Source organism: Schistocerca piceifrons, chromosome 5, assembly GCF_021461385.2.
Source record: "Schistocerca piceifrons isolate TAMUIC-IGC-003096 chromosome 5, iqSchPice1.1, whole genome shotgun sequence".
In the NCBI taxonomy this organism is placed as follows: Eukaryota; Metazoa; Arthropoda; class Insecta; order Orthoptera; family Acrididae; genus Schistocerca; species Schistocerca piceifrons.
Window position 1 is genome coordinate 363,555,531 of NC_060142.1, and position 72,089 is coordinate 363,627,619.

The following is a 72,089-nucleotide window of genomic DNA, read 5'->3' on the forward strand; positions in this document are numbered from 1 at the left end:
CGTGGCGTTACCAACATAAAACCCTAAACAGCCTACTTACCGTTTGTGAACTTCTAGTTCTCGGCGGCGCCGTTGTTTCAGTGCTGCTACACCTCAGACATTACGGGCGTATTTCAAACACCCTTGGAATACTGCTACGAAACAGGATTCCATGAGAACTGTAATCGACCTGCTTTAATCAAATGCGCACACTGCGAGAAATGTCTAAGCACTGACCATGCTATTATTGCCGGCTTGATAATTTTTGACTCTGACCATTTAGTCAAGTACGTAAACTCTTTTTAGGCTATCTCGTGTCTTATAATCGACTTTTTATCTCAAATAATTCATTTGTCTAGCACATTATTCATACTTGCATTATTTCCTTCGTAATTTTGATGATTGGTATCTCCTGTTCGATTAGTCCGTAGTAGCTACAGTTCTTATTGTGTACACGTACTTTATTGCTCTATTAACGGAACTATATATGAATATAATTTGCACACCAACATATTGTGCGTGACCTTGCCTTCTTAGAAACTCATCTCTGCTGCGTGAATGCATCTTTCTTGATGTTTACTTAAAAACCACGATTCAGTTCCGAAAATAAGTACTGGTACTGACATTTTCCTACAAAAGTTCCTTCTTGTTTCTCTCCTCGATTTATTTTTCAGACATCCCTTTGTTTCGCATACATACCCAAACTTTGCTCATTTCTTCTCAATGTCTTCAATATACGTGAGGTCACAACCTAAATTGGAAATTTGTGGTAAGGTCTTACGGGACCAAACTGATGAGGACATCGGTCCCTAACCCTACACACTACTTAGTGTAACTTAAACTAACTTACCCTATAGACAACACACACGCCCATGCCCGAGGGAGGACTCGAACCTCCGACGTGAGGAGCCACAAGTAACAACCTAAGTAATCTGTTGTCCATACACGAAATTTTCATCTTAGAGCCATTGATTTTGTCTTCTGTAATCGTCAAATGGCACTCTTCACAAACGTTACCTAAAATATGTTTTCCCCTTCGTATGTCATCTTCGTTATCCGCCAGTCGTGTGGCGTCGTCTGCATATCAAAAATTATTCAAGCGGAAATTACTGTTAGTCTTACTTCCACCGTTAAAAGTTTCCCTCCGATTACGAATTTCGTCAACTAAATAAATGTTGAAAAGTGTGGGTGAAGTCTTCATCCTGGTCTTACATCTTTATGTGTGACTATAGGCTGAGCTAGAGTCATTTATAAATAAAATTACAGTCTGTGTTTGTGCAGACATTTAAAACTCAACATTTTCTTTCTATCGGAATCATCGAATGCTTTAACAAAACCAATGAATGTTGAGTGAATTTCCGTTTTATACTCGCTCCGTTTTTCGATTATTTGTTCTACTTTAAATACAGCATCTACTGTCAATCTGCCCCTCTGAAACCCCATTTGTTCTTCTCCTAACACACTCTCAGCTATAGCGTTTAACTTCTTGGTCACTATTCTTGCATAAACGTCGCATGCGTTGTCAAGCAAGCTGATTCCTCGATTGATCTGCTTGCTCCTTTTTTAAATAAGGATAAAACTTTTGCTTGTGATTATGCATCTGGCATGGATCCCTTTCTCGGTTGACGTATTAACTAAATATAGTAATGTCTTATGTAGTAGAGTGCCTCATATTTTGGCAGTTCAGCGATTAAACCATCAGTACCATTAGCTTTCTGCTTTTTGTGAATTTGAGAGCTTCTCTTAATTCATCCATACATAAATCATCTATGCATCTTATTTCAATTCCGTCCACTGTAGCCTCTGTGGAACACATTTCTTCATCTCACAAATTCATGTAATGTTCCATCCATTTTGCTTGTTGGATGTTATTTATTTGAGGTACTTCTTTTTCAATTTGGTTTAGTGTTTTCGCTGTTATTATTTCACTCTCATTATTTGCTTTCCTAAATATCGTATTCTGTTATTCATTCAGTATCTCACTAGGAACAAAAGGTTTCATGGCGTCACATTTTTAAATTTCACTGTACGTTCTCAGCCAGGGTTAACGTGCAGCACTGTTATGCTCTCTGTGACGAGTTTCACTTTATCCATAATTTTCCATTCCTCCTGCGTAATTTTCCAATATTTCATTGCCACCAAATTCCGCATTTTCATCATCTATGTCAGAACTGTTGTCATTTTCAGATACTCATTTCCTCTACATCTGAATGTTCACTCGGTACATTGTTCTACATCATTCGCGACCAAAGATATCCATAACACTATCATCTAATACCTCTCGTAATTTTTTTATTGATTTCGTACTTTCTTCACAGGAAGCCACTTTCGCTAAGTATATGCCTATAATTGTTAGTGTGATGCTTGTGAACAATCAAATGTAAAGTTTATTTTTCAATGATAAGGTTTTCCTACAGTGTAATCAGAACAAGCAGAAATTAAAATAAAGAGCAGCTACAAGAAATACTATGTAGTTACAAATTGGTCCACTGTTATTTTCATCAAAACATATAAAGGTGAATATAAATTTGATAATACGTCTGCAGCATTACCTTAAATCATGAATTCTCAAACTGCTTAAAGGTTTCTTCCAGATAATTGAGTAGTAATTAAGAAAATACAAGAGCTGGATACAATGTGCCCCCGCTCAATAAATCAAAGTTTACTGACATATGTATTAGTTCCGGAAATTTGAAGTGTTTCACAGACACTGGTGTAGCTCATTATTACGTTCAAAAAGTCTTACTGATAGGAACTCATTCGACCACTTTGCTTCTGTGGTTAAATAACCAATGAAGATTGTGATACAGCATCCATGTTTTAGCTTTTTATAAGTCATTCGGGATGAGAGTAGCTACTTTGCTAGGAGTATACATCAAGTAACAGTAGCTATAAACCTACCTCCAAGTTGTGAATTACCAACAAATTTTATGAACCATCAATCAACGCAGTCTGAGCTTCTAACCCATGTACAATCTCAGAAGTTTACAACCGCGCACCCGGAGATGCGCCATCAACATCCAAGTTATTCCAGGCGGATTTCGTGAGGGAGCTGTCGTGTGGAGATTGCCCCGCCAGCTGCGATAATAGTGTCAATATATTTAAAAAGGCAGTAAACAAAATGGAAATTACCATCCCCCACGATCATTCAACGGACAGTAGAGTTAATTGTGAATGTTTCAAAAGTCGTTCATTTCATATCTCGTATAATATGATAGTATCATTAAGGGATGCCTATGGTTTTCTCCTAGTAGCTTTTCTTTTTTATACATCATGTATTAAGGGGCTGCATGAGGGTATTTTGTCTTCAATAATCACGAAGTTTCCTTTCCATTAATTCGAAGTATCACATGAAATGTTTCTTCAACTGTTCCCAAGTCGCGATCACCTACTTGTTGCAAACATTCGTCTTTACCAATTACGTCATCCGAATACATTTCTAGATCGGGTTTATCTTTGAATATCACTTATATCTTACAGTCAACTTTAACGAACAAAAGATCAGAGCTTCACCACCTTGTTTGGATATGAATACTTGAGGACTAGATAAGATGGTGTATTATATCAATGAACGGAATTGATACGATTTCATGTAATGTAACGAATACGTCAAAGTAAATGACAATTTTTGCACGGCCATTATCTGAAACAGGAGCTACTACTTAAAATGAGCTGCATATAGTTATGCTTTGTGTGTAAATGTTTTAAGAGCGTGCTGAATGAAGAATTTTGTATTGTTCTTCAATGAGAAACGAACACTATTATATTAAATCAGCGATCCGCTAGGAAATATATCTTATTTGACAGATGTAACTAGTGAAACGGGTACCTTTTATGACAAGCATCCATCATTAGAGAACCGTATTTTGTTTTTAATCATTGGAGAATGAGACTACTCAAAATTACGGATCTTCAGTTAGAAGGGTACATACAAGTTTCGCAAAGCACTCGCTCTGTAATGTGTATCCAGTTTCCAGGATATGGAATTTTTGAAAAGGAGCGGAGAAAGCGTGAGAACCGCCTTCAGTTCACCGTGAGAGTGTCCACAATGGAAGGCCTGCCTTTCCTTTATAAATATAGTGTTTGTGGTTGCTAATAGAATCCAATATTCATATCAAGACCCATTTGTGCTTTTGTTTCCGCTAAATAAGAAATCACTGAGCCCTTTCCATTTAAACTGTACCTTTAGCAACATTTCATTCTCCTGGGTACAATTTGTAGGAGTTATTAATTAATTAATACTCCATCTTTGAGAGCGATCTCACTTTGAAGTTATAATCTATAACAAAATAAGTTATGAAGAAATTTTGAAATGTTACACTTTTTAATAATCTCAGTTGTATTCATTCTACTTCTCTAGACGCCATTATTTCATCAAATATTTTGTTTTAAATGACTGTGCAGTACACGATTGTTCCTCCGGGTTGTTTAGCATTTATATGGCATAAAATACTTGACTAAATCAACGTGTTGTAATATTTGTGGCTAATTGGCCCTATGCTGAGACTTTTATACATCTGAAACATAGTGCTGATTTATTGGGAGACAGTCATTCCAGCCAAATAATGTGGTATATGGTAACCGTATTATTGTGCAATAAGGGATAAACATAACTAGGCGAAAACAATCGTGTTGTAATCACGCACCGGGCACATAGTCGAGCACAGGAAACGATCGAAAAGTAACTTTATCGCGCCTCATTGGCTACCCAGAGCATGCCCTTATAACGTAGCGACGCCATATTTTTTTATTTATCTGATATCTTTGTCGTTGTACTTAGTATTGATTATTTCTCGTATACATTCCCTGCGAAGCCATTGGTTAACTGTAGATACTTCCTTAAAATGTACATAATAAATGTTTTATCGCACGAACGTTGCAAGGCAAACTGTTCGCTTCATTAATGCTTGCAGATATGTCTGTATGTTCACTTCCATAGCGGATGATACAGCAAATGTGCTACATCTCTTAGTTTGGAGCTTTCCGTAGATTTGGCGTGCAATGGAAAAACAGGCCGTCAGTCAGTCGTAGTCAGTTACTTTTATTTTTTTAATCAACAGTAGGGCATTCCAGTCGCCGAACATTGTGCAAACGAGCAGTTGTCTTAGCGTAGTAAATGATATTGTAAAACGATGGTTGGAGACGTCAATTTGGCATATTCGTATTTGCAATAATAACTCGTCTCAGCTGTCTGGAACATTTTGTTCGATGCTGAATTAATACTGCAGTGGCTCCCACCACAAATACTGCAAGGATTACGGCATCGTCAAATTTTTGACATGAGACGTAAAGATGCAGCAATGTGTTTAATGAACCTTCCTAGCAGATTAAAACTGTTTGACCGACCGAGACTCGAAATCTGAACCATTGCCTTTTGCTAGCAAGTGCTCTACCATTTTTTTAAAAATCTCCTTTTGATCGTTCTCGTTCGCTGGATTTGTGCGTTTCGGACGTCCCATGACACCCAGTCAAGTTCATAGTCGATCCCTACACTCAGTTGTTTTTTTGTTACAGAGGGCAGCTAACCCTCTGACCAAACACACTGAGTTACTAGGCCGGCAGCGAACTGCAAGCACGAGTTAAGATCCGTCCTCACAGCTTTACTTCCACCATTTCCTCGTCTCCTACCTTCCAAACTTCACAGAAGCTCTCCTGCGAACTATGCAGATCTAGCGCTCCTGGAAGAAAGGATATTGTGGAGAAAGGGCTTTGCCACAGCCTGGAGGCCTCCTAGGAAGTTTCATATCAGCGCATACTCCGCTGCAGAGTGAAAATTTCTTTCTAATGACTTAAATGTTCACTTCTTTCACATGTGGGCTTCAGTTTAAAGGCAGGATCGTATTTTACTCCATCAGAACTGTAACATGACGATCAGTTTTGTTAGTTAAAGTTGTTTGTTGCCCTCTGATTATGAAAAATACGTTGGCTTACTAACTAATATTATGTTGTTCCTGTTACTTCGAAAACTGATCATTTCGTTTCTGCTGTACAATTTTCTAAAGTTATTTTGTTTATTGGAGAGTTTTCTGTACATTTTAGATGTTTTTGGTGTAACGTTTGTTATGTTACGGAAGTGTTAATGTAATGCCTTCAACGTATAGTAAAAGTTGTTAGTAATTTCATATTGAATGTTTCTGCTAGTTTGATACTGAACAGTAACAGAAAAAGTCACAATTTAAAGATAAGTAAAAATTCCGCGTATTTACTTGAATGGTCAGTGTACTACGTTTCGTGGTTAATTGACTATTAATATTTTGCTAGATTAACGTGTTTATGTATCTCATTAAATTTTTTGCAGTAGTGATGAAAATTGTTATTGCCCCTGATTCGTTTATTTTTGGTTAAGTCAAGTAGCAAAATTTCATGATAGATTTTGCTAAAGGAATTCAGTAAGGACGCAGAAAGAATACTCAGTTTTGTCCCTTCAGGACTGGCGACATGATTCTGTGGCAAATTGAATGTTTTCAGATGGGAAGACACCAGATAAGTTTTTAGTGACTCTCGTCCTGGTATGAAAGACACTCCTGGAAATGGAAAAACGAACACATTGACTCCGGTGTGTCAGACCCACCATACTTGCTCCGGACACTGCGAGAGGGCTGTACAAGCAATGATCACACGCACGGCACAGCGGACACACCAGGAACCGCGGTGTTGGCCGTCGAATGGCGCTAGCTGCGCAGCATTTGTGCACCGCCGCCGTCAGTGTCAGCCAGTTTGCCGTGGCATACGGAGCTCCATCGCAGTCTTTAACATTGGTAGCATGCCGCGACAGCGTGGACGTGAACCGTATGTGCAGTTGACGGACTTTGAGCGAGGGCGTATAGTGGGCATGCGGGAGGCCGGGTGGACGTACCGCCGAATTGCTCAACACGTGGGGCGTGAGGTGTCCACAGTACATCGATGTTGTCGCCAGTGGTCGGCGGAAGGTGCACGTGCCCGTCGACCTGGGACCGGACCGCAGTGACGCACGGATGCACGCCAAGACCGTAGGATCCTACGCAGTGCCGTAGGGGACCGCACCGCCACTTCCCAGCAAATTAGGGACACTGTTGCTCCTGGGGTATCGGCGAGGACCATTCGCAACCGTCTCCATGAAGCTGGGCTACGGTCCCGCACACCGTTAGGCCGTCTTCCGCTCACGCCCCAACATCGTGCAGCCCGCCTCCAGTGGTGTCGCGACAGGCGTGAATGGAGGGACGAATGGAGACGTGTCGTCTTCAGTGATGAGAGTCGCTTCTGCCTTGGTGCCAATGATGGTCGTATGCGTGTTTGGCGCCGTGCAGGTGAGCGCCACAATCAGGACTGCATACGACCGAGGCACACAGGGCCAACACCCGGCATCATGGTGTGGGGAGTGATCTTCTACACTGGCCGTACACCACTGGTGATCGTCGAGGGGACACTGAATAGTGCACGGTACATCCAAACCGTCATCGAACCCATCGTTCTACCATTCCTAGACCGGCAAGGGAACTTGCTGTTCCAACAGGACAATGCACGTCCGCATGTATCCCGTGCCACCCAACGTGCTCTAGAAGGTGTAAGTCAACTACCCTGGCCAGCAAGATCTCCGGATCTGTCCCCCATTGAGCATGTTTGGGACTGGATGAAGCGTCGTCTCACGCGGTCTGCACGTCCAGCACGAACGCTGGTCCAACTGAGGCGCCAGGTGGAAATGGCATGGCAAGCCGTTTTACAGGACCACATCCAGCATCTCTACGATCGTCTCTATGGGAGAATAGCAGCCTGCATTGCTGCGAAAGGTGGATATACACTGCACTAGTGCCGACATTGTGCATGCTCTGTTGCCTGTGTCTATGTGCCTGTGGTTCTGTCAGTGTGATCATGTGATGTATCTGACCCCAGGAATGTGTCAATAAAGTTTCCCCTTCCTGGGACAATGAATTCACGGTGTTCTTATTTCAATTTCCAGGAGTGTAGGATCATTGTGGGTTAGTGGATGTGTCGAAGTCATTTGAATAATGACTAAGTATGGACAGCATTGTATGTGTGAAGTGTCTCAAAGAACGATCCAGTATAGCATCTACTAAACGCTTTCGAACAGTGTGATTTCCTTTAAATTAATTCAGTTAAGCTTAGACCACTGTTAACTATTTTCTGAATATAAAAGCATTGAAAGTTTCCTTAAAAACAGTTCACTGTGGTGCTAACGCAAATGAAGCATTATGTTAGTTCAGTTAGATGACACGAGTACACAGACGCGGCATGGCAGTAGTCAATTACTGTTTCGCTCAAAAATCAGTGAAATTGACGAACTTCGAACTAGAGCTAAATGAAAATAAAGTAAAAATAAAATGGGTCGCGTCACACCATAATTAGGAGACGCTGGCCTCTCTTCGGCTAGCGTTCGACAGCAATAACTCCACGACGGCCTGACGCTGGTGGTTGCAGGGCCACTGTGATACTCAAAGTTAAGTGCTGTCAGCCAACCTATGACAATGCAATGTCTACTTCATAAGCTATAGAATGCAGTGTCTACTTCTTAAGAATGCATGTCTACTTCTTAAGTTATAGAAGACAAACTTGGAGAGAAAAGAGCATTCGATACAAGCGCGTCAATTGTACATGACCACCTCCATACGTGCGACAGCGGCAATTCCTATTGACGTAACTACCTAAAACTAGGTAATACGAACAAGACGTCACAGAGCATGACACGGACGTTGCAGATGGACTTTAACACGTCATACACACCACGTGAAGTACCTGTATTCGTCTGTAGAAACAAGTGCCGTGGGTCTTAACCTTCCGCAAAGTTTGATATTTTTTTGACTTTGTTCCTCTCTGGTGTAAAATCTCTTTGCCAGGGAGGCTTGTGGTGCGAATGTGGTTCGCGAGGCGGCGTGTGATGTGCAGCGACAGGAGTCTGGAGGTAGCAGCGGCATGAGGGAGGTGGCGAGCTGCAGCAGCCCGTGTATGTGCTGGGAAACGCCCCCACCAGGGGTGATAGCGCGGCATAGTTGTGGTTGAGAGCCGTTGTTTGGAAAGCTGAAGTTTAGATAGGAACTCCCCTTTTGCATGCAAGAGCGCTCCGGTTGCACAATACTGGTGTTGCCCGAAGGATATCGGCGGTTAAAGCAACGATTGGAGGTCTGTACAGCTGTCACCGTGCGGCGGAGCGGGTTATACACTACTGACCATTAAAGTTGCTATATCAAGAAGAAATGCAGATGATAAACGGGTATTCATTGGACTAATATATTATACTAGAACTAACATGTGATTACATTCTCACGCTATTTGGGTGCATAGATCCTGAGTAATCAGTATCCAGAACAACTACCTCTGGCCGCAATAACGGCCTTGATGCACCTGGGCATTGAGTGAAACAGAGCTTGGATGGCGTGTAAAGGTACAGCTGCCCATGCAGCTTCAACACGACACCATAGGTCATCAAGAGTAGTGACTGGCATATTGTGACGAGCCAGTTGCTCGGCCACCATTGACCAGACGTTTTCAGTTGGTGACAGATCTGGAGAATGTGCTGGCCAGGGCAGCAATAGAACATTTTCTGAATGCAGTAAGGCCCGTACAGGACCTGCAACATACGGTCGTGCATTATACTGCTGAAATGTAGGGTTTCGGAGGTATCGAATGAAGGGTGGAGCCACGGGTTGTATCATATCTGAGATGTAACGTCCACTGTTCAAAGTGCCTTAAATGTGAACAAGAGGTGACAGAGACGTGTAACCAACGGCACCTCATACCATCACTCCGGGTGATACGCCAGTATGGCGATGACGAATACACGCTTCCAATGTGCATTCAATGCGATGTCGCCAAACGCGCATGCGACCATCATGATGCTGTAAACAGAACCTGGATTCATCCGTAAAAATGACGTTTTGCCCTTCGTGCACCCAGGTACGTCTTTAAGTACACCATCGCACGCGCTCCTGTCTGTGATGCAGCGTCAAGGGTAACCGCAGCCATGGTCTCCGAGCTGATAGTCCATGCTACACCAAACGTCGTCGAACCGTGCAGATGGTTGTTGTCTTGCAAACGTCCCCATCTGTTGATTCCGGGATCGAGACGTGGCTGCACGATCCGTTAGAACCATGCGGATAAGATGCATGTCGTCTCGATTGCTAGTGATACGAGGCCGTTGGGATCCATTACGGCGTTTCGTATTACCCTCCTAGACCCACCTATTCCATATTCTGCTAACAGTCACTGTATCTCGACCAAAGCGAGCTGCAATGTCGCGATACGATAAACTGCAATCGCAATAGGTTACAATCCGACATTTATCAAACTCTGAAACGTGGTGGTAAGCATTTCTCCTCCTTACACGAGGCATCACAACAACGTTTCACCAGGCATCGCCGGTCAACTGCTGTTTGTTTATGAGAAATCGGTTGGAAACTTTCCTCATGTCAGCACGTTGTAGGTGTCGCAACCGGCGCCAATCTTGTGTGAATGCTCTGAAAAGCTAATCATTTGCATATCACAGAATCTTCTTCCTGTCGGTTAACTTTCACTTCTTTAGCACGTCATCTTCGTGGTGTAGCAATTTTAATGGCCAGTAGTGTAATAAAGGTTTTTCTCGTTCGTTGTACTGTTCACTGCAAATAGTTCCACCTACCTCAGTACGGCGGCAGATCGCCACCCCATTTGTCTGCTAACGTATGTACTGCGCTGACGAAGTAAAAGCAGCGTTGAAGAAAATGCGGTCAATACCAACGTTGCAAGGTCCATGTAATCTCTGGTAGCAAGCTATCCTGTAAATTCTTATTATAGTTTTCAGGCGGAAAGTGGTTGCTTAGTTCTCTCAGTATAATGTCAAAATTCTGAAACGAGAATGTATGCTTTCCCGGCGTATACAGCTGGCGAAGAGTTCTCGGGCTTCCAGCTACCGCCACCCGGCTGGAAGCCCGAGAATTCTTCGCCATTCTGAAACGAGTCTTTTATTCCATTTCAGTTAAAAAAAAATAACTGCCATCACCCCACATGTAACTAGCGAACATCACTGTCCTCAGTTCACAGTTCATGCAACCCAGTACACACACAAGGCAGCCAGAAATTTACTGAAGTCCAACCCGAAGAATTACGCGATTTCACATTCAATACTCAGCTACTATATGTGAGTTTCACATTCAGTCCTCTTCAGTCTATTTCTGTTAAGGAAATTGCTCCCTAAATATTCCATATACGGATACGAAATATGCAACATGGAATTTTACAAAGGCCGAAAGTTCACACGCATTTATCTTTCCAACAAAACAATTCTAGAGCCTTCAAACTTCACAAAACTGTCCGAAAATGCAACTACTTCTACGGCAACACAATCTGGACGAGAAATTCCAATAACTTCTTCATTTTACACATTCTGTAGACGGACACGTTCAATATGACCTGCACGTTCAATAACTACCCAGCGACTCCTCCATGCTGCTCCTTCCACAGGCTGTAACTACCTGGCAGTGCGCGGGAACTGCTAAACTCTGATTGGTTGATCAAAATGACAAGCCAATCAGACCAGTCTTTCCAGATCATTCTCGCGCCAAAACTGTCCTTCGCCAGTCATTATTCACAGATGCATTTACGTCACTGCAACATGCAAATACTAATACAAGATTTAATAAACCCAACGAAAAGAAAATTAATCTTGAAATAAATTTATAAATCGATTTTAATTTATACTGATATTATGGCAGCCTCCTTACAAAAGCAAGTACTCTTACACATACGTCATCAGGAATGAGGGGAAAACACAACTTTCCCACTACACAGTTACGAGTATATAATGTGGTACAACAATATTGAATTTCTACCTAAGTCCCACTTACACACTCTCACTCATTCTCATTCATGCTACAACAACAAAACAGGTAGATATTAATTATGTAATAATTTATTCCGGATTTTGTATTACGAAAATGAAAAGTAGTTTACGTTTTTAATATGAAAACTCAAATAAATTGACGTTACATTTTGTGAACTCCAGTAATGAGTTGAAATGATACTTAAAGACAAACTGTTATTATTTCTAACTGAGTTTTTTTATAGTCTAAGTGTCGGTTTGAGGTATTTTAGGTAATTTCCTATAACTCCTAAACTATTACTTTTATACCATATCCTCCTGAATAACAAAAGGCAGTGTATCGACTTTAAACCATATTAAATAATATTTAATATAGTTTATTTAGATTATTAAGGGTTTGAATATTCAGTCGCTCGAAGTGACACAGATACCGCTTCCTACGGCTAGCATAGCGACAAGTGCGAATGAGTCATTCCTAAGACACAACTGGCTGTCTCCTTCACGCCAATGGCTCCAATGTTACGGGCTGCTCTGCAAAGTAGCTTACTGCAATAAAGTAGTCACGTATTGACTCGCGATGTTATAACTGTACTATGGCTGCACCCTGATTGCATTTACACACGGGTGTTGGATAACGCCACATGAAGCTGAGTAACTTTATTACTGAATACTTGCCCATCTCTATGTTTTAGTTGTTCGTCTTGCAAAATTTTAATTGTGTGTGTCCTTCTGAAGCGCCATTAATTCCACTCTTTCGTGACTGGCCATTTGTTTCTTTTAACTTTTCATGTTAAAAGGCTGCCACTGAGTTTTATGTGGTGGGCCAATTACTTTGTACGCTCGTGTGAGACTAGTGTTAATTGACTTGTGCTCAGTTCCTATCGTGCCATTTTAATGTTCTGTGTAATGTATCGCCAGGAAGTTTGCGCAAGACTGACGTGTGAAACAAAATAGTACTGTTAGATTACAACTGCGTATACCCATTAACGAAGCGGCTGATGGCTCCAGATTTGTTCTTGAGTTAAGTGATTACATTTTGTAGTAGAACAGTTCATGTCCCTTAATTTGGCATCCATCTGAAGGAGTTTTGCACCTAAACTTGTTTTGATATTGATCTGTACTCTTGCACAGCTGACGAGCAAATCTGAAATTGTCACGTGAAAAACTGGTGTGTACGTATAAAACTTGTGAGGGTGGGTACCACTGTAATTTGTTGTGTGTTTCAAGTGCTTTTGTTAAACTGGATTTATCTGAATATTGTCATATTGTTATTATAATTTTGTTTAAGGGTTACTACATTCATTTTTGAGATGCCATTGTGGATTTTAAATTTTTTGTCACAAGTAGTTATCGAGCCGAAGTTGAAATCTTTAATTTGGGTTATAATTTCTTTGGGATCAAATTGAACACTACTGTATCAGTGTAAAAATCACTTAGGGGTAAGAATGGTCTGTTAATAAATTTACTTTAAGGGATGTCTGAATTCATCTTAGCTCGGCACCTTACCACTCCTACCACCCACCATCTGTAAAAAACACGCAATGTTCTTCTTGTCTGAACTATTTGTCCGTCACGAGTCATATCCGTAAGGTAAGTAAATGTGAGAAATAAAGAAACCTTGAGGAAAGCTTCACAAATTATATATATATGGCTTTCGGTAATGCGTATCTTGCTACTGCCAGTTTGTATTTTTGTTTTTTATACCCATCCTACTTTGGCCACTATCAGCTATTTTGCTGCCCAAATAGACAAATTAATCCGTCAGAGACGTCTGATTTAATTCGATTCGACTACATTACTTTATTTGTGCTTTTGTTGGTTTCCATCTTATAACCACTTTTCTCGGGTTTATCTACTGCTTTGCGTTGATTTTTCAAGCGCTTTACTTCCTCTGAAGAGTTACAACCTCATCGGCAAAACTCATTCCTAACTACTGATTCCCATTCATGTTCTTCGATTCTTAGAACTACAGTCTGCTTTCGGTACAAACTATAGATAACTTCTTGCTTTCTGTGTTTTATTTGTGCCTACATTTCTTCAGAATCGATACTGATTTTCGCCGAGGTCAGTTTCCAGCAACTTTCCGTTATTCTGTGGAAAAAACAGCCAGTATTTTGCAACCATGATTTATTAAGCTGATAGCTCGGCAATACTCACACTTGTCTGCACCTACCTTCTTTGGAACAGGAATTATTACAATTTATAGAGCGTGAAAGTTTCATGTTTCTTACGTAGAGATAGAATAATTTTGTCTTGGCTTGGTCCCAGAAGAATCTCAATAATTATGAGGAATGTTGACGATCCCAGAGTCCTTGTTTCGACTTGCGTCACTGAGTCGCAGTACCATTTCTCCCGATTCAAACTGATCTACTTACTTTCCCTTTCAATAACATGACTGTACAGGCACTAGAAAAAAAAGTCTCAGTAATCTGAAGTCCACAAATGAACCGTTTGCTTGACGAATGTGCCTTTGTGGTTACCAGCCACTATTGACAAAATTCAGTATGCATGCCGGGTCATTCTGCCGTCTTTGTTTACATTTTTGGGACGTAATGCTGCATACAGATTGTATACAACAGTACAGCACAAAGTCAGTGCCACTAATGTGACCAGTTTTCGGAACATTAGTCGTGTTCTATGAGTATTGTAGGTTAAAACAGAAAGGAAGAGTAAGCGGACATGCATTTCATGTACGGCAGGGCTACCGGTAGCCCACGAAAGGCTGCACGCTTGTACCAAGGAGCACACTCTCTCTGAAGGCACCTTACAGTTGAACATGTACAAGGGTGCGTCAACGTGTCCCAGAAACTTGGAACTTTGAACACGGTGCTGGAACAGGTGGGCCTGCACGAATTACACTTCATCTTGAAGATGTGCTGGAAACAGTCGAACATTTTCCATTAAGTTCGCGGAAACTTCTCACACAAATTACTGGAATGAGCCACAGCAGTATTTGGAGACTCGGGCATCACAAGGTAATGGATGTGTATCACCCACAGCAAGTGCAGTGTCTTATTGAAGTGGACCTCGGTCAGTCTTAGACAAGTCTTCTCTCAGTGGACGCAACAAGAAGCTGTAGGCAACACTACGTTTGACAATATCGTATTATTTACAGAGGGAGCAGGGTTCACTCGTGGTAGTGTATTTAGTTATCACAATTCTCACGTTTAAGTCGTCCACTCTCCTACCCACAAGCTGAACGTGGGTTTTCCTTATGAATGTGTAGTTAAGGGTAGCAGGTGATTGGGCCGTACATGTTAGCAAGTAAGCACAATTGACGGAATTACTTTCGGTTCCTGCTGCACCATCTCGCAAGATTGCTTGAGAAAGTTATCTTAGAGCAGCACCAGAGGATACGGTACATGCCTGATGGAGTTTAGTACAATTTGCTGCTACGGCGAGACGACATCTAAAGCGCCGACTTGGCCACAAGTGGATTGGGCGAGAAGAACCGGTACAATGGCCTCCAAGATCACCTAAGCCAAACCCTTTGAATAGCTGTGTTTCGGGAAACCTTAGAGTTGTAGTGTACGCCTTCCCTGTTAACACGGTTGAAAAATTGGAGCAGAGACTTGGAAATGCTTGTCCAGAATTTCTAAATGATCCAAGGGTGTTTGAAAGGATTCGAAATTCATTCTAGCGGTAACAGTGTACAAGGATGTCACTTTGGAAACATCTTTTAACTGAGAGTACAATCACCCATCTCTTGTGAGTAACTATTCACATATGCTGTATGTATAGGCGACATATTTACATTTACAAGATAAATTAAAGAGTATATTTTATAGTGCATTAAAAGAACCTGGAAAAGTTTATTCAAGTGCTTTGAGATAGACAATATTTTTAATCTATTCGCCCTCTACAAAAATATTTGTCTTTTCCACTAGTGAATACGCAAAATAAAATAGACTACGTGAAAATCATACACTTCCCAAATTTAATCCAACACTTGAAACGACTGATCCGGCGCCTTTTTGATATCATTGAGAGTGAAAGGCGAACGGGAAGCTGGAATTTCGATGGGTATGATGAGAGTACGTGGAATTACCATGTCTTCTCCTTTTGACATCTCATTCGGCAATCACTTTTCGACGACGTTAGGTCCCGTTTTTCTCAAGAGTGAGCCCTTTTCATGCATAAGGAGATGGAATAATGTTGTGCAAAGTAATTATTGGCGTGCCTATTTTGTAAGACAATCTGTGTTGTGGTGCACCAAAAAGATCTAACGAATTTAAAAACTCACTTGGATAATTCAAAACCTCGTCCGTATTCGTGACGCTGTCAGTCGATTTGTAGGTGAGAGACTCGTCCTCAATTCTTCAATAAAATTCTTCAGGGTATCAGACCGCATCGTCATAATTTAAAATGCGCCAACGTTTCGGCCAGCGTTGCAGCTAGCCTTCATCAGGGCCTTACGTTAACTGCTAAATGAACACACTTGGTTCCTTAAATAGCTGCACGAGAAAACCGTGTCGTTACTTGATTGGCTGTAAAAGGAGGAGGAGGAGGAGGGGTGAAAGGTATGCTTTATTGGTGTTTCCTTTATTATCTGTCATTGGCTGAAATAGCTGTTTTCTGTTGGTCTTTATATTAATCCACCCCATTGGAGGAGACGGACGAATAGCGAACAGGTGATGGCTGTGACGTCACACTGTTTCCATGCTGTCCAGAAGCCGGCTGCGGCGTGCCATTGCTTTGTTTGCTCGCGACCACTACTGCGGCTCTCCGCGCGTCTGCATAGGCCGCCACGGCTCTGCCGCCGCTCCGTAGCCCTGCTAATGCAGGCAGCCAAGACCTCGGAAGCTTGTACCTGTCCTCTCTATTCATGTTGGCGGGTCTTTTGGCTATTTCTATCGCCTCTCTGATACCCTGAAGAATTTTATTGAAGAAGACAACGGTCGCGGAAGCCTACGCTTACATTCGCCCTCAATTAATTGGTCGATAGCGTTGTTGATTGCACTGAGATTGGTGTTCCTTGTTGCCAAAATAGCATGTTCGCAAGCCCATTAGAAACTATTGTAATTGGTAGCAATTAGTGGGAAACTTTCTGAATATTGTCCTATCAATGGGATAATGACACAAATTTTCAACGGTAGCGAAATGTTGATTTTGGCATTACTGACAGTCCGTCAAAAATCACTTGCTAATAAAATGAGGGTTTCATCTAATGGGTTTGTATGGGGCTGTACATCTTGAAGAGTTCAATGAAACTCTGCCAGCAATTTCTTATGTACCGTGCTACATTCATTTCAGATAATATGTTTGCAAGATTGTAGCAATGCCGCCATGCCAAAACATTTGGTTATATTACGTGCTTGAGCTTAGTTCATGACAGTTTGAACACCGAATGCGCTATTCGTCCATCATCGAATAACATAGCCGCGGTACCTCATGATGCAAGAGCCAAACCAATTATTACATTTTGAGAGTGAATTTGGGCCCGTAGCAAAATGGCGAAAATCGTTTTTCTGTTGGCGCTGGGCTCATCAAGGAAAGACAGACCGCCTCTACCATTACTATTGTAGGTTAATTTTCGATCTACAACTAAAGTTGTCCATCTGCTTCGATGAACGCACACAGGTTATCAGCATGGAATTTTTATTCTGTCGGTAAACCTCGTTCATAAGTGTCATACGAAGAATGTTGTGGCGCACTCAGGCCAGGTTGAATGGGTGTTTTGTTGTTGACGGTTCAACACGTCTCTTCGATTTCTAACAGATCTCCATAGAAAGTAACAGGGAATGGAATGGTGTTATCGTTGCTAATGGCACTAATACGGTGCTAAATGTCTTGGCTCAGATCTCCTCTGAATTTTTCCTATAGACCGTTAAGGTTGGATGGCGAACGTCCTAATAACAGTAGTTGTAAACGAAGTCACGACAATAAGGGTATTGTGCAAGTGCTGATACGATATTAGTTTGTTGCCACAGTAGCCTGTCCGGAATGTTGTGTACAATGTTTGGACAAATTTGGTCCATGAGCTCATTTTCAGTACTGAATCTGTTCCAGAAATCACTGTTGAGTTTAATGAGGCTAGTCGTCTCTTCGATAGGATATGTGCCTTCGCCTATTTATAAAAGTTGTTGTTCAAAATGTGCTCCTGCTTCATCTTTCGATAGTTCAACTCATATATTTTTTGTTTGTCACAGTATTTGTATGTGTGGCTATAGATGTGATTTTTTAAGCGTGCATTGATCTCTTCTGCTGGTGTTGACTTGGAGATAATGGGAGTGTTTGCCGAAAATCTGAGAGTATGAGTGGATCTCCTGCAGTAACTGGACAGTTTCCTCGTAACTCGTTTGATGTTTTGTCCGTGACCGAGTGATTTTTTATGTGCCACAGAGAGTTTGTCCCAGAAGATAATTTTAGCTTGCTTTCGAAGTTCACCCCATCTACAAGCTTCTGAGATTTTACATACTAGGCATTGTCCTTCGGCTATATTCAACGGTAGTTATAGCGCGGAATAGGCAATTCGTCGTCCTCCCGTAAGTGTGATTTAACGCCAGATGATGCCAGTGAAGGTGTGATGCGTTTTTTAGCACATATTTCCGCAAAAGCGTTATTAGAGACTTTTCACGGTGCACCTGGTTCATCCAAGTAAATAACTTCCTCAATGTTGTTCTCGATGTGGCCCATGATAACGTAGTAAATTTCCATTTCATTGTGATTGAGGAGTTGTTTGTTGCGAGCGATGTACTGAAGTAGTTCGTTTGTCATGTAGCATTTTTCCTTTGTCATTTCGAAGTTTAGCGCACTAATAGCAGTTTTTCGTGGAGCTTTCACTCCAGATTTTTAAGCTCTGATTATTTATTGCTAACCATTTATCTTCTAGGCGAAAGAATGTTTCATTGAAGATGTCTTCGTTGAATTCGATGTTCCGTTCAGGATGACCTTGTCGGATTTGGCGCAGTATATCATCACTCATAACCCCTTTGAAGGAGTCCCATAGCTGTTTTGGATTTCATGGTTTACATGTTGTTAGAAATATGGTTAATCAGTTTCTCATTTGTTTAGCTGTGGCTGTGAGTGAGGCTTCTTGTAGTGTTATTTCCCAGAGGTTGTCGTTTTCCAGTAGTCCTAAGCGTTGGAATATTTTTCTGTTCGTCTTTCACTGGTAACCGGAAACAGTCTTGAGATCTGTGAAACTCTTTTTTCCCTGTATTTCGTGTATATAGAGTCCGGATGTAGGAAGATTCGGTGTTGTGTGGATGCACAGCGTATACTCGGCATAGCGCAGCAGTTTCCGTGATCCCTGGATGATTCTCTACTGGAATTCCTTCCTATTGCCGTTCAAGGAATTTTCTTGTTGTGTTCCATGTGTAATAGACATGGCATCGACAAATAGCAAATTTTTCGCGAATTGATCCGTTTGGAACATTTGATAAAAAGCTCCTAATGTTTGTCCTGAGATGGTTCAGTTGCAATTTTTCTGGGAGCTTCTTTGGTAAAGTACTGCTACATGTTTCACACCTGGTTCGCTTTCGTGTATGGGAAAACCGAAAATTCCCCACGCTGCTTAGTTACTAATGATGCATCTCCCCATTTGATATGTAAGGATCTCGACTTTTCTGTTTTGTTGTTCACTGTCGTAGGTTATTTGAAATACTGCCGTGCGACTGCCTTTGTTCACATATTTACAGACACATTTGATGGATTCCACTGAATTGCCGTATTCTTCGTTTGTGTGGTTGGAACATTCTGGAAAGTAATGTGTTACATAGTACCACACCTTGACTATCTATTTCTAGTTCGTCGCTGCCTCGTATTTGTATTTTTGCTGTGAAGCCACCGTTTTCGGCTGATTGTCTTCTGTATTTGGGATAGCCGTCAACTCTGGTTTGTGTGCCGTCCAAGAATGGTTTAGGGTATTTTTTGTACATTTTCCATCACCCACATATGGCGAGTTGGGCTTTAATAGCCCGTATAGTCTGTGAATCATGTTTTTCTCTACTATGGGGTAGAGTTCCGCATCTTCTACATCTACATTTATACTCCGCAAGCCACCCAACGGTGTGTGGCGGAGGGCACTTCACATGCCACTGTCATTACCTCCCTTTCCTGTTCCAGTCGCGTATGGTTCGCGGGAAGAACGACTGTCTGAAAGCCTCCGTGCGCGCTCGAATCTCTCTAATTTTACATTCGTGATCTCCTCGGGAGGTATAAGTAGGGGGAAGCAATATATTCGATACCTCATCCAAAAACGCACCCTCTCGAAACCTGGCGAGCAAGCTACACCGCGATGCAGAGCGCCTCTCTTGCAGAGTCTGCCACTTGAGTATATTAAACATCTCCGTAACGCTATCACGGTTACCAAATAACCCTCTGACGAAACGCGCCGCTCTTCTTTGGATCTTCTCTATCTCCTCCGTCAGACCGATCTGGTACAGATCCCACACTGATGAGCAATAGTCAAGTATAGGTCGAACGAGTGTTTTGTAAGCCACCTCCTTTGTTGATGAACTACATTTTCTAAGCACTCTCCAAATGAATCTCAACCTGGTACCCGCCTTACCAACAATTAATTTTATATGATCATTCCACTTCAAATCGTTCCGCACGCATACTCCCAGATATTTTACAGAAGTAACTGCTACCAGTGTTTGTTCCGCTATCATATAATCGTACAATAAAGGATCCTTCTTTCTATGTATTCGCAATACATTACATTTGTCTATGTTAAGGGTCAGTTGCCACTCCCTGCACCAAGTGCCTATCCGCTGCAGATCTTCCTGCATTTCGCTACAATTTTCTAATCCTGCACATTCTCTGTATACTACAGCATCATCCGCGAAAACCCTCATGGAACTTCCGACACTATCTACTAGGTCATTTATATATATTGTGAAAAGCAATGGTCCCATAACACTCCCCTGTGGCACGCCAGAGGTTACGTTAACGTCTGTAGACGTCTCTCCATTGATAACAACATGCTGTGTTCTGTTTGCTAAAAACTCTTCAATCCAGCCACACAGCTGGTCTGATATTCCGTAGGCTCTTACTTTGTTTATCAGGCGACAGTGCGGAACTGTATCGAACGCCTTCCGGAAGTCAAGAAAAATAGCATCTACCTGGGAGCCTGTATCTAATATTTTCTGGGTCTCATGAACAAATAAAGCGAGTTGGGTCTCACACGATCGCTGTTTCCGGAATCCATGTTGATTCCTACATAGTAGATTGTGGGTTTCCAAAAACGACATGATACTCGAGCAAAAAACATGTTCTAAAATTCTACAACAGATCGACGTCAGAGATATAGGTCTATAGTTTTGCGCATCTGCTCGACGACCCTTCTTGAAGACTGGGACTATCTGTGCTCTTTTCAAATCATTTGGAACCCTCCGTTCCTCTAGAGACTTGCGGTACACGGCTGTTGGAAGGAGGGCAAGCTCTTTCGCGTACTCTGTGTAGAATCGAATTGGTGTCCCGTCAGGTCCAGTGGACTTTCCTCTATTGAGTGATTCCAGTTGCTTTTCTATTCCTTGGACACTTATTTCGATGTCAGCCATTTTTTCGTTTGTGCGAGGATTTAGAGAAGGAACTGGAGTGCGGTCTTCCTCTGTGAAACAGCTTTGGATAAAGGTGTTTAGTATTTCAGCTTTACGCGTGTCATCCTCTGTTTCAATGCCATCATCATCCCGTAGTGTCTGGATATGCTGTTTCGAGCCACTTACTGATTTAACGTAAGACCAGAACTTCCTAGGATTTTCTGTCAAGTCGGTACATAGAATTTTACTTTCGAATTCACTGAACGCTTCACGCATAGCCCTCCTTACGCTAACTTTGACATCGTTTAGCTTCTGTTTGTCTGAGAGGTTTTGGCTGCGTTTAAACTTGGAGTGGAGCTCTCTTTGCTTTCGCAGTAGTTTCCTAACTTTGTTGTTGTACCACGGTGGGTTTTTCCCGTCCCTCACAGTTTTACTCGGCACGTACCTGTCTAAAACGCATTTTACGATTGCCTTGAACTTTTTCCATAAACACTCAACATTGTCAGTGTCGGAACAGAAATTTTCGTTTTGATCTGTTAGGTAGTCTGAAATCTGCCTTCTATCTTCCTGTGGATTGGAAAATTCAGCTTGGATGATTTTGTCGATATCTGTGGGATGAATTCTGTTGTGTTGCCACATGAGATAATGTGAGTGAGGCAGTCCTCGGTTTTACCATCCAGAATCTAACAGTTCCAAAGATGTGGTACTTTGTGATGACGTCAATAAATCTAATTTGCTTGTGTCAGAAAACTGGGCTGTTATGTCGAGTCGATACATGCGGCTTGTCCGTTTCTTAGTTGTTCTTTGATTTCTGGTCGCGACGAATTGCATGTGAGTGTTATGAAGAGGTCTTGTCGTCCACATTTCCTAATGAAGGTCGTGGCATCCCGAATGTATACGTGCTTGTGTCTCGGACTTCTTATGTATGGGTGAGATTATCATTGATCCAATATCGCCAATGTTTCTGTCATTTATGACGGCGTCTCGAAAGGGTATGTATTCTTCCGTGTATAGTTTCTTCTGATTCAGTCTTATGCAAGACATCCGTTCCGCTTCTACTTTGGCGTATATATCTACCAGCAATTGTTGGAGTGAACGGCGATTTTTGAGCGTATGATTGCTGGTTCATCGTCTCTGATCATCAAGTGGTCAGCATAGAACTCCTTTGAAGAGACTTTTTTGTTTGTTTCTACGTCTGTTTCAGGTTGAATTTGTTTCGCATTAAAATGGCAGCCGTCCTGCCCATGCATAAATATTAATGGATGTTGGAGGCATCCTATGAACAATGTGTCTCTGCAATGTGTTGTTGTCCTTCTCTTCTTCGTTATACAATTACGTCACGGGTTGTGTTTTCACTGTCCGCAGTTACGATGGCGACTTCGTATATCTGAGGTGCATTAAATTGATGTACATGTTCTCCATGTGATCATTTGTCGGCTGTAATTATAACTTTATAATTATTAGATATCATTCGGTCTAGTACTGATTTGAATATGTGAATCATGTGATTGTATTCATCAAAGATCCTCTGTGTGTTTCGAACTACTTCTCATCTAAATCCATTTATATTTGTGTGTTGTTGATTTTTATATTTTGAAGGAATATTTTTGATTCTTGAGTTTTCCCAGATATGTAACGTAAAAATTCCTGCGGAGATACTTCCGATGGTGGTAATAGAATTTTTCCGTTCATGCAACAGAATCCTGGTGTTTTTCTACTGAATTTTTTCGTATTGCAAAATTAGCATAAGTTATCCATTTATCCCTTTACGACGTATTTGTGTTTGTTATATTCTTTCTTCACGTTGTGGAATTCTTCATTTCTTACGTTGTACTGTTTACTTGATCTCGTCCGCTCGTCTAGTAGGATGATATTTTCATGGCCAACTTGGGTTCGTAGCCTTTTATTATGAAATTGTGTCTCAATTCAAGATTCTCCAATCCGTTCATTTCGTTATTTTTCGATTCTCTGCATCTCATGGTGCTCACTCTCGTTCGTTGGGAAGTTAAGCGTGTTTCGCGCTCTTCGTCTTTTCCGTTTATTTCCGTTGTCCTTTTTGTTTTCGCCGTTTTGCTTCAGAACTGGTCAGATCTCCTTGTCTTTTACATTTGGGAATTGTCTAAAATATAAGTCAAATCAACTTTTTACTAACAAATACACTAAGTACTCTTTTCATAGTTTTTCAAATTTTATTTTAGATTTATATTGAGTCACTGTAACATTTTGACTACTCACACTTCGCTGTTTGTTTTTATTCACTCACTGCATTACTTTTACGGTTCCGCTCTTTATCACTGATAAGAAACTCATGGTCGAACGACGACGGATCTTGCTTTATATACTCTTACCAATGTGTAGCCCCACCAGTGGCTAACTCCAGAACATATCAAAAAGGCTTCGAATGGTCCACAATGTTCCAGAACATTCCACAGCATTCTTAAGTGTTCTGGGATGTTCCACAATGGTTTGGGATGTTCCAGAACATTCCAGAATACCGCGGATTGCTGTGGAATATTCTCGAATACTCGGAAATATTGCGGAATGCTGTCGAATGCTCTCGAATGTTATGGAATATTCTGGAATACTCCCGAATGTGCTGGAATGTTCTAGACATATCTAGAGGTCTATATTTCCTAGCCCTTGTATCTTGAAAAGCACGTCTTTCAGGGAGTAACAGGAACGTTCTTCATGGATGCGGATAGAGAGCTAACAAACCATGTAACTCCCTTGATCGTACCGGGACTCGTTTCTGTGTTTTAGCGTCACGCACATTGTACCCTTATTTTTATAATATACATTGAATATGTGTGTTATAGTACTTACATGACGATCGTACACTTCTCCTCACAGCGATGATTTCATTTGGAAGTGTCACGTGGTAATAATAGTTGTTTTAGCTCCTGTTAAACGTGTATGTGGGACAACTGATGAATTAAAGTTAGTTCTTATTGCTCCTCCTTTACATTCTTTCGTATTAACCGTAGGTTTTGCCCTAGTTTGATTATCTTGACTTTTTCTTCTTTTCTTGACAATTCTATTTCAGTAATGGTGGGGCAGTATAACGTTTCTTGTATTTCACACTTGGATCAATATAATATGGGTTGTTCAGAAAAATAGGACATCCTGTTTTGTATTCGACCCGAGATTGTACCAGCTTTGCGTTAGACTTAATCTCTTTTAATTACAGAGTGGTTTTATCCTTCCCGTGACTGTTGTGTGTTCCTATCATAAGTTCAAAATGGTTCAAATGGCTCTGAGCACTATGGGACTTAACAGCTATGGTCATCAGTCCCCTAGAACTTCGAACTACTTAAACCTAACTAACCTAAGGACATAACATACATCCATGCCCGAGGCAGGATTCGAACCTGCGACCGTAGCAGTCGCGCGGTTCCGGACTGCGCGCATAGAACCGCGAGACCACCGCGGCCGGCCCTATCATAAGTCTAAGGCTATTTTGTTTTATGTAACTGATAGTCATGTAAGAGATTGGAGAGACTGACTTGACTTTTAGTAGGGCGAAGCGGCTTTTACTAGTTAGGTTGGGAATACCGGGTTTGCTTTCCCTAGTTGAGCTTCCATCTTTATTTTGGGAATTGTCGGTGGTGTGAGCAGGAAATGTAACTTAGTAGATACTGGGACTTTTTCTGTTCGTAACACTGCACTACGGATTTCATTTGGCTAGAATAACCCACGATCAATGTGGAACGCTACACTATTAGAACAATTTTTACACGTATATGGGGGATCTTTAGTGTCTGGACACCAGTCCCATTTAAGGGCTTTATTTTAGCATACTTTCTTATTTTTTGTCTCATAGCTGCAATATTGATTTACCTACATTTGTTTACGTCCCTATTAGCTCACGTATTGATGTCTTTGACTATCATGTTTCCGATATTCCACTTCTTCTCTGTCTGTAATCTTTTGTCTTCGATTCTTTTTATGCATTTGTTATATTACCCTTGGGCTGCGCATTAAATTGTCTGGCTGCGGCATAGGATATGTTACATTATTATGAGTATTGCATCTCATTGATCATGGTTGTTTCCGCAACTCTCTGTATCTCGATTTGTAATGCTCCATATTTTTTATATATAGCACGTTTTTGTTGCAGTAAAGGAAACAAAAAAAAATTCGGAGTAGGTATTAAAATCCATGGAGAAGAAATAAAAACTCTGAGGTTCGCCGATGACATTGTAATTCTGTCAGAGACAGCAAAGGACTTGGAAGAGCAGTTGAACGGAATGGATGGTGTCTTGAAGGGAGGATATAAGATGAACAGCAACAAAAGCAAAACGAGGATAATGGAATGTAGTCGAGTTAAGTCGGGTGATGCTGAGGGTATTGGATTAGGAAATGAGACACTTAAAGTAGTAAAGGAGTTTTGCTATTTGGGGAGCAAAATAACTGATGATGGTCGAAGTAGAGAGGATATAAAATGTAGACTGGCAATGGCAAGGAAAGCGTTTCTGAAGAAGAGAAATTTGTTAACATCGAGTATAGATTTAAGTGTCAGGAAGTTATTTCTGAAAGTATTTGTATGGAGTGTAGCCATGAATGGAAGTGAAACATGGACGGTAAATAGTTTGGACAAGAAGAGAATAGAAGCTTTTGAAATGTGGTGCTACAGAAGAATGCTGAAGATTAGATGGGTAGATCACATAACTAATGAGGAAGTATTGAATAGGATTGGGGAGAAGAGAAGTTTGTAGCACAACTTGACCAGAAGAAGGGATCGGTTGGTAGGACATGTTCTGAGGCATCAAGGGATCACCAATTTAGTATTTGAGGGCAGCGTGGAGGGTAAAAATCATCGGGGGAGACCAAGAGATGAATACACTAAGCAGATTCAGAAGGATGTAGGTTGCAGTAGGTACTGGGAGATGAAGAAGCTTGCACAGGATAGTGTAGCATGGAGAGCTGCATCAAACCAGTCTCAGGACTGAGACCACAACAACAACAACATATTTTTAGACCCAATCTGACGTATTCTCCAGTTCACATGTGGGATATTCGGTTCTTCTTGACAAAGCTGTAGCTTGTTACCTTTAATTCTCCATACAGTTTACGGGCGTGCTATGACGTTGTTACCATATATGCGTATTTTCTGGTGTTTATGGATTTGGTATCGATGTCGACCTGATGATGGCTGTGAGTTTTGAGTTTGTTATGTTCTGCTGTTGTGGGTCACAAGTTTTACTGTGTGGTTCAAGACTCCTGGCATATTTAGGATTGTGCCAATAATTATTTTGTTTTATCGCCCCATAATTTGCGAGGTTTTTATTTACCGTTGTTCCACTCCATGACTGGCTTATAATATGGCACCATTTAACAACTTCTGTTTTCGTTAACAGTTGTTCCTCCACAACTTTTTCCCCGCCAGTTGGCTTCTTGTTGGTCTTCGCACACTTATCTTGCTTTAGCTTGTTCCACCACTGCACTATCTGTCGCAAAACAGCTTGCTATGTATCAGTTCCTATTTCGATGAGTTCGTCATTTTATAGATAGGTCGATAGTGTGCTACCTTATATTCCCCGGGAAATAGTACTACGTTGTCAGTTGAGATTGTGGAGGACTCTCCATAGTATGTTGTCTGCCCTGTGTTCTGCGTCTGATGCGTTTTTGGTATTGTGACAGTTAACTCTGAAATATCACCAGTAGTGATAATAGTTAGGCCATAGATATACACACTGTTCTGTACTTCATAGAGTGTATTGCAACATTTTACTTTGAATGAAGATAGGTCTTCATACGAATTCGGGTGTTTCTCATCCATAACAATTATGGACGTTTCTTTTATAAAAAATTTCTTCACAAGCTCCGTTCGTTTGTGCTTCTGATGGTATATCGACTGTTTTTTGTCTTTGCTAATGTTTGACATGTTCTGTTTAAACAGTTTCAATGCTAGCCATATGTGTACATATTCTACTTCGTTGTGCTGAAAGTCCACAGTTACTTGTCTTAACGGTGACAACTGCATTTTGTAGGTTTTAGAAACATTTTTTAACGCTTCATTTCCTGTAAACCCAACTGTGGTATACCTTGAAATGTTCTATATATATATATATATATATATATATATATATATATATATATATATATATATATTCGTTTTAATATGCAGGGGTTTGCAGATGGCATACTGAAATGCCGAAACTGGGTGCCAAAATCAAATAAAATAACTTCTCAAAACGCACGTTTTTTTTATTTTTGTTGTTCTGGATATATTATACGTTGTGGAATACAGCAAGGCTTCAGAGGATCGATGTGCCTCAGCCACATGTGCTATTGGGCTATTCCGTGAAGAGTTATATCAGAAGTATCGCGTTCTTCTCGAACTATAACGATCGCTAGTGTATTGGCGGTATGTTCGTTTTAGCGTCCGGTATGCTGCCCGACTGGGGTTTTGTTGGATGTTATATTGATTTCTCAATTATGAGACACCAAACCGCCATTTGAAGTTCTTAACTAATTTGTCTGGGCAATGTGTTGATACTAACAAATCAGAAAGTTTGATACTAACCGAGTTTGGTACCTGGAATCGCACTGCATCGCTGATCAACTTTCACATTTTCGTCTCCCAAGATGCAGATTTCTAACAAATTATCTTCACCATGAATTCCGAAAGTTGGCATAAAATAATCTTGGAACACATCCGAAACGCCGATTTGTATTTACCAATGTTTTGTACAATGTACTTATAATCGGCTGAGTTGCCCAACAGTAGTGACAACAGAGGTTCAGGTGGTGGGTGAAAATTTATAAACCTAACTTTTTCATATGTTTTATGGTTAAGGTCCCCGTCCCGTAATGCCCACACGCCTCTACCACTTTGCCGATGTCTACACTTGCATTCAGACTGTAGTTAGAATTGACGTTATACTGGAATGTACCAAAGCGCTGGCCAACTTTCATGGTTCGCTAAGACAGAATAGCATATAGACGTCCTGATTCCACTGTTATTGTTTGTAGCTCTTCTCATTCTGGAGCATCCGATGGAGTAGCAAGTAATTGTTTTGCTTCAGCTTTCTTCTCGTTGGCCGGCCGGAGTGGCCCTGCGGTTCCGCAATCTGGAACCGAGCGAACGCTACGGTCGCAGGTTCGAATCCTGCCTTGGGCATGGATGTGTGAGATGTCCTTAGGTTAATTAGGTTTAATTAGTTCTAAGTTCTGGCGACTGATGACCTCAGAAGCTAAGCCGCGTAGAGCTCACAGCCATTTCAACCATTTTTTTTCTCTCGTTGCTCTCCTATTTCTTATGCTCGTGACTGAGCAAGTAGTTAACGATCTAATTCGATGCTTGCTTGTCTTCCTCACTTGTCTGCGAAGCCCGTACAGAACTTGTTTCACGGTTCACTGGTGTATCTACCAGTTGATGTGCATTAAGGAGGCCTTAACAAGTGGACGGAAGAATCAACAACAATGCCAAGTAAAGTAACAATATTGTTAATTAATTCACAATTTAAAAGGGTACCTTTCAACAGTGTTTAAACCTTTCGATCATGGCGTACTAATATAAGGACATACTGAATAAATTCTTAGTATATTAAACTTCGTTAAATTTTACCATTTTTAATTGTCCTCATATTGTCACGAGCAGAGAGTTTATTTGAGAACAGTGTCGACATCTACTGTCAATCTGTGGTACAACAAAACTAAATGTGTGCAGTTACATGGTCGCCTCCAAGTAATCTTTGCACCTCCCGTCAGCCGTTTAATATCATATGAGTCTCGCTAAAAAAAAAAAAAAATATTTGTGCGTATAAAGGTGCATTCTTCAAGGTGAAAACTAAAGGTGTCTCTCAGAACGAAAAGCAGGTGACGTGTTTATAACTTCATACATGTTTCCAATGATGAAATTGTGATGTAATAGCATATAAATTTGTAACATTATTTCGATGTCTTTTCAGTCATCTTACGATGATTTCACAATGCCCCGTGTCCAAGACAGACGACGGCCACTTACAGAAGAACTTATAGAGCTCCTTAATTCATCTGAAACTGGCAATCTATCCGATGATCCTGGCAATAATTTTGAACAAGAGGGCAATAATGGAGGAAATGTTAGACGTTTTATGTGATACAGTATACCGTAAGCTAAGTAGCCTAGACTCAAAGCCCGCTAACTGCATGGTAAGTGACACTGAGGTAATCACGAAACAATCGTCCTATCCAAACCACATGCATTGGCAGCAAGAATGTTATTGTTGCGTAAGAATTTGTCACAGCGCAGCCAAACTAAAGCTGAATAAGAAAAATTTCCATTCTAATCGTAATAGACTGAAAGGTAGCTTTGAATGTCCAGGTGTCTGTTATGTCTGCTCAGGTGCTGTGCATCCGGCCATGGCAGGGCGACAGCGACGCCTATTGGGGATTTAGCAGGCTTTGCACCCGAAGGCAACATACAGTTAGCTGCTTTTGATACCGAACAAGATTTTCGACAGCCATTTTCGACGGTTTAAATCCGGTTTTGCAACCGGAAAGTGGACGCATGTTTGCTCATGCAATTGATATTTAACGTGTAAATGCTTAGATTGAGTACAAGAAAAACGCATCAGAATTACGTGGTCCTGAAAATGAGACCCTTTGTTTGCTTCACTTTAGGGCAAGTGCGGCCAAAGTACTGACAAAAATAGATAAGCCAGCTGGCAGGAAAAGGGGGCGTCGCAATAGTGAGGGTCCAAGTACTTCAGAATGTGCCGATGCAGAAGTTCGTCCAGAAGCTGAAGTTCTTTTGGACAACGTTGGGCATCTTCCAGTGGTCAGTGACAAAAAATCATTTGGCAGGTGCAACAAACTGGGTTGCAAAGGCAAAACCAGATTTAATTATGTAAAATGTAACATTCACTTATGTCTGTATAGAAAACAAATTCTTTCTTTGATTATCATTCTTCACAAGTGTAAAATCATAGTTTATGATTATAATCAGTAAGCTTTGTGTAGTTTATGTCTGATGGTGAAATAAAACCAAATAAAATACTTTGCCTTTTCTACTTATAATGCACCAACTTCAACAAAATGTATTCAAATGTATTCATTTGAGAACGCATTGTATCCTCCCTTGGGAGGCACCTCGAAATATTTTATACATCTGAAAAGTCATAATTTAATTCGAAGATAGCAAAGAAATGAGTTTTTTCAGGAAAAAATAATTCGTGACTGAAAGGTTTAAATAAAGGAATGTCATTTCACCATTTTAAAAACAATGTTTACACACTCTTTTGCCTTGCTGCCGCTTTCAGAAAACATTATACATGTCCGTCTCTCCTCAGATACACATTTTATATGCAACATCTACAGTGTCATAATCTGTATCGTAGATGTATGCAAGGCACTACACCTCTGGAAGATGTACAGTTTGCGAAAAGGGGATAAGAGATAGTGGCCTTGGATTTGTAAGGATAGCTCCTATGACCTTCCCGGCTCTGTGATTAAACATCCAACTATAGCGACACAAGACATTGGTACACAGGGTGTAACGTAAAGTCAGCTCTCTTTTCGAAACCATTAACCAATGCCAAAAAAAAACACTGCTGACGGAGCAAATCTGCACAACTTGCCCCTTCCATACCACCTCCTGCACTTGACAACAACCTGGGATGCTGATGAATTTCTGCAGTTTGACGCATTGCCGCTTGACAACAAATGGATTTCGGTCACAAAACCTGTTTCACACCTTTCCACGCTGACATAGAAATGGAACCCATTTCCGCAACACTCGTAGCCAGCAAATAGTCGTCGATCTGCTGGGCAAATACCTGTGCCCAGTCTGTCAGCCGCAGCCTTGGAGTTTTCACCATAGCAATGTATCCACTGCCAATTCCCCTATTGGGTTGTTATCCAAGGACCACTGCCTGACTGCGCAGGCCCTGCTTTGTAGTCATCTATGCGACAATGCTCATTGACAAGCCTCTTCCATCTTATGGTCAGGCTCGAACAGGAGGCCCACGGGGCCCACGCCGCCAGTGCTCACCATCACTTCACGCAGTGCTACAGCCAACGCACCAGATTTTAGATATATTATGAGGTGGGACATTACAGCAATCAAACAGTTGCGAAACTTCATTGAAGATGAATATCAGCTGTTTATTTTTATGCTCAGTGAGCAAGGGTTCATCTCGCTGGGAAACCTTGCCTACAGTCGTGTCTTCGGGAGTTCAAATAACAAAGTTAGAAGAAATCTACATCTAAATCTGCATGGGTACTCTGGGTATCACATTTAAGTGTCTGGCAGAGGGTTCATCGAACCACCATCTTTGTCTGTCACAACACTCACAGCTCAGAACTGACATCTGTGACCGCCACGTCCACTTAGCAGCACTCAGCATGTAAGCTACGCCAACTGAGTGCGCCGCCTTCTGGGCAGCGTGTGTGTCCAGAGGTTCCATGTTAAGATGACGAGGGAAAGTATTTGGAGCCAATGTACAGCTGCGCCAGAGACTAAGGCTGACCAAACGTGTTTCTATGGAGCTGTCCACAACGTCACTACCATGTTCCAAGCCGTCAAAAGGAACCCACACTATCCATGTAGGAGAGCCAGCGCAGTACTGAGCGCCAAAAGAATGGCTCTTCCATACCTCCATAGCGCTCAACAAGAGGCATGTTCCTGAATCGATGTTCTTAGAATAACTGCCAACTTGTGGTCAGAAAATTCGTCGAAATTAGTCTAAAAACGCCTTTAATAGAACCAAAAATTCTAGACGCTGCAACATACGGAAGCGGATGCCTTACAAAATTGGAAGAGGAAAATGGCGTATAGCTTAACATCTACCACATGACGTATCAGTAGAGCAAAGCACACTATCTGATCAAAAGTATCTTCACACTTGTTAGTGGGCATTATAATGGGTGAGTCGATCCTTAAATTTTACAATAGCTTGAACTCTGATAGAGACACTTTCAATAAGTTGAATGTCTGTAGAGGAACAGCGGACTATTCATAATCAAGACCCGAACCCTTAAGAAGTAATGATGTTGTACGCTTGGGACTAAAGTAAAGTCAGTGAGCCAACTCAAATTTTGTTTCATGTCGGGACTCTGGGCAGGCCAGCAGGCAGGTCAATTCTAGGATTCTTACTGCACACAAACCATTGCTGCAGCTACGCTGCTTTATATCAGGCTGCATTTTCAGTGTAATACAGACAGTTATCGTCTTCAAACTGTTTCTCCCCCCCTGCGGGTCCGGGGGTTAGAATAGGCCCGAGGTCTTCCTGCCTGTCGTAAGAGGCGACTAAAAGGAGTCCATCCCCCTCAAGGGGGTAGTTAGCGCCCGCGTCCGGAGACGGACGGTCCCACGACCTATATTTGTGGACTTTTTGGTTTTTCACTTCTCGTTTCTTCCTTCTTTGGTTGGTTCCTTTCTTTGTTCTTCTCCATCTCACTGTCTTCCTTACTCTTTCCCTTGCCTTCTTCTCCTTGCCTTCTTCTCCTTGCCTTCTTCTCCTTGCCTTCTTCTCCTTGCCTTCTTCTCCTTGCCTTCTTCTCCTTGCCTTCTTCTCCTTGCCTTCTTCTCCTTGCCTTCTTCTCCTTGCCTTCTTCTCCTTGCCTTCTTCTCCTTGCCTTATTCTCATTGCCTTCTCCGGTCTCCGCCTCGGCGTTTGAGACAGTCTGTGCTCTCTCTCCCTCTCTCTCTTCTTTTCTTCTTCTTCCTTCCTCCCTGTGCGCGCCTGAAGGCCGACCCACGCGTTCGCACGCGTAGCCGGTGACGGGGTAACGCGTAATTCCCCGCCCTGGGTAGACAAGTAAGGCACGCACGTACCCCCTGGTAAAGGTCAGGCCCAGGGAGGGGTGATTGCCTGAGCTGATACCTTCTGACCATGTCGATTGGTCCCTCCGTCTGTTTCTCGGGAGGTGTGACCTGAGGTGTAAACATTCACCTAAGGCGGGAGTGCCCTCTGAGAGGGTCCCCTTAAGGAAGGAGCGCGCCATCGGAGACGCTGGAAATCATGGGGGATTCCTCCGCAATGGATTTCTCTTCTTCTCTCTAGACTTCTGCCCACAAACGGAAACCTGACCAGCCCCCAGTGACGAAAGTACTACCGCCTACCCCACAGTTCCTCGTCGTTTCTCGATCTGAGGATGGAAAGGATTTTTCCTCTGTCAACCCTTTCGTTATCCAGAAGGGCGTAGATGCCATAGCCGGATCTGTCAAATCTTGTACCAGGTTGCGTAATGGTACCTTGTTACTAGAAACTGAGAGCGCCTTTCAGGCACAAAAACTGCTTTGGGCCACACTCCTGTACACGTTCCCTGTCCGGGTGGAGACTCACCGAACTTTGAATTCGTCTCGTGGTGTGGTCTATACTAGATCCCTCGACGGATTGACTGACGAGGAGATTCAATCTTTCCTCGCTGAGCAGGGCGTGACGGCTGTCCATAGGGTCATGAAAAAGGTCAACAATGACCTTGTACCGACCCGGACACTTTTCTTGACCTTTGATAGTGTTAAGCTGCCATCGCGCATCAAGGCGGGCTAAGAGGTTATTTCTGTTCGCCCCTATGTCCCGACACCTACGCGCTGCTACCAGTGTCAGCGTTTCAATCACACTCGACAGTCTTGTTCCAATGCGGCTAAATGTGTCACTTGTGGCAGGGATGCCCATGAGGATGTTTGTCCACCTCCGTCTCCTCGTTGTGTGAACTGTCAGGGTGACCATGCCGCATCCTCCCGCGACTGTCCCGTCTATAAGGAAGAACGCTGTATCCAAGAAATTCGGGTCAAAGAGAAAGTGTCCACCTCGGCTGCTCGCAAGCTATTGGCTAGTAGGAAGCCCACGCTGCTCCCAGCGGGGAAATACAGTACTGTCCTCGCCTCTCCTCGGACTACCAGGGAGGTGGCAACCCAAACATGCGATCTGACCTTCAGCACCACGGTCGTCCGTTCGGCCAGTGCTAAGATCGCGCGGTCGACGTCTCCTCTTCCTCCCATCACCCCACAGACACCAGCCCCTTCATCAGCTTCTGCTAAGACGAAGACCCAGAAGTCAGATGCACGGGCCTTCAAGAAGGAACCGTCCCGTGCAGACTTCCTACGTACCTCGACCTCCCAGCCATCAACCGGTACTTCCACCAAACGACCTTCCAAGAAGGCTCATAGGAAGCACAGTTCTCCTCCGCCACGGCGCATTTCTTCTCCTGCGCCACCCAGCGGTTGCCGCCCCAGGCCGTCATCCGTTTCGCCTGGCCGCACCGCTTGTAGTCGAACATCTGGCCGTTCACCGGCGGAGGAAGCTCCCCCTCCCGGCCATCTAACCAAGATGGCCGATGAACCTATAGAACCAATGGACGATGACTGTCCGCCTACTGATAGCGGCGGCAGTGCTCGCTCGAAGCCGGGCCATCAGCGGCCTTCGAGGTGACCCCTTCTTTCATCTTCCTTTTCTTCTTACGATGGCACTTATTCACTGGAATATTCGCAGCATTCGCTCCAACCGAGAGGACTTAAAGTTGCTGCTCCGCTTGCACCGTCCGCTCGTCGTAGCCCTCCAGGAAACGAAGCTACGCCCATGCGATCAAATTGCCTTGGCACACTACACCTCTGTGCGTTTTGACCTACCCCCTGTGGTAGGTATCCCGGCTCATGGAGGGGTTATGTTGCTGGTCCGGGATGATATTTACTACGATCCCATCACGTTGCACACCGGCCTGCAGGCAGTTGCCATCCGCATTACTCTCCCCACTTTTACATTTTCCATTTGTACCGTTTACACTCCATCGTCATCTGCCGTTACCAGGGCAGACATGATGCAACTTATTGCTCAGCTACCTGCACCATTTTTGTTAACTGGAGACTTCAATGCCCACCATCCCCTTTGGGGCTCTCCAGCATCCTGCCCGAGGGGCTCCCTGTTGGCAGACCTTTTCAACCAGCTCAATCTTGTCTGCCTCAGTACTGGCGCCCCTACTTTTCTTTCGGACACATCTCACACCTATTCCCATGTAGATCTCTCTATATGTACTCCCCAACTTGCACGCCGGTTTGAGTGGTATGCACTTTCTAATACATATTCGAGCGACCACTTCCCGTGTGTTATCCATCTCCTGCAGCATACCCCCTCTCCGTGCTCATCTAGTTGGACCATCTCCAAAGCAGATTGGGGTCTCTTCTCTTCCAGGGCGACCTTTCAGGATCAAACCTTCACAAGCTGCGATCGTCAGGTCGCACACCTCATGGAAGTCATTCTTACTGCTGCTGAATATTCCATCCCTTACCCTACTTCTTCTCCACGTCGCGTACCGGTCCCCTGGTGGACCGCAGCATGTAGAGACGCTTTACGTGCTCGTCGACGTGCTTTGCGCACCTTTAAACGCCACCCTACAGTGGCGAATTGTATCAATTATAAACGATTACGTGCACAGTGTCGTCGTATTATTAAAGAAAGCAAGAAAGCCAGCTGGGCTGCTTTCACAAGCACCTTCAACAGTTTTACTCCTTCTTCTGTTGTCTGGGGTAGCCTGCGCCGGCTATCTGGCACTAAGGTCCACTCACCAGTCTCTGGCTTGACGGTCGCGAATGACGTCCTTGTGGCCCCTGAGGCTGTCTCCAATGCCTTCGGCCGCTTTTTCGCAGAGGTTTTCGAGCTCCGCTCATTACCACCCTGCCTTCCTCCCCCGCAAACAGGCAGAGGAGGCTAGGCCACCTAACTTCCGCTCCTCGAATCGTGAAAGTTATAATGCCCCATTCACCATGCGGGAACTCGAAAACGCACTTGGCCGATCACGGTCCTCCGCTCCAGGGCCTGATTCTATTCATATTCAGATGCTGAAGAACCTTTCTCCTGCGGGTAAAGGTTTTCTTCTTCGTACTTACAATCGCATCTGGATTGAGGGACATGTTCCCGCATGCTGGCGCGAGTCTATTGTTGTCCCGATCCCTAAGCCGGGGAAGGACAAGCACTTGCCTTCCAGTTATCGACCCATCTCGCTTACCAGCTGTGTCTGTAAAGTGATGGAGCGAATGGTTAACTCCCGTTTGGTTTGGCTGCTCGAGTCTCGACGCCTATTTACCAATGTACAATGTGGATTTCGTAGGCGCCGCTCCGCTGTTGTCCATCTGGTTACCTTGTCGTCCTTCATTATGAATAACTTCTTGCGAAAGCGCCCGACCGCGGCTGTGTTCTTTGATTTGGAGAAGGCTTACGACACCTGTTGGAGGGCGGGCATTCTCCGCACCATGCATACATGGGGCCTTCGTGGTCGCCTCCCTCTTTTTATTCGTTCCTTTTTAATGGATCGACAGTTCAGGGTACGTGTGGGTTCTGTCCTGTCAGACACCTTTCGCCAGGAGAATGGGGTGCCACAGGGCTCAGGTTTGAGCGTCGCTCTCTTCGCCATAGCGATCAATCCAATAATGGATTGCCTCCCAGCTGATGTATCAGGCTCCCTTTTCGTGGACGATTTTACCATATATTGCAGCGCGCAGCGTACGTGTTCAATGGCTTCCGTTTTTCTGCCGAGAAGACGGTCTGTATTAACTTCTGGCGCTACAAAGAGTTTCTCCCACCGTCCTTACGACTCGGTCCCGTTGCTGTCCCATTCGTGGAGACAACAAAATTTTTAGGTCTTACATTTGACAGGAAACTTAGCTGCTCTCCACATGTGTCATATTTGGCTGCCCGTTGTACCCGTTCTCTAAATGTCCTCCGTGTTCTTAGTGGTATGTCGTGGGGAGCGGATCGAACCGTCCTACTTCGCCTATATCGGGTGATCGTCCGCTCCAAGCTGGATCATGGGAGCTTCGTATACTCCTCTGCACGGCCATCCATCTTACGCCGCCTCAACTCCATACAACATCGGGGTTTACGACTTGCGATCGGAGCGTTTTATACTAGTCCCGTCGAGAGTCTTCATGCTGACGCTGGTGAATTGCCACTCACCTACCGGCGCGATATACTGCTTTGTCGGTATGCCTGTCGGCTACTGGCAATGCCCGACCACGCGTCTTATCGTTCCTTTTTTGATGACTCTCTCGACCGTCAATACGGGTTGTATGTCTCTGCCCTGCTACCCCCTGGAGGTCGCTTTCGTCGCCTCCTTCAACACCTTAATTTTTCACTCCCTGCAACCTTTCGAGTGGGCGAGAGCCACACGCCACCTTGGCTCCAGGCTCAGGTTCGCGTCCACCTTGACCTCTGCTCGCTCCCAAAGGAGATTACCCCCGGTTCAGTCTACCACTCCCGTTTTGTCGAACTTCGTTCGAAGTTCATTAATATGACCTTCATTTATACAGATGGCTCTGAGACCAATGACGGGGTCGGGTGTTCTTTTACTGTCGGGGCACAAAGTTCCAAATAACGGCTCCATGGCCATTGTTCGGTCTTCACAGCTGAGCTCTTTGCCCTCTACCAGGCTGTTCTTTACATCTGCCGCCACCGACATTCTGCATATGTCATCTGCTCTGATTTCCTGAGCGCCATCCAGAGCCTCAGTGATCCGTACCTGGTTCACCCTTTCGTGCACCGGAGCTAACGCTCTCTTCAGCAGCTGGTGGACGTCGGTTCTACGGTTAGCTTTATGTGGGTTCCTGGCCATGTCGGTATCCCTGGGAACGAAGCTGCAGATGTCGCGGCCAAGGCTGCGGTCCTCTAGCCTCGGACAGCTTCTTGTTGTGTCCCTTCGTCAGATTGTAGCAGGGTCATTTGTCGGCGCATTTTATCGCTGTGGCATGCCGATTGGGCTGCACTTACAGACAACAAGCTTCGGGCCTTGAAACCACTTCCCGCGCCTTGGACGTCCTCCTCACGCCTTTCTCGGCGGGAGAAGGTAGTTTTGGCCCGGTTACGAATTGGAAACTGCCGGTTCAGCCATCGCCATCTGCTAACGGCTGCACCGGCGCCGTTCTGCTCATGTGGGCAATTGCTGACGGTCCGCCACATTTTAACGTCCTGTCCGGATTTTAACACACTGCGTCTTGATCTTGGCCTGCCATGTACTCTAGATGCCATTTTAGCGGATGACCCACGAGCAGCTGCTCGCGTTCTTCATTTTATCAACTTGACAACCCTCTCTAAGGATATTTGATTATGCTGTTTTTTTTTTAATCCTTTGCCTGTCAGTCTGTCTTTTATCGTGTTTTCCGTTTCGTTGCTGTTTTAAACTTGTGACTCGCGGTGCATTCCTAACGTAGTCTGGGCGCTAATGATCGTTGTAGTTCTACGCCCTAAAACCACAAAAAAAACTGTTTCTCTCCTGTACGCAGTTTTTGTCCACTCCTCGCTTCCGCTGGCGACACTTAAAGTTCGGTTAATGAACGTCTGTGGAGGAATCGCAACTCATTCTTTCTCAACAGCTAAACTAGAGAAAGAAGTGCGTTGGACTAAACATCTAGAGCAAAGTGTACGTTCCAATTGATCCCTTTGGGTTCAGGTCGGGACTAGGCAGTCCAGTCAATTTCAGGAGTGTTGTTTTCTACAGCACTGACTAGACGGGGAGCGTTACGGGGAGCTGCTCGACCATTTTACCCCTTTCTTTTCAGCTCCATACACACACAGTCATTGTGCTAGTTGGGCTGCTGGTAACACTTTGGAAAGTAAGCGTTATTTGTTTCACAAATACTGCTTGATAGCAAGCTGCATTGTCATGCTAACACATTGTCTATAAACTGTTTCTGTACTGTGTACAGTACACAATGCTGCAAAATATGTAAATATCCTTCCGTGTTTTACATTTTCTTAGTCTCAGTAAGGGGACAACGCCCTAACCATGAACAACTGTCCTGTACTGCAACACAACCAACTCTTTACTTCTCTTCATTTTAACAAATAAATTCGCCATACAGCCGTGCAATTGAAAAGTTATTTTATATTATTTTCGCTACCAGTTTCGGCAATTCACTACGCCCTCTTCTTGCCCCATATGCACCTCTCAAAAATAATCGGTACTGATGTAGTATGTGATCAAAAGTATCCGGACACTCTCTCAAACATACGTTTCTCATATTATGTGCATTATGCTGCCACCTGCTGCCAGGTACTCCATATCACCAACCTCAGTAGTCATTAGGGATCCTTAGAATGCAGAATGGGGCGATCCGAGGAACTCACGGACTTGTAACGGTGTGAGGTATTAGGTGTCACTTGTATCATACGTCTGTAAACGAGATTTCCACACTCCTAAACGTCCCTATGTCCAGAGTCTCCGATGTGGTAGTGAAGTGGAAACGTGAAGGGTCACGTGCAGCACAAAGGCGTCCAGGCCGACCTCGTCTGTTGACTGACAGAGACACCCAATTGTTGAAGAGGGTCGTAATGCGTAACAGGCAGACATCTAGCCAGACCCTCACATTGGAATTCCAAACTGCATCAGGATCCACTGCAAGTACTATGACAGTTAGGCAGGATGTGAAAAAACTTGGATTTCATGGTCGAACGGCTGCTCATAAGCCACACATCACGCCGGTAAATGTCAAACGATGCCTCGTATGGTGTAAGGAGCCTAAACATTGCAAGATTGAACAGTGGAAAAACGTTGTGTGGAGTGACAGTGACCAATCACGGTACACAATGTGGCGACCCGACGGTAGGGTGTGGGTATGGCAAATGTCCGGTGAACATCTGCAAACTTGTGTAGTGCCAATTGTAAAATTTCGGAGGCGGTGGTGTTTGTGTCGTGTTTTACATGGAGGGGGCTTGCACCCCGTGTTGTTTTGCATGGCACAATTACAGCACAGGCCTACATTCATGTTTTAAGCAACTTCTTGCTTCCCACTGTTGAAGACCAATTCGGGATAGCGATTGCATCTTTCAACACGATCGAGCACCTTTTCATATTGCACGGCCTGTGGCGTAGTGATTTCACGACAATGACATCCCTGTAATGGAATGGCCTACGCAGAGTCCTGAACTGAATCCTATAGAACACCTTTGGGGTGTTTTGGAACACCAACTTCGTGCCAGGTCCCACCGACCGACATCGATACCTCTGCTCAGTGCAGCACTCCGTGAAGAGTGGGCTGCCATTCCCCAAGAAACCTCCCAGCACCTGACTGAATTTATGCCGGGAGAGTAGAAGCTGTCATGAAGGCTGAGGGAGGGCCAACACCGTACTGAATTCCAGCATTACCGACGGAGGTCGTCACGAACTTGTAACTCGTTTTCCGGATACTTTTGATCGCACAGTGTATACTGGGACCATATGTGTCTGGATGTATTGAATTCTCAAGAGCTTCCTTCGCAGACTTGACTGCTACTGCGAAAATAAAATTAAAAAAACTTCTTAATTGCACAGTTGTTTGGCGAATTTCTATGTTAAATATTTGACCAGCCGCTGGCCCATGTTCACAACGCATCAACAGAGACTCTTGAATTCTCTGTTGGCTCTACACATAATGACAGGTGTCATCTTACAGATATTCGTCACACCCTAAAATTTGCATCGAACTCTCTTTTACAGCCATCCACTGCCCAACGGCGTGGTTCATTACACCACTGCAAGCGTTTCTTAGCGCTGAATAGAGAAATATATGGCTTATGAAGAGCTGCTCGACCATTTTACCCCTTTTCTTTTTAACTCAACAGTCATTGTGCTAGTGCACTGCTGGTAGCACTCTGGAACGTACGCGGTATTGCATCCGATGACGTCATCCGGTATTTTACAAGCAGCCTCCACAATGCTCGATGGTCCCCGACCGTCCGTACGTAAGGTCTGCCTGTTCTGTGTTTAACTGCGACTCTTCCCTTGTGTTTCCACTTCTCAGTCACATAGCCGTCAGCTTGGGCAGCTTTAGATAGGTTGAAGTAGAGCTGAAGGGTTTGTTATTTAGGTGATGCCCAGTGAGTAGTGTACAGTACGTTCAAAATCAATGAGTTCTGTTGAAGACTCACTCTGCTGTTGCTACTTCTCTGCTGACAACGCAGTATTCCCCGCCTCCCTCTATACGGGCGTCTCCGCATCTTGTCACATCTAGTGGTCAATTTCTTATTACTTGGGCGTGTTTTGGTACTTTTTAACAGAAAGTGTGTGGTATCTCTAAGAGTAGAGGGCCACAAGTCAGCTCTGGTCCTGTCTATGTTACCACGATGCAAGCTAACCAATCAGATGCTGTCGTCTGACGGCTGTTCCGTTGAATATTTGAGAGATTTTACCTGTGGATGTTGTTTAAGCATTCTTACTTGCAGTAGCGTTTTCCTTCACGAAAGTTAAAGTCAAACATCGGGAATACGTAAATAATCGAAATTTGCTGATCTTGCCTTATCTCCCTTGAACGTAATCTCTTCTTCAAGAGATCATCCCTTGAGCTAGATGAGGAAAAATTTGTCTGGCAAGAGATATTCTGAGGACATCTGGAACCATGGCGAGCTAAGCACCGAAACCATGTTTTCACTTTATATTTTCAGTTCGCCCATGCTTTTGTTATTCGCTCGGTTTGCCATGAAGTTTCTTATGTGTCTCTCTTCGTATTTCCTCTGTGGCTCTCTGGAAACTGCAGGTACCATATCTACCACTTTGTTTGTCATTTTCTGTGTATAGTACATATTAAAGATGAATTAGGTGCTTCAACAACGATATTAAATCAACATACAAAAAGATTGTTTGGCGACGTCACAGTTTCCGAAAAAAACTCTAGTGACTTTGTTCATTACCCTGGAGCACTAGGTAGGACATCAACCCATACAGTCACCGGAGTATTGAACGGTAAAATGAGTGGACGAAGCCCAAACAAAACAAACTTACTAACACCGCAACAATACGTTAACAGATGTATATACAATAAGAAACATCTTAGACAAACAGGAAAATCCGAGGCTCGTCCAAAGCACTATATATAAAATGGATTAGCTCGAAAACGTAAGCATTTGGGGGGGGGGGAGGGGTAGTTGTAAGCTAGAAACTAATTTTGTTACAGGTGCTGGGTGTAGAAGCCCATCTTTAGCTTGTTGCCAGCTAGCGACTGTTCTTCACGGTGCGACTTAACTTGATTGACGGGTAATATGCCGCTGTTTAGCTGGCTGCTGTCCCGCGGGGTAGTCGAAAAGCGTGCGGGTTCATTCCTGCTTGGTGATGACTGGGTGTCGTGTGTTGTCCTTAGGTTAGTTAGGTTTAAGTAGTTCTAAGTTCTAGGGGACTGATGACCGTAGATGTTAAGTCCCATAGTGCTCAGAGCCATTTGAACCATTCCTGCTTGGAGGCTTCCACTGGTAGATGGACAAGTGTCGCTGGCTGTGATCCTAGTTCGGAAGCTACGGTACACACGTCAGAGTAAGCAAGGAACTCCTGAAATGTCCCTCCAGCAGTGAGGTAAAGAGACCTACAAGTTGATCGGATTGTCAACAGCACAAATTGTAACATCTATATCGCATTTGATAAGGAAACTAATTATACATAGGAAATATCTGGTGATGTCTCCTCTTAGAAAGGCAGGTAGGAAGTGGGTTAAGCAGCGGGTTCTTAGGACCAGTTCGATCCTTTTGGAAGAAATGCTGTCTCTATCACCAACGCCTGTCGTCACCACATGGGAGTGATCGATTTTGAACAGTTCATCCTTAACGGAAGAATAATCGCTTCTTACTATGACCATAGCAACGACCTTGCCGTTGTGGATACCAGTTCCCGTCAGATCACCGAAATTAAGCGCTGTCGGGCCTGGCTGGCAATTGGATGGGCGACCATCCTGGCCGCCATGCACTGTTGCCGTTTTTCGTGGTGCACTCATCCTCGTGATGCCATTTGAGGAGCTACTCGACCGAGTAGTAGCCGCTGCGGTCAAAGAAAACCATTCTAACGACCGGGAGAGAGCTCTGCTGACTACACGCCCCGCCTGTCCGCATCCTCAGCTGAGGATGACACGGCGGTCCGATGTTTCCGATGGGCCAGTTGTGGCCTGAGGGCGGAGTACTTTTACTATTACCAAGGATTAGGATAGAGAATTTTCAGTTATCCGTCTCCATGTATCTTTTAGAGACATATTCGGATGTCAATGTAGCTTCGTACACGTACACACAATTGGCTGGTATGTAGAGTTGCTGTTCCCTGTGATTTCTGGAACAGTCACTAGAGACCTTAATTGAAGGTCGTGTGTAGTGTCGTCACCAGGCCTGGTAGCGTATATAAGTGGCTTGAATAGCGTCAGATGTTGAGTGGCCACTATGGACACAGAAATGACCCATACACCGTTGAGACGGTGTTATAAGCAACTAACAGATTGAATGATCGCTCATTGTGCGTCTCTATTTGGCAGTCTGGTCTAATCGTACAATACCCATATACGAGGCATAGTTTTATGTGATAGTGACTCGATGTCCAAGTGAATGGGAATGTAAGCGTGGGCATACTCGTCGTCAAGATCCTACAAACTAGGACATTTCTTATCACATCAGCAAATAGTCACCGGAATACCTACAGAAGAAACGAGTGGACGAAGCCCAAACGAAACGCAAAACACATTTACAAACGATTCGGTAATACATTAACAGAAGTACAGATATTTAAAAACATCTTATACAAACAAACAAACAGAAACACGTCTGATCTCTACAAAGAAGGATCGACGAATTGTGCACAAAGCAATTGGTAACCCTTTCACACTTGCGCCTGCCATCCGAAAACTAATAATGGACTCCTTCCAACACTGTGTGTCACCCCGCCCCATTAGTCTGGGGACTGCAGCAGCCAGACTAGAAAACTGACGTCTCATGTATAAGCTGCCATTGGCACCACAACAGAAACAGTTGTTTTTGGAGAGGTTGCGTGACCGACTAATACGTACTGCTGATGAATGTCATCGCGTTTTGTTCAGTGATGAATTCCGAAGGCGAGTGTCATAGTGACCTCGGCAAAGGCCCAGTTCTGACAATGTGGTATTTCTCCTTGTGTTGTGGTATGGGGAGCCATCGAGTGTGAAGTCAGGTCACAGTTGGTAGCAATTGATGGAACTGTGACGGCAAATGGTTACTACATGAACACCGTTACCTCATATGTTACCCTTCATGTGAGAGTATTGTGGCGACATTTATTAACAGGACAATGCTAATGTACACATGCAAAGTGTCTGTAAGAACTGTTACGTTGAAGTACTCTTACTGCCAGCAAGATACCCAAATGTGTAACCAATGGAATATGTGTGGGTCCAGTTTGGATAACAGCTGCGTCTCAGTGGCAATTTCAACAGTCGTGATCCACTTGTCTTCTGAGTGGACACGACGGCTTTATGACTCCATTTCTAGACGAATCAGTGCTGGCATCGAATTCAGAGGCGATAGTGATAAGTGAGTTCATTCTGTTAAGTTCTTTGAAAATTTGACTCAGTATAGTATTCACTGAAATAACATCACATACCCTTTCAAACATTAAAGCTTCATGCTAATGTACACATGCAAAGTTTGGGTGTTTAACTTTTTTTTATGAGATGGTGCATACAAGGAAACTGGTATTTCCACTAAGGTAACTGCCAAAAACACCCAAGATATCCGTTGACGACGTCACTGAAAGGTGCTCAGTCTATTACACATACCATGGTAAATTGCAGAGAATTTCTCTCGCTTCATTGATATCTACCTGCAGACTCGTCCCGTCCCTTTCTGTTGGCTATACTCGCAATGCACAATAGCTGCCGCTCCGCACTACAAGGACCAAACTGAAAATGATAAACATACCAGTTTCGATAGTACAGGAACAGAAACGACTGGTAACACGGACTCACAAACAAGTGTTATCAAAATAGGCTCTCATAGTGACTACGTAGTCTTCCCTGGCGTGATAACTGATTTTTTCTTCTCGATCTGCAGCCAGGTCATGAAGTAATTTTGACACAATATTCCCGCGATCCCCCTGCCCTCCATCTCGAGGCGACTAAGATGTTGCACGAACACGCCGGGATTGAAATGAGCCTGCGCACTTTCTGATTTCAGATTCGTCAAATTCGCGCAACAGCTTACTCACCTGAGGTGGACAGCGGAAGTACTGTGTCAAAATGATTTCATGATTCGACTACAGACCCAAGAAGAATACTATAGGAGCTCGTAGTATTGAAAAACGAGAATATTCTAAGTGAACGCTAGGCACCATGGGAATTCTAATTTTATTTAACTTTGAATACACCGTGAAATAACTTACCTATATCAAATTTTTACATGCTCTCTCAGGCAGTGAACCTTCTTAGGTGACTGGAAGAAAACGCAGGTTTCATTCGTTTATACGAAAGGTAGTAGAGGAATGCGGAGGATTAACAATCTTATAGTGTCAACAATCTTACAGTGTCAATGTTGCCGGATACTAGAGACTATTCTGAATTCTAACAAATACAGTTTAACGTCCTCCATTAGTTAGTGGACACATTCCAGGCCCAGTCTGCTCCTACAGTTCGTGGCATCTACAGCTCCTCCTACTAACATAAATTTTATTCCCTGATTTACAGCCTCATGCGCTATCATCCTATACCTTCTGCTACTCATCGTTTTCCACATACTTCTTTCCTCGCCGATTCTACAGATAACCTATCCTTTCATTTTACCAGTCTAACTAAATTTAAACATCCTTCTGTAGCGCCAAATGTCAGATGCTTCGATTCTTTAATCTTCCGTTTTTCCTGTGATCCACAATTAGTTTGAATACTAGGCTGTGTTTCACACGACATTCCCAGAAATTTTTTCCTCAAATAAAATATCATGTTTGATACCAACAGACTTCTTTTAGCGAGTAATGCTCTCTTTAACTGTGCTGGTCTCTCTCTTATATGGTTCGTCTATCATGCGCAGTTTTACTCCCAAGGCTGCAGAACTACTTCACTTCATATGCTACGTCGTTCTCCACTTCGATCTTAATCGCTATTCCAGTTTCTGCTGCTGATTATTATATGCGTCTTTTTTTTCGATTACCATTTCATAAACCCTTCTCTAGTCATTTAGGTAGTCCCGTAACTCTCCATAATTTTCACTGAGGATAGCAATGCCATCAGCGAGTGTTGTCACTGATTCCGTTTCTTTATTTTCCCTTTTTTTTGTCGATGATACACGACTTTTTCTATTCTGAACCCCTTTTTAATCTAAATAGTTCTCTCATAGTATACCATTCCCATTGTCCATCTTGGTTCATTTTCCGGCCGATAAATGGGATGAAAGTATTCTAAAATCTCTCAAGTATTGCTTCAATTATGAAGCATAACGTCAGAATTGCCTCTCTGCTTCCCTTAAATTTCCTAAAGACAATCATCATCATCTAACAGAACCACAGCTTTCTTTTCCATTATTCTGTACAATATTATTGTCAGCAACGCCAATGGGACAGCCGCTAATCTAATTTTGCTATACCTCTCGCTCGTATCTACCGTTGTTGCCTTGGGGATTTTGGGAATAAAATTATTCTAGAAAGTAATAATATATCCAGTCTCTAAGTGCTTCACACCACGTCTTAACAACAGACCTACTGCTACTTCCCTTAATGACTTTATAAATTCGGAAGAAACGATGTTTTTTGCTTAAAATAATCTATAGCATATCTCGAACAAACGACTGGTGGCCACCTCCCACAATAAGATTAGATATTTGGAGTAGTGTCATTTACTTCTTCTTCCTTCCTTGTTAGAAAATTCTCCAAAATTCTGTCAGGGTGTGACTCAGATATTAGATCCCCTATGTCTTTTAAATTGTCTGTCATTTCCTCTTCCATCACATCCATCCGTCTCTTAGAAACACTCAGTTCACTCCATTATCCTATCTGCTCTTTGGTCTGCTTTTAAAAGCGGATTTCTCTTGTTCACTTACTGTTGATGCCATTGATTTCAATTTTCTATATGCTGTACCAGCTCTTCTGGCACCCATTCATTTTTCGAATTCAGCACATCTTTTTGCGGCAGCAAATTCACTTTAGCTTGCCAGATTTCCTGTTACTGTATTCCTTTCTTTTCGTGAACACTTTTATATTTGGTTATCGTCTATTAACCCGTTATCTGAGGTTTCATTGCAGTTACGTTGCTTCTGCCTATATCTATTCATCTTCTGTGGTTACCCTTATTAGATATTTCTACTCTTTTTCAGCTGAACTGCCAGACCGTGAAAAACATTACGGCAGCATCTACAGCTTCAAAGACGTTGAAATTCAGATCTTCATTCCTCACTACTTCATCACTACATAATTTTACGTAATGATTGTTCCTGACAGTTCTTTTAAACTTGAAGGTACTCTTCATTATCACCAAATTGTGAACTGACTGTACACTTAATAGTATCAGTATCTCTGTGCAAACAATGATGTAATTCCGGATTGACACCGGGTCCTGTCCAATTACATGTCAAACTTCGGAAGACTTGAACAGACTATCTGCTATCACTAGCGGAAATGTCGTATAGAACTCAAGAATTCTTCCGCAAATATTATTCCTACGACTGATCTAGTGTCCTTCCGCAGCTCTATTCCTAATCCATCACTTCCTGTCGCGTTCAGACATTCTTCATTCTTTGATCTTCCTGAGCCTGCACAAACAGTGCCCTCACAAACACTAATCTCTTCATCGTCCACTTATGACACGGACTGAGAAACGAATTATTGAGTAATAGAACATAACACGTTATTTTCGGCAGCGAATAGTAGTAATGTCCTCAGGAGTCCAGCATACTTTCATCTTTGTATTGGAATTGCTTACAACCTTGTAAACGGTACAACGAACCACATCCCCCAACCCCTCTCCACTCTGTCATCCGTTCAGAGCTTAGTACATTAGCCACCAGTAATACGAATGAGGCACTATAGTGAAGTCCCATCCTTTCTTTGCTCAAAAGTATCTGAAAGACTTGAACTATTTAGCAAAGGACTACGTCACACAGATGAAAAAGTATCTGAATTGAACAAAATGTTCTCAACTATGTTACTATTACTGACATACAAAAATCGTATCTGGACTAACTGACAAGTCTCATCTGTAAATTTCAATGGAAGGTATGTATCACTTGTTTTGGAATATTGTAACATGCGTCAATATAATGTATGTCATATATATCACATAATTAAAACCCAAAGTTTGCTTTTAAAACATAATTTGGGTTTTAGTAGTATGTTGTTGCTGAAGATGAGTTTACCTTTAAATATTGTTTACAAACCATGAACAGCGTGAAGTGAAATCAGATACTGATGTACTCCCCAGTTGCTTACTCTCATCAGCAGAAGTCTACAAGTGTAAAAGCGTTAAAATTTATAAATATGTACTAGACTTGATGGTGTAACACAACATTACATGAATAATTATCCACATTATTGATGCTTGTCAAATGTCAGAATTTATGGCAAATCATCAGCAACTCAAAAAAGTGTAAAGTTTGTATCAGATTGATGTTGAAACCACGATTGTGAACTCTATAGAAACCTATTTTCTTGCCCAAGCACATATGGCCTGCTAAACAGGCAGAGATACTACTCATACAGTATGAGTATAATACTCTACATAAATAGTTAAAAACAAAAATTAGCTTATGAAGTATAATTTGAGTAAAAGTATAAAACGCACCCTCCATAAATAGTTAAAAATCAATCATTGCTCTCACAATACCATTGTTGAATTAGTAATATATAGTTGAGAGAGATAAGTCTTACTATAAATCCTATTCTGCAATACTCCACACATGCAAAATATAAACTGTTCCTTTAAGTGGGTTAAGACACATCAGAAGTTCAAGTTAATTTTTTTCCACAGCTATAGTGCTTTTCATGTGCCACAATGTTCTTTCCATTTCTAAAATGTCTACAAAATTAGGCCAACTACGTTTAAATCAAGGACTGAGGTGTTATTTTCCACATACACATATATTCGTCAAATTATTGATTAAAAGTAAATACTCCAGTGCTATTTCCGCCCAAAAAGTTATGAATAACATGATAAAGTAACAGTTAATTTTAGGAATCGGGCCAAAGCGATCAGTAGAGTAAAACAAACCTGGCCAATCGTATAACTACAGAAAATATGTATTAGCTAAAATACTACAGTAAGCAAGTAATCACACAAACAAAGAGACAGTGTTACTTCTTGGTAGAATACATTAATTAGGTGCACTCTTCATTAAACCATATAAACCCTTAACCCATATATTTATACACATAAATAGCTTTTAAGCTCTGTTTTGTATGCAATAGAGATAATGTATCACTTCATACATCAGAAAAATTATCAGTGATATTGATTCACAGTAATTGCTTTTATTACAAGTGCCTCAGGCCTGCTGTGGGTTACATACAATAACAGCTTTCGACAGAGTTTGCACTATTCATGAGTGATAACTCTGGCACCAAAGTTCCCTGTACCTTTATAGCCCATATTTCCTATCATCATCAGTTAAATAAAACCATTATCTACTAAAAATATGAGATGCAAAAATGCACACACACACACACACAGACACACACACACACACACACACACACACACACACACACACACACACACACACAATAGCTAAAGGACAAACAAACCAAGAAAATGTGATATTAGGAAGGGAGTAAAAGAAGATAGTGTTTTACCATTCCAATTTTAGGAAGAAGATTCTCTTTCATTGCAATTACTTAAATCGCAAACTACATGCTTTGTTTATACACACTCATGAGATGACCAAAGATGACGAAATACAATGGTAGAGTCGATACCTCTAAAAAAATAACATTTATCACTTGTTGCGATATCTCTAAGGTTTTGGTACGATGTTTATTAGCATATGTAAGACGTCTATGAAAATTCAAACAAACTAATTTTTGTTATATGCATGATTTCAGACGCTCTGGAAGAACAAGGTAACTTCAAGTTAATATTCCCATATCTAAATTGTCTGTATAAAGTTTTAAAATATGTGCAGTTTGCATATTGTCTCTACTGATAAAAACTATTAGGTTATTCAGCACACCTTTATGACAAAATTTCAATAGGTGTACCACATTTACAAGGTCTATGAAGTATCAAAGTAAAAATTTACACTTCTGAATGCACACAATTTCCTAGCTTACTGCGTTGTACAAGACCTCCACGAAAATTCAAATGTTCAAATGTGTTTGAATTCCTAAGGGACCAAACTGATTAGGTCATCGGCCCCTAGATTTACACAAGACTTGAACTAACTTAAAATAACTTATGCTAAGAACGACACTCACACCCATGCCCGAGAGAGGACTCGAACCTCCGGTGGGAGGGGCTGCGGAGTCCGCTACAGGACGCCTAAAACGGCGCGGCCACGCCGCCCGGCTCACGAAAATTCCAGAAAAAGAAAACTATTTCATTTAGGGTTACACGTCATCTGCAAGCGCATAGAGTTTCAAATTAAATTTTTCTGTCGCTCATAAACCAGAGAAATTTTAACTGTTATGTTAGGAAACACTGTACATAGTTTTTTATGTTGTGTGTTAGAAATTACTCGAAAAGTCTATCAATCTGCCCTCCTCCAATGAATTGTGTGGAAGTATCCAAAAACATATTACCACCTAAATTGTATCAAATCATCACCAAAAGAATACAAACCACCCTAGAAGTGATTAAAATTACTGTAGAAGTATACTAGATTATCCCTGACATTGTATCAAATTACACCAAAAGTGTATCAGACTAACCCACAACATGAATCAAATTATCCCTAAACTGTATCAGCTTGCCTCCAAATCTCAGAGACACAACCTGGATTACTTAACTGTTTTTGCATTTCTTCGCAGATGCTCACGATTATAAAGTGTACATTGAAAGACTGTACGTACAACAGGCATTGTAGAAAAGTTGTTGTCAAGTTTTCAAAGTACATACTCAACAAAAAGTTAACAGAGTCCTCTTACTGATGGCTCTGGTAAGGCATGTGTGGTTGTATCCGATTCTTTACAAATGGAATGTGTAGGGGCCAGAGATGGCATTAATAAAATGCAAAAACTGGTCATGTAAGTAAAATAACTACTTTTGAAAGCATATGGGTGTTTAGTGATTTTTCGTTCCTAAATTGTGGAATTAGGTCTATGTGTTTCTCTGAAGCATTGTTTGCAGATGTTTAACATTTCTGACGTCTGAAATGTTCCGTCCTCTTGGGGTAATCTGATGCAGTCTGGGAGTAATTTGATGCTGTCGTAATTTGACACAATTTGGAAGGAATCAGGTATGCTTTTAGGGGGAAATTAGAAAAACCTTTTGGAATGATTTGATACAGTTTAGGGGTAAGCTGATACAATATTGTGGTAAATTGGTATACCTTTGGAGCTAATTTGATATACTATTGCAGTTATCTGACACAGTTTACATGTGTACACAAAACAAAAATTACTTACAGTATATAGACCGAATAGCCAAAGAAACTGGTACACCTGCCTAATATCGTGTAGGGCCGCTGCGAGCGCGCAGAAGTGAATCAACAGGGCGTGGCATGGACTCGACTAATGTCTGAAGCTGTGCAGGAGGTAAATGACACCTTGAATACTGCAGGGCTGTCCATTAATCCACAAGAGGCATCCCAGATATGATTTGGTGGCCAGAGGAAGTGTCTTAACTGAGAAGAGTGACACTCTGTAGCAATTCTGGAGTTGTGAGAGTTGTGAGGTGTCGCTTTGTCCTCCTGGAATTGCCCAAGTCCGTCAGAATGCACACTGGACATGAATGGATGCAGGTTATCACACAGGATGCTTACGGACGTGTCGCCTGTCAGAGTCGTACCTAGACATATCAGGGATCCCATATTACACCAACTTCATACGCTCCACACCTTTACAGAGACTCCACCAGCTTGAACAGTCCCTTACTGACATTCAGAGTTCATGAGATTGCTCTGTACCCATACACATCCATCCGCTCGATACAATTTGAAACGAGACTCGTCCGACCAGTTCAGTCATCAACAGTCCAACGTTGGTGTTGACGGACGCAGACGAGGCATAAAGCTTTCTGCCGTGCAGTTATCCGAAAGCCCATATCAATGATGTTTCGCTGAATGGTTCGCACGCTGACACTTGTTGACAACACAACCTTGAAATCTGCAGCAATTTGCGGAAGGGTTGGACCTCCGTCACGTTGAACGATTCTCTTCAGTCGCGTTCTTGCAGGGTCTTTTTTCGGCCGCAGCGATGTCGGAGATTTGATGTTTTACCGGATTCATGATATTTACGGTATACTTGTGAAACGTTCGTATTGGAAAATCTCCACTTCATCATTACCTCGAAGATGGAGGGTGTCCCATCGCTGGTGTGCCGACTATAACACCACGTTCAAGCTCATTTAAATCTTGATAAACTGCCATTGTAGCAGTAGTTACCAGTCTAACAACTGTGTCAGACAGTTATTGTCTTACATAGCCGTTGCCGACCGCAGCGCCGTATTCTGCCTGTTTCCATATCTATGTATTTGAACACGGTTTCCTATTCCAGATTTTCTGGTGCTTATTGTAATATGCAAGACTTGTACAAAAATTTAATGTTATTAACATACACTCATAACGTTAAATTCAAATAGAGTCACCATTACATATCTAGCAACATATATCGTATGAATGAAGACCCCAGACAATTCACAAGTGCTAATATTTGCTTTGAAGGTTCTTAGAGCAAAGTTATGAAATCTTACTTATAATATCATAAATTTTATTTATTTTCATCCATCATTGTGTTCGCAGAAGTCACATTTCTATCCCTTTCTTTGGTTACGTCATGAGTATTTATAAACAAACCACGTTGTCATGCTGTTTAAATGACATACTGTAATTAAAGACTTTGTTTCTTCTTAAACATGAAGCGATAAGATCTTCTTCCTTCGTTTGTAATATCTTGTTGGCTCCGTTTGTTGCTCTTTTACCTATGTTTTTGTGTGAATGTGTCTTTTCATGCCACACGTATTTCTTAGATGATGGTTTCGTTTAATAGACCATTACAGCATGCAATCTGTTAAGTATTACAGTGCGTTGGCATCACATATATATTATTGTTTACCAATGCAACCTCTATCAGGCCTCAGGAATATTAATAAAAGCAGTAACTATTAACCAGCATCACTAATTATGTTCTATAGTGTATCAAGTGATACATTATCTTTATCTCTCCTAAAACTGTGCTTGATAACAGTCTAGATGTGGAAGTATTTAATTTGAAGGTGTATTATGACTTAATCAAGAGTAAATCTAATTAAGTATGTTCACCCAGTAAACAATATGGTCTTCTTGTTTGTGTGCTTATCTCATCGGTGTAGTATGTTATCTAGGATGTATTTTCCGCAGTTATAAAGCTGGTCAGGTTAGTTTTATGCTACTTATCTCATATGACATACGTATGTCAACTGGTAGTTTATCATGTCCTTTCTAACTATTTAAACATGGAAGTAGCACTGCATTATTTACTTTATAGTTAACAATAAACTTTTAAGCACTATCTTGGTAAATATGTTTGTATTATGACATTTCTCAAGCTACATAAATATGAAAAATAATTAATTTCAGGGTGGTTAGTTGGTTGATTTGGGGAAGGGGACCAGACAGGGAGGTCATCGTCCCACCAAGTTAGGGAACGATGAGACAGGATGTCGGCCATGCCCTTTCAAAGGATGAATTTCAGTATATATTACGTCTTGAACCAACCATGATAATCAGATCGAACAACAGATTTCGCCACTTGTTGTTTGTGATATCAAACTTAAAGTTTCAGTTTATTCCATTTTGTGGTTTTGAAGTTTTGTGAAAAAGTAGTTGACAAGCATCACAGCTGTTTAAAATAGTTTGTAGTATGTTGTGTCTTACGCAAATCCCAGTTGATTTTATTTCGTGTTCTTCACTGTTTGAGGAATGGAATGAAAATGAAGTCCCATGCTTCTCGACAGTTTAAAGTTAAATTGATTTTCAGCAATATTGTAGGGGAAGGCGGGGAAAGACGGGGAGGTGGGGTAAGACGGGGAAGGGCTGTAAGCTACAGTTAGAGTGCTGCCATCTGTGGATAGCTACGTCAGCATCATCAATACACAGGTCCCAGTGTGTTGACATTGCTGAACCTTAGTTTCGCGGCGGTTTCTGTGAGGTTTGCAAGGTACTTTCAATTGTTATACTGATTTGCAATGTTTTACACCTTTCAAGGTCCTAAGACATGTGTTTCGTGATCATTTGACTAGACTGTATATATAGCACTGAGTAACCCGACAGCATGGTAGAGGTCAAGACGGGGTTTGGGCAAGATGGGGAGCTTCCCCGTCTTGCCCCTACTATTTGTCCAACCATTGCGTTCTTGTCGTTTCATGTGTTTACCTCGCTGGGGGTTTTGAACACGTACATTATACGTTGAATACAATTGTAAATAGAATGGTATTCGTTATTCCAACGTTTCGTAATTAATTACAAAGTATGCCTTAGGCTATATGGTGAATAAAAATACACAAAACGTGCAAAGTCAGTATTATTGGTATGCTTTAACGACTGACTAGTAGAAATATGGTATTTACTATATAATATAGGTAACCAGGAGTGATCTGACTCAATGGTACGTTCCACGTGTTTTATTTCAGATGGTTCGCAAGTATCGGCGACAAACATCTAGGCAAGATTGGTCATTGGAGTCAATGGAAGGCGCTGTAAATGCTGTTATGGAAGGTCGTATGGGTTCTTTCAGGGCTGCTCGACATTTCAACGTGCCACAGACAACGATTGAACGACATGTGGCAAAGAAACGTGCTAATCTTCGCTATGCAGTTGTGGAAAGGTTAGGACCAATCACTATTGTGTTTACCCCAGAACAAGAGGCAGAACTTAAACACTACTTAGATGGAAGGACAGTATTTTGGCCTAACACTTAGAGAACTTTGTGAACTTGCTTTCAGCTAGCTGAACGAAACACCATCAAACATCCATTTAATACTGCAGCCAAATCTGCTGGAAGAGATTGGTTATATGGGTTTCTTGCACGAAGTCCTACCTTAACAATACGAAAACCAGAGGCCACATCAATCGCACGAGCAATAGGGTTTAATCGAGGTGCTGTGGATCGGTTTTCGATCTGTTAGAAAGTCAATTAGACACATTCAGGTTTACGGGAGACAGAATTTTCAATTGCGATGAGACTGGTTTGACAGTAATTCCAAAAGGTCACACAAAGGTGGTTGCTTTGAAAGGGCGCAGACAGTTGGGAGCAGTTACTTCAGCAGAAAGAGGCCAGACTGTGAGTGAAGAAATCTGTGTTTCAGCGTCGGGGTGCTACGTACCACCTATGTTAATTTATCCTCGGAAACGATTGCAACAAGCGTTTGAGACTGGCCTGCCCCCTGGTGCCTGGGTAGAAGTCCAAGAAACTGGTTGGATGACGAAAAAACAAAAATGGGGTTGTCTTGCTGTGTTTGCCACCACACTGCTCACACCGTCTTCAACCATTGGACGTGGCATTTATGAAATCTCTCAGTAAATTTTACGAAAATGAAGTAAGATAGTGGCTTCGCACCCATCCTGGAAAAGTTGTTACGCTGCATCAGATCGCAGGTTTATTCGGCAAAGTCTTAATTCATTCACCTGCAATGTCCACAGCAGTGAACGGGTTTCGGAAAACAGGCATTTGGCCTGTAAACAGAAACGTGTTTCAAGAAAGTGATTACCTTCCCTGATCAGCTACAGACATTCAGCGAGCTCACACATCTGAAGTTACAGAAACGGAGGAACCAAATACCAGAGATGTTGTCAAGGCGTAAAACACCTGAACAATTAACAATTGGCGATCAAGCCTCTGTTTCGTCTAACTTTCAGGGTACCAGCCCTGAAATTGTGTTAGCCATTCCAAAGGTCGAAAAAAAAAAAAACGAAAGGAAACCATCCAACATGCGTGGAAAACCCGTTGTTTTAACCTAATCTCCTTTTAGGAGTGAACTATCTGAAGAAGTGAAACGAAAAGGAGTCCCAAAACGTTCTGCACGTAAACGAAAACTCTTCTCAAAGACGTTTAATAAACCTGGGATACCACCAAAAGGACATAATGACAACGAAAAAGTGACGAACGTTACTGCCGTCTTAACCACCCCTTCATGCTCAAGGGATAATAAACTGAGGTCGAGTGACAACAAGGAAGAGAGTGAAGAATGTTTATACTGCTATGACTTCTCTGAAGGAGGCTGGATACGGTGTATTAGCTGCGAGCGCTGGGCCCACGACACTTGTGCAGGGATAGAAAGTGATGATGACGAGGCTGTCCACACTTGTGTACTATGTGCAAGTAAGAGCCCTAAAACTAGTACCTGACTGTACAATTCGCAGAACCATGTTTCGAAACCTTATCGTCACATGATTTCGTTGTACCAGTCCTTATTTAAGCTTTAGAGATGAATTCATACTAGTTCCCCATCTTACCCCGCGTATGGGGCAAGACGGGGAATTGGTAGTTTGTTTCAGATCGAGATATTTCTAACTAAATGTAACATGTTTGCAGATTTCTTTGCATGCTATTGTAATTCAATGGTTAAGTAAACAAATGATAATCAAACTTACTTGAATTTGTTTATTTTGGTCCCTTTTGTAAGGGTTTAAATTTAGCTTCCCCATCTAGCCCCGCCTTACCCTACTATTAGCGCATTACTTACATTCTATAAGATGTGTCAGACAGTATAATGCATTATAAATAGCTTCCAATGAAATTTATTGACGCAACTTGTGAGGTAGTCTGTAAACTATTTTTTTAAGTCAGTAATTAAAATATAGTGGTCAATATTTTTGTCATTTCTTTAAGATAATTACTTTAAGTGTGCGAGTATTTTTATTAATAATTCAGGTTGTTTGAATACATCTAAGTACAGCCAGGATGCTGCTATGTGGTAACTGGCTATTTTATTTTAAACTTGGTACATTATGCATTGTGTGTTTATACACCTTTCTGTATCACAAAAATAATGGAACTTCACGTCATTTTTACACATTATTTAATGACTGCTTGGAAAGAGGAGGTATGGGGTGCATGGATTTATGAAGTGCAATTGAGAATGTTCGAATCTGTTAAATCTATTTAATGAAACTATAATCTGATTCGTTGCAGCATTTTAATACTTCACTGTAAAATTGAAGAGTGGTGGGGGGGGAGCGGGGAAGCTATACAAATAACAATTAAACTAGTTCCCCCCCTTCAGTTTTTGATTGGTTGTTTCAGTTCTAATACTTCAGTGTGATGTGTTGCAAAGAGGATGAGGGGTGTGGGACACAAAATGTGGGACATAAAAAACAATTGATGAAGTTCCCCTATCTTGGATTTTTTGATTGGCTTGTGACAGGGAATGGGACAGCGGATTTTTAATTTTCCCCTTAACAGTTATGTTTCGATTTGCAGTTCCATGTTTAGTCATGTGCTGTGATTGGTTGGAGATGATCGTGTGTGTGCTGCCGTTCTCGTAACGTTAACTGTGCCAATGATCAATGTGTACAAACATATTGTGGGCCAAAACAATTTTAATGTGGTCCCTGTATTAGACATTACCCATAAATGCTTTATCAAATGGGAACAGCAGCACTGTCAGCGTGTGTCCCGAGGATGCTATTGTGTTCAGGATAATATGGATGGAAGGAAGGAATGAAGATGAAGGAAATGAGTAATGCCCCCGAGGCGACACGATCATACAGACCAAGAAGAAGGTCCTTTTCGACATTGTAATAGTTGATACTCGTTTCAAAAGAACCACATACCTCTAAGGTAACTACAGAACACTCGGATAAAAGCAACCCTAAGTAATGTTAGTCCAGTGTGTTGTTGGAGAGCATTATCGTTGGGAGATCTTCAAAAATTGAGTTGTGAAAAAGAATTTCCACTTAATGCACATAAAATCCACTCCCTTTAAATGTACATAATAGAAATATTTTGCCAGCAAAATAGAGAAGCAACCAGACAGTATCCTTTTATGACATGTACATTTACAAGAAATGCTCTGAAAAAATATGTAATTGGGATCGCATGAAAGCTATAGCAGATCTGTTGTTGGGAAGGGTGTTCCAATCTTCAGGGAAACGGCACATGATTTTCATACAGCCAGTTCTAGGGCACTGCTCAAAATCCTTATTAAACAGGCGAGACATGAATTTTAAAACGGATTTGAAACATCGTTTCTGCAATCATAGCACGTTAGTACAAACCACATACGGAAGCGTAACAGAGATCCCCTATAAAGAATCGACCAGTAATATTTGGATAAATTTATGGAAACTGTACTTCAGGAACCATCCGTTTCTCTCGTATATCTCGCTTTGCAAATGCGAGAATAAGCTTTAGAAATGAACCACAGCCTACAATCCCGTTGCTTCACTTCATATGTGAATGAATCTCCGTTAAGACATACGTAGGAAATAGCTTGTGGGTGTGTATGTAGGAGTGACTCATAAGAAAATTTGACAATCTGCTCTAGCTAAAACTATCTGCCTTTATATGTGAGGCCATCAGTCGACCAAACTGAGCAATTGTAAGTTTGCATGGGGAGAGAGACTGAAGTTGATTGTTCTAGTTTCTTCGGGACGTTGTTTCTTTTGTCTTGATCTGGCTTTTTGTATTTATTGGCATATAATTTCTCTCTACTACGTCACAAGGGAAATAATTGTTCCCCATTGATCTCCTACGCACGCGATGAAATTACACTTCGAAATAAATAATCAGATAAGGTGGATGTACCGACGCTGCATTGCGCTGCGGATGGAGTGTAATTAACTCGCCGTTCCGAATAGACGGTGTCCCGTCCAGGCGAAGTGTATCGACCCCCTTCCTTCCTGGAGAGCGTGTAACAATGGAGGCGCGCTCTGCGCTTATGGCGGTGCGTTTGCTCGCAGTGCATTGTGCCGGACACGTTGACTTGAGAGTGGTGTCGGTGTTAGCACAACGGAGCGGCGATACAGCAATCAACGGCTAGCCCCGAAAATTTGTGGACACAGGCGGGCGTGAGCATGTGTGTGTGTTTTATGTGTGTGTGCGCACGGGCCCGTGACTGTATGTCATGTGTGTATACCAGAGGGAGAAGCGACATCGATTTCTACACCCTGCAGTGTCGCTCTTCTCGATCGCTGTTGCCACGTAGTAACGAATGTGGCTTTTAGTAATTCAAACAGGACAGTATCAGCAACTGTCATATGACAGAATATGCCATTTAAATTCCACATTAAGCCAGAGAATATTGCAACCCCATTACAAATTGGTTAAGCGGTACTAAACAAAGATAATAGTACGACAAAAACATATTCTTTGGAGTGCTTCAACGAAACCTGAGAAAAATAAAATAAGTATAAATACAGCGGTCAGTATCGGTAACTTGGAAACAATGATGGTAAGTACATTTCCGGTGTCATGGCACTACTTGATACGCCTTATTTTTGGTCGTACAACCTCGCCTCGTATGTGACTGCAAATTTACATAAAGTCGAGGAATATGTGTAATACTTTTCGACCATCGGATAGCAGCATTATCTGCTGAGAGACATTTCCATATGAAACTACTATTCAGTGGCCACAAAATCGACATCTGATTACAGTTTCACCACAGGAAAGAAAGTTTCAGCTGTAGAATTTTTGTACGAGTGACATAATTTATGATTTGCATATGTGGAGTATGTTCATGTTTGACTGAATAAACCATGAGATATAACACAGTAAACCTTCGTTGTGAAACAAACCAAAAGACCAGTGTATGCCAAAATAATTATCGATTTCCGAGGCTGAAAAAATTCTTCTCTAGCAAGTAACTGAAAACAGAAAACTCTGCTAATGGTTGCAGTCTCTATCACCCTCTTTACCACAGCTACCGGCGTAGGATTAATAACCAGCAGAAGAGTAGGCAAGATTGCTAACTTGTATGAGCGTACGAGGAGCGCAGATGGGAAGGGGCAGCACTATGAAACACGGTACCAGATCCAGGTGGAAGATACTCGAATCTTATTTATTAATGAGCATCATTAATTAAATTACCGAGTGAACAGAATGTTATACATATTAACGATATTATTTGTGGGACAAAATTCAGTCCATTTTGGAGGTTATGCCAAGTCAACCTGTTCACCTATCTCTGTTGATGATTGAACAATGCCTCTGTGTTGCTTAAGCCATTCTTTGGATATACTGTCCTAGTGAATTTCTCGCATGTACCCTGTGAACACTCCATACTAGAAATGCTCTCGTAAGTTACGGGCTACGTCACAAGACGTGATATTACAAGTTCCAGATCGTATATCGTATCACGTAACTTACGAGTATATTTTAATATGGAATGTTCTCAGGAAACACGCGACAGAATCTTCTGTCTTGCGTGGAGTAACATCTGCAATACTGTAGATCATTTCACAGACTGCTCTATCGGAACGGTAGTTTTTGATACTATTAACATTGCGAAGCTAAACAATTCTTTTATTCACAGTCGGTGGCCATCAAAATAACGATGCTACCGTAAACTCAATTTGTTACGCTTCGCACCGTGTTCGCTGCTACAGTGAAAGAAAATCTCCACAAATTTAACTTGACAAAAAAGAAATTCAGAAATTGCGTACTTTATTACATCAGTAATGCAACATACTACTAGCACGTGCGTTTTAGCGGAGATGTAAAACAGTACCGTTACTTGTTTGAGTATTTAACAAATGGTTCAAATGGCTGTGAGCACTATGGGACTTAACATCTATGGTCATCAGTCCCCTAGAACTTAGAACTACTTAAACCTAACTAACCTAAGGACAGTACACAATACCCAACCATCACGAGGCAGAGAAAATCCCTGACCCCGCCGGGAATCGAACCCGGGAACCCGGGCGTGGGAAGCGAGAACGCTACCGCACGACCACGAGATGCGGGCTGAGTATTTAACACCAGTTGCATGTTGAAATTTACTGCGGTAACTGGTGTGCAGTAGGAAAGAGTGAGATTGCTTCCAAGCATCAAATAAGGTGATCATCTTTGGAGTCCTAGTGGCAGACTGAAACAGCTCGAAAATATATACGAAAATCTGATATAGTGTGGTTCTTTCCGTTCTTCCCAGAATGACGCAACTACAAGATCAACAACTTGAAGTCTCAGCAGATCATCAAGTGCAGCAGCAGCGCGGTTGCGGACTGAAGCGCTTAGAACCGCTGGGCCACAGTGGCCGGCTCTGACTGTTATTTACCAACCACGTACAGTGCGCAGAAAGCTTCTTGACACATCACTACTCCATAATGTAGGAAGAACATCTCCTCCTCACTAAAAAAAACGGATGAGAGATTGTTAAAGGGCTACGCAGCTCCAGCTCTGCCGCTGACATTAGGGAGTTTGGTAGAGGTCGGGGGTGAATAACCTATGTGTTGGTGGAGCCCTACTTCTCGTAAACAGTATGGTGCTCGTCTCTAAGACCTGGGCATTCTTGGCGCAAGGTGGTGGTTGGGAACCAAGCGGACGCCTTCCGGTTCATCTAGAGGGTAAGGTCTGTCAGCCCTGGTGAGTTTTGAGGATGCTGATATTAGCAAGCAGCTACGGAGCCAGCCAGAGACCAGCTCCGCGTAAGCAGACTGTAGTGGCAGCATCGCTCGTCATGGAATCCCTCACGCTAGAAAGCACGAAGTCAGCAGCATTCGTACTAAGGCAAGTCATGCAGGCTGGCATGTAGCAAAGGCAGGCCTAGTTTCAAGAACTTGATAGCCCACCGCAGGACGGTGACCGGGATGAACTTCCTTCTTATCTGGCTTCAGACAGTGTCTGAAATGGACAATACTTGTGAGAGCTCAGTCTCCCTCTGTTTCTGAAACGAGAACGCTTCCCTTCCCGTTACGTCACAGCAGATCAGGGTAGAGACATGTTTCTTGGGATATTATCACAACACTGACTCTGTGATCCAGTCTTTCCACTGTCTGTCAATGACATCGAAGCCCTGTCTGTGCCATGGAAGAGTAGCATCTCCACTTTTCACGAGATACGGGTGATGACTTCCACGACGTCATCATAGTCCTAATATGGCTTCTTGCACAAGAACACAATTGGCCGCTGCCCCTGAGGTTTCTCGCAAATTCCTGCATTCATCAAAGGACTCCTCCGCTGGGCTAAGTGAAGCTGAGACCACTTTACAAGAAGTGCCTACAGTAGATAACAATACAATGTTTTGATGATAAGCTTTGGTTTAAGGGGCGCTCAAATGCGTGATTATCAGTGTCCGTACAAATTCAAAACGTTTTATTGTCCAATCTCGTCACTTTCACGAATGATGATGAAATGATGAGGACAACACGAAGTCCTCGAGCGGAGAAAATCGCAGAAGCGGTCGGGAATCGAACCCTGGACTTCTTGATCCAGAGGTAGATGTACTCCATCTAACTGTTGTGGAAATGACGTGCGATTGCCGCAAGCACAGCTTTCAGTCGTAAAGTAACTGTAGCTGATACCTTAATCCAAAGCTATGCAGTGCGATATCTTCTATCAAGAGATCGACCTGGTTTTTGAAGTTCATATTACAACACAGCACATAACTTTAAATGTTACCGTGGATTTTCTGGTAATAAGTAAGTCTGGTAATAAGGAACCATTTATCTGAGTGCCGGCTGTGCCGGCGAGTCAACCCACATACCGTCAAAATGATGAGCCATGAATCTCACGACTGCGTTCTTCTGTCTTCTAGTGCTCTAGGTCGCTAGTGTTTTGAAGTCTGATGCCGGTGGTTGCAGTTGTGCTGAACTTAGAGGTGGTGTTAGGTAGCTTCTATGTGCTCAAGGCCGAAACACTTCCCATACGATTTTGTTAAACATTCATAGCGAAAACAAGGTTCATTCGTAATGACTTTTACGATTTGCACCGTGCAGTTAATTTAGCTTTCTGGACTTGGGACTGTGTCTCACTTGTGGAAATTCGGCCTTTGTGAAGAGAGTAAGCCGAATCGGCTTGCTGTTAACTCATTTGAATGGTAGTACAGTCAATTTTGATACATACCTTATCAATAAACCTTTGTCACTACTTTTCGGTTTGTGACGATTACACATTTTATGACAGCATAGGACTTGTTTTCTGAGCACTTACATTACACGACTAATGTGATTTAACTAATTTCTGGGACTCTGTTACATATATTGACATTCAAATACGCTTTAAAAATCAGTTTCCCTTGCTACTCATTTTTCATGTTTAGAAGAATTACGTCGAATTGCAATCAGCAATTGGAATACAATAACTAGATGTGAAACATAGCATTTTCGTTCAGCAACCGATAGCATCTTTCTGGATTTCTAACTACAGTAATGATAATATCTAAAAGAGTAATAATCACTGCGAATATTATACTGAGCGTATGTTTCCACGCCTTTCAACAGGAAAGGTAGGCAGCAGGCAGAGATGGAGTCGCATACAAAATGAGCTCATTTAGCGCCTAGTGCCGTCTGTTACTGTAACAGATTGTGGCCTCATTCCCACTCCACTGCACGAAGCTGATATGTTTGGCCCTATTACTCACGTTTACTGTAATTTGATTTCCTTTTTCTATGCCCTTCATAAATCGTTGTGGAATAAACTAACCGTTTACTATCTACATAACTTTTCACAGTCCCTTTACAGTCAAGTCGCGCTACTGCACACATCAAAAAAAGTTTTGCCTCATCTCGGTTCCAAGTGTTCCGGAAACTGTACAGAAAACTGGTATAGAGATCAACATAAACATCATTTCCGCCCTTTTTGTTAATCATTAAAACCACACATTGCGTGTTGCACCACTATACAGTGAGACCTTCAGAGGTGGTGGTCCAGATTGCTGTACACACCGGTACCTCTAATACCTATCAGCTTGTCCTCTTACATTGATGCACGCCTGTATTCATCGTGGTATACTATCCATAAGTTCATCAAGGCACTGTTGGTGCAGATTGGACCACTCCTCAACGGCGATTCGGCGTAGCTCCCTCAGAGAGGTTGTCCATAAACAGCCCTTTTCAATCTTTCCCATGCATGTTCGATTGGGTCCATTTCCGGAGAACATGCTGGCCACTATAGTCGAGCGATATCGCTTTCCGGAAGGAAGGCATTCACAAGATGTGCACGATGTGGGCGTGAATTGTCGTCCATGAAAACGAATGTCTCGACAATATGTTGCCGATATGGTTGCACTATAGGTCAGAGGACGGCATTCACGTACCGTACAACCGCTATGGTGTCTTCCATGACCACCAGCGGCGTACATCGACCCCACATAATGCCACCCCAAAACATCAGGGAACCTCCACCTTGCTGCACTCGCTGGACAGTGTGACTGAGGCGTTCAGCCAGACCAGGTTGCCTCCAAACACGTCTCCAACGATTGTCTGGTTGAAGGCATATGCGACACTCATTGGTAAAGAGAACATGATGCCAATCCTGAGCGGTCCATTCGGTATGTTGTTGGGCCCATCTGTACCGCGCTGCATGGTGTCGTGGTAGCGAAGATGGACCTTGCTGCGGACGTCAGGAGTGAAGTTGTTCAATATGCAGCCTATTGCGCACAATTTGAGTCTTAACAGGACCTCTTGTGGCTCCACGAACAGCATTATTAAACATGGTAACGTTGCTGTCAAGGTTCCTCGGAGCCATAATCCGTAGGCAACGGCCATCCACTGCAGTAGTCCTCGGGCGGCCTGAGCGAGGCATGTCATCGACAGTTCCTGTCTCTCTGTATCTCCTCCACGTCCGAACAACATCGCTTTGGTTCACTATCAGACGCCTGGACACTTCCCTTGTTGAGAGCTCTTCCTGGCACAAAATAACCATGCGGACGCGGTCGAACCCCGCCATTGGCCGTCTGGGCATAGTTGAACTACAGACAACACGATTCGTGTACCTGCTTCTGGTGGAATGACTGTAACTGATCGGCTGTCGGAGCCCCTCCGTCTAATAGGCGCTGCTCATGGATAGTTGTTTACGTCTTTGGGCGGGTTTGATAACATCTCTAAACAGTCAAAGGGACTATGTCCGTGACAGAGTATCCACAGTCAACGTCTATATTCTGGAGTTCTGGGAACCGGGTTGTTGCAAATCATTTGTAGATGTGGGTAAATGGATTCGAGGGCCTAAATGGTATATTTAATGGAGCAGTTTTCTTTCAGGTCATGTCCACGCTTAGTTTCCCAGGCGATCTGCCTTAAAACCGCAGGACGAAAAAGTGTGTAAACGTTATTTCTGACATTTTGTGCTTTCCACCGCCTGTAGATTATCCATACTGTAGTATGATACCCTGAAACAGAAATTAGATGCCGTTGTGCAGAAACGAAGCTAGAGAACAGTTTAGGTCTTTCAACTTTCACGCCGAATATGTTTCTTCGGAGTTTTCCTTTGAAGATTCCGTTCAACTCTTACGCATTCGCTGACGGCACTGCTTAAATTTCAAAAAAAGAGGCAGAGAAATAAATACCTCAGCGAAGTGCAAAATGGGCGCTTAGGTTTCGTGAGAGCGTTATTAACAGTAATCGCAGTCCCTGAGGAAGAGGCTGACGTCGGACGAAATCGCTGCGTCAATGAAGGTAATCACGGTACTTAGCGCCAATTTCACTGCTCTCTCTCATTATCTTTCCTCGCAATTTTTCTATGTAGCTTGAAAGCTATTTTATTCGAAACAATCTCGTTCTGTCAAACTGAAACAGGAGGTATTTTATGTTATGAGGCTGGACTCTGGTGCTGTAAAACATATGCAGAATTCGCTTCATATTTACAGCCATTACAACATAATAGCAGTAAAATACTGTTGTACGGAGTTCCCATATAATAGATAGAAAATACCACATAAGAGCATTTAACAGACAACTGTAATAATTTCTTTTTGTTTAAAAATCAGCTAATTTGGGCTGCTTCTGTGTTGATTAGATTGGCTGCTCTTCGCCTATTCGCAGTCAGTATCCTCAGTTTGTCATAATGAAGACTGTGCTCCAGTGGTGAAAGTATTACGTATTTCAATAGATAAGGGTTAATACATGTTACATATACAAGTGAGTGCTGAAAACTAACGCTTCGGAATTTTTTTCTTCTGTTCTTATTATAGATTAACATATCACACGTCATGCACATCACTCGGTCGACTTTCCCGTTTCCCTGACGCAAACTGCAACACTCAGACGCTAGAGGGTTCCGAATTGTAGCGTATAGCACGGCAGTGTGTAACATAGCTATGTCAGTGCGTAAGAAACAGCGTGCTGTAATGCCTCATACAAATGAAAGTACGCAGTCGAAGAGTTTGTCTGCACTTCAAGCGCCCTCTCCCTCCCCATGGCAATGCCATACCATACGTGAGCGTTGCAGCATCTGTAACAATCCGACGCCTTGGGTTCATGGCCATCGATTAGCCTCTATCTAGGCCCAACATGGCCCGTTCCCTACTTCATTTGTTCCCAAAATTTAAAGAATACCCTCGATGACTTCACTAGGATAGAGATAACGTAGTCCAAGATGAGGTGAGGTTGTGACTTCGCCAATATACATTCCATAGTGACGGAAACAACAATCTGATCTATAGTTGGGAGAAATGTGTTCGTCTCCAGTGTGACCTGAAGGACTTGAAGAATAGATACGTCGCTAGGCTGACATGAAGAACATGAACAATAAAGAAATAGGGAGTTAATGTAGTTTGTTTTATTTAAGTAGCTTTGTTTTAATGTAAAAAGCTTGCGAGGCATTACTTATTGGTACGCCCTCGTAGATCTTGAGAAAATAAGTTTAAGCACTGTTTGTCGAAACCAATGTTTAATCTGTAACTCTTGTTTTTACTTAATTACACTGAGGTACACAATTTGTATTTAACACTCACAGACTTTGCGAAATTTTTGCCAACCCGTGCAGACATCGATATCTAGAGCACAGTTTTGTATCTGAAGCTTTATCAAAATCAAAAATTAGCAAAATATACATCCGTCTGAAGTACTATTATATTACAAATTCATAGCAGTATTCAAATATCTGTGTGTTACAAGACAAACAAAACACCGGCTGCACTACTGCATTAAATTGTTTTACATAAATAAATCAGAATTATATTTGGGATGATAATGCAGTTTATAATAAAATGTTTGTGTAATTACACTCTATCAATCTATTATTCTTTTAACATCATCCATAGTGATATCCAGCTTTCTAATCTTTGGGAAAAGGCTACAGATAATATTTACCCCAAATAAGGAACTTTAATTTTAACAAATTTTTACCTGTATGCTAAAAATCACCATGAATAACACAGAGTATTGCCAAAAGACGTGTCACACACACTGGCGTCATAAACAAGAATTTCGCTCATGAAAGTAATAAGAAGTAGACCGTGTTATTGCGATCATTAAAATCTTGCAGGACGTTATTCCAATAGTTTCTAATACTGAGAGGGAGAAATTGGTCCTATTTCTTTCTTTGACAATGTGAATAGTTGTTTTGTAAGTTTTAACAGGGATTCAAATTTCTACTTTACTTTCGCAACGTAATATGTAATCACAACTGAGAAATTCAGCATGATAGTCCAGCAAAAGATTTCATTTTCATTTGTCGGCAATGTAGTTGTAATGGTAATGAGAAGAACCATACACCACTCATATACAAATGTTTATATTCCAATATTTTACCCCAGTGTACAAATTGCAGTATCACATAGTTCAAATAATTTTCATTAGCGTCTGCTTTGGTTTATCCATCCTCCAAATGTACACCTCTAAACCCATCGTAATTTCCACGGAGTTTCAGTTCCAACATTCCACTTCCTACTCGACGGATTCAGATAAATACCCGTCACTGGGTAATCGATAAATCTGCACACATTTGATTTGCGCATGATGACCCAACACATCACTCGAAAAGTCATCTTTCACAGTTCCACAGATAATATGATTCATCTATTGGTATGGCCTATGGCAAATATTAACCACTAGTAATAGGACAGTTTCTGCGACTAAATATACTGCTTTATAATGCTCCCTACATGAGTTTCCATTCTTTTATGTAAGAAAGAACTTCAGTGACAACGTTATGTGCAAAAAGGAAAACATAACAATAAACATTTTAAAAAGTGAAGAAAGATAGCAGGTACAGAAAATTAAAATATTTGTTACATCGTTAAGTGAAATGGCGAGACATTAATTGGTATAATATGTAGCACGCAAAAAATTAAAATTTTTAGCAGAAGGTAATTTAATAAGAAACATGTAATTAATTTTGTTGAGTGCTATGAAAGGTATTAAGAGCTTGACATAATATGATCTATCGAGCAACAAATGATATTCACATATACGTCGATTGATATATATATATATATATATATATATATATATATATATATATATATATATATATATATATATATATATGAAACGAAACGAGAAGGTGTTGAAATAATAAAGAAAAGAAGTTAAAGTGGTAATTATATTTCGATACTAGAGGTTAACTAAGAAGTATTTTTATGCGTGCTTGTAAAAACTAGCATCCCATGCCTGCCGCATAACTACAGAAATCAGCATGTAAACACAACAAGCAGAATTTTATAAATAACGAGGTTGTTCAGAGTGAAATAGGTGAGTTAGTGGGAAACTCAGCTTTCGAGCGTCATAAGCGTTCCATTCGTTGGTCAGCTGTAGGGGCGAGCTGTAGGTGAAACATGTGATAATTTTGTTGGATTTATTTCTATGCGCTTAAGATACATTTGGAATTCTGCTCGATTTGAAGTCATACTGAATGTAACTCATAGCTTATGTTTTGTTTCCTGAAGGTCACTACACGAAGGTCTGAGTGTAACAGTGAATGAACAGAGATATCCATACCCCGAATAACTCAACAAGCGTGCCGGAACGTATCTGTAATATGTTCTGAGCGACAAAACAATAACTTTGTAGTTAAAAACCAGTTGCGGTCGCGCTTTTTGTGGATCTCACTTACGTAAACAAAATGGCATGAAAAGGGGGGTTTCGAGAATAAGAAATGTCAGCCTAGTTTTTATTTGGCAATGCAACCAATATAAAAATCGAGGTCATACGATTAAATCCCTTGCAATAAGAAACAATGCTCTTTGATTCATAATAAAGCAAGTAATTTTCTCGATACAAACCCACAAAAAGCGCTCAGCGCTGAAAGCACGTGGTTTTCTTTAGTGGAGGAAAACATTCCAGACACATCACGGCTGAGAATCGGCACGGAAGGGACCCATGAGCTGGCATAATGCGCATCAATGAACCCATCCCTTTCCCTTGGACGTTGATTCCCGTGTATTTCGAAGGCGTAAACGACAGATAGTAGTGCGACGAGCAACTGGAAGACCTTCGACACTGCTTAGACCCTCCGGCGTTCCAAGCCGTCTCTAAGGATGTTGTGCGGCTGCATCACCTCGAACGTGTTGCCGCTATTTTGGAAAGCAGCGCGACGTCAAATTTTGCTCTCGTGTGCAGGTTGTAACCACTAGTATCGATTGGAAACCTATGTATGAAATTTGAGGTTAATGCAAAACCTCTAAGTGTGCTTTTGCTTTTCAAGAGGAGCTATTTTGTGTTCTCCTGGGGCGTGACGATGGGAGGAAGCGACATTGACACGTGAGCGAATAAAACAGTAAAGGGTTCATCTAACACGCCTCAGTTCGGGAAAAACCTCGGTGCCACAAGCCAAACATTATAATTAAAAATTGTACCGGTACAGATTGCAACCATTAACGAATCCTAAGCGCCTGCAGAAGACCGGCAACCCTTTCGACACGTCCGGCTGGCCTACTATCAGGCACCTACTATCAGGCACAAGAGAAGTGTCTGGTATCGTCATGGGTTCTGCTTGTAGAACACAGTTCTAAGGTGCGCAACAAGGGCGGGTACGTGGCACCGAGGGAATTACCGAACTGGAAGGTCACAGAATGGCCCCATTAATCACTCCATATTATGTTGCGAAATAGGAGGTATGAAAAAGCATAAACACCATTTGCAGCTTCGGAAAACGCTCAAATTCTGCCGAATGATGTTGAACGGTCTCACGTGGTTCCCGCTTATTTACGTGAGCAAAGATTGCTGTTGTACTGCAATCTAGATGAGTTCAAATCACGTTTAATAGTGATGCAGCACCTCATAGAATGGTTGAAACTGTGTTAGCAGTGGTGTAGGTCGTCAAGAACGACTTCCTATTGATCATCGCACTGCTAAATGTTTCCGAACGTAAAATATTTGGGAATAAACGCCCCACCGAAAGGAGGGGTTTCACCGAGATCCTCTATACTACCACCTGAGTTTCGATGTGCCAGGAATACTTTTTTCGGCAACTCATAAGAAAACTGCGTCATTTCAGTGCTATGCGTCAAGGTTCTAACCTCCATCGCAAAGAGGCGCCAGAAGAAGGGATGAAATGTGGGCAAGAGGGGGTGTGACGACCTCGTGTTCACGCGACACGTTCACTATGGCGTTGGGCAAATTTGTGGTGAGGTCTGGAGTCAATGTAAAGTCGTTAAGTCTTATCACATGAACTTTCGAATTATGGACTTTATTCACATGTGTTGACACCTTGCTTGAAACGTCATCGAGCCCGAAAGTGTCGTCGCAGGGCATCAGGCTTTTGAACCATTACAGAGGAAGGTTTCATGCACCTTTGAGCTAAATTTCAAACTTAAGCATGTGTCGATTTGGAAACCAATTAGCATTTACTATTTGAATTACAGTTTCAATAATCGTTTTAAGACCTACGGTCAAACAAGGAAGCTGGGATAGACAACACGCCGACGGAAATTCTCAAGTCATTCGGGGCAGTAGGAACGAAATTATTTTTCAAGTTAATGTGCAGAATCTGTGTGAGACGTAGCATAGGAATTTCGGAAGAATATCTCCCATATAATTCCAAAGATAGAAAGGCAAATAAATGCAAAAAAAATCTTGCAATAGACTTAAAAGGAAATGCAACCTAGTTTCCGATCAAGAAGGATAGACAAGAAAAGCTAGCGATAGTCAGATAATGTTTTCCTTTTTTATGGAACGTGAGAATGGTTGCGAGGCGGTTCTGGCGTTCTGCTTGTCAATGGAGCCACGACATATAAAAAAATTAAGACACATTCAACGAATCTGTGCGTCTAGATGAAGCATTCGATAGCATAAAACGGAACAAGTTGTTAGACTGGTAATCTACAATAATTACGAGAACCAAGAGGAAACAAAAGGAATCCAAGGCGAAGAAAGCAGTTCTCGGACTGAAAATGGCCCAGCTACCAATCACTCTGTATATCGAAGAATGAATAACGGAAATAAGAGATTCAGGAGAAGGATTATGTAAAGGAAAGGTTCAACAGTGGGATTAAAATTTGTTGTGAAATGATATAGGTGATAAGATTCACTAATGAAATTCGTTTCACATAGAGGAAGAATTGCTGGACATGTTAAGGGGAATGTAGAGCCTGATGAGCACAGCAGCTGAGGTGAAGTGACGGCAAAACAAAGTAAGACGACAGAAACTTGGAAAAGCAAAAATTTGATTGGTTATGAAATCAGCAACGATACTGGAGACCACATTGAAGTCGAACTGCTACCTCGCGCGCAAAACAACTCATGACGAACGAAGCAAAGAGGATAAAACAGGTGATCAGTACAGGAATTAAGTGGGCTACCCTCATGCGAAGTCTAGTGGTAACAAAAGCAAATCTTCATTTTAGGAGGTATTAATTGTGTATGGTTGTCTGGAGCTTAGCATTGTATGAACAGAATGGCGGACTGTAGGAAAACCATAAAAAAACAGGAAACCAAAACTTTGAATTGTAGCGTTACAGAGTGAAAAATTTCGTGGATTAATGGCGTAAGTAATGAGGATGTACTTAGTACAATCGACGAGGTAAATAATAGGTCATCTGCTAATGAACCGAACAACTACTTCCACTGTACCTGATGGGAGGTGTAGAAGCCTAAAACTGGAGAAGCCGACAAACTGGATTCTATCCCAGGAATAATCCAGGATGGTGAGTTTAAATACTACTCTGAGACGTAAAGATTGGTTGAGGACCAAAAATGGTGGCAGGCCTCAACAAAACAGTCACATGGCTGATGGCCAAA